Source organism: Manis javanica, chromosome 7, assembly GCF_040802235.1.
Source record: "Manis javanica isolate MJ-LG chromosome 7, MJ_LKY, whole genome shotgun sequence".
In the NCBI taxonomy this organism is placed as follows: domain Eukaryota; kingdom Metazoa; phylum Chordata; class Mammalia; order Pholidota; family Manidae; genus Manis; species Manis javanica.
In genome coordinates, this window is record NC_133162.1 from 69942335 (window position 1) to 70011437 (window position 69103).

General features: G+C 49.6%; 4 protein-coding genes across 10 annotated transcripts; 2 read left to right on the forward strand and 2 right to left on the reverse strand.

The window, feature by feature from the left end:
• Positions 1-5445: 5445 nt before the first annotated feature.
• CDHR1 (cadherin related family member 1) lies at positions 5446-28849 on the forward strand. 5 transcript variants are annotated; one of them, XM_073241101.1, is made up of 17 exons: positions 5447-5704; positions 6208-6303; positions 7257-7402; positions 8218-8268; positions 9472-9561; positions 10771-10857; positions 12102-12218; positions 13278-13421; positions 15051-15129; positions 16369-16469; positions 17499-17702; positions 18175-18327; positions 19672-19836; positions 20311-20378; positions 21242-21470; positions 22100-22357; positions 28255-28849. In XM_073241101.1, the coding sequence occupies exons 1-17, from the start codon at positions 5650-5652 to the stop codon at positions 28636-28638; spliced, it is 2427 nt and encodes an 808-aa protein (XP_073097202.1). In that variant the 5' UTR covers positions 5447-5649; the 3' UTR covers positions 28639-28849. The 5 variants fall into 5 exon arrangements, with proteins under 5 accessions (XP_073097201.1, XP_073097200.1, XP_073097203.1 ...); XM_017647670.3 differs by lacking the exon at positions 28255-28849 and adding an exon at positions 23081-27420; XM_073241100.1 differs by lacking the exons at positions 13278-13421; positions 28255-28849 and adding an exon at positions 23081-27420 and having other exon boundaries at positions 5446-5704.
• Positions 28850-29284: 435 nt separating this feature from the next.
• LRIT2 (leucine rich repeat, Ig-like and transmembrane domains 2) lies at positions 29285-34184 on the reverse strand. Its single transcript, XM_017647667.3, has 3 exons — positions 33218-34184; positions 32161-32942; positions 29285-30428 (listed from the first exon to the last, which is right to left on the reverse strand). The coding sequence occupies exons 1-3, from the start codon at positions 33325-33327 to the stop codon at positions 29668-29670; spliced, it is 1653 nt and encodes a 550-aa protein (XP_017503156.2). The 5' UTR covers positions 33328-34184; the 3' UTR covers positions 29285-29667.
• Positions 34185-38182: 3998 nt separating this feature from the next.
• Positions 38183-49364, reverse strand: LRIT1 (leucine rich repeat, Ig-like and transmembrane domains 1). Its single transcript, XM_073240043.1, has 4 exons — positions 49149-49364; positions 45429-46182; positions 41550-41855; positions 38183-40312 (listed from the first exon to the last, which is right to left on the reverse strand). The coding sequence occupies exons 1-4, from the start codon at positions 49362-49364 to the stop codon at positions 39342-39344; spliced, it is 2247 nt and encodes a 748-aa protein (XP_073096144.1). The 3' UTR covers positions 38183-39341.
• A 2746-nt stretch (positions 49365-52110) lies between these two features.
• On the forward strand, positions 52111-61229 carry RGR (retinal G protein coupled receptor). 3 transcript variants are annotated; one of them, XM_073241683.1, is made up of 7 exons: positions 52111-52189; positions 53858-54014; positions 55012-55145; positions 56907-57060; positions 58401-58518; positions 60431-60544; positions 60988-61229. In XM_073241683.1, the coding sequence occupies exons 1-7, from the start codon at positions 52111-52113 to the stop codon at positions 61117-61119; spliced, it is 888 nt and encodes a 295-aa protein (XP_073097784.1). In that variant the 3' UTR covers positions 61120-61229. The 3 variants fall into 3 exon arrangements, with proteins under 3 accessions (XP_073097784.1, XP_017503157.1, XP_073097785.1); XM_017647668.3 differs by having other exon boundaries at positions 55024-55145; XM_073241684.1 differs by lacking the exon at positions 60431-60544 and having other exon boundaries at positions 55024-55145.
• The last annotated feature ends 7874 nt before the right edge of the window (positions 61230-69103 follow it).

The following is a 69103-nucleotide window of genomic DNA, read 5'->3' on the forward strand; positions in this document are numbered from 1 at the left end:
CCACCTGCCCCTCCTCTGAGGACTGAGGGAAAGCCTGAGACCCATCCCCAAGCAGAGACGCCCACACAGAGTGAGAGGCTGGCCAAATACCCCAAACTTTCCTTCCCACATGCTCACCTGTGAGATGTCACCTCCTGAACTTGTAACACAGGCTTTTAAACTTGATGGAAGAACTTGACCCTCAAAGGGTAGATTGAGTAGACAAGGAAAATCTTGTGAATAAGGCTGTTCAAGGCTATTGAGGACCATATGAGGATTCCAGTCATCTGAAATTTCATTCACTGTATAGGCCTGGAATTCTTATGTTGCCCTGATTGACCCCTTGAAGAATCTAGACATGTGGGCAGGTCACAGTGGTGTCATTAGAGAAAGTGTACAGTGTCTGTGGCAACTAAAGGGTCCCACACTACCTGACTGGGTTGCCCCCTAATGTAGCTGACAGCACAAGTTTCACAGACAGGCTTGGGCACACATGGAGGCTCTGTCATGTGCCCACGGTGTGACATTAGGAGGTCAGGTCACCCCTCAGAGTCTCAGGTCCCCAACTGTAAAGTGAGGCTGAGACCGTCTATCACAGAGGGCTCTTAGAGACAGAAAAGAAGAAAGTGAGAAGCACCTGGCTCTGAAATAGAAGCCAGAGTAGTCACAGACCTGCTTCCACCAGACAGAAGGGATCCAGGCTCCCTGCTCCACACCCAGCTCAAGATGGGGTCCTCTGGGACCAATTTCATCCCCAGCTATCATCCAACATCTTGCTGGGCACCACATGCACTTGTATTTCCCTGTGTGCCCACCTCCCCTGCTGATTCATCTATGGGCATATTTCTGTACAAACTGTCCCAGGTAGTGTCCAGGATAAACCATTCTCTGGATCCCAGAAGAGGCTAGTTAATCTTCAAGCAGAACTACACACATGATGCCCCCAATTGACTCCACAGCCATTTTCTCTGCCTCAGAAGCATTATACAACTTCTAGGACATGGCTGCGTCCAGGGCTCTAATCTGGTCTCCCAAGCAGTGGTGGGACATTGCCTGTTTTCTAAGAGCCTGGTCACATGTGGACTGCTCCAGAGGCAACTGATAGACTGGTTATCAACCACTCCATCTCTGGAAAAGGTCTTTGGCTCTTCTACTGTTTAATCTGCCAAACTGCACTGCCCCACAGGACTTGTAAAGTGTGAACCAAAGGGTGAGAGATTTCAAATTACAAGATGTCAGGCTGGAAAGGTCCTTTCCACATCAAAATGCAACCATTTTGCTTGTTCAACTCAGTGTTTAAATATTCTATGGATACGAACATATACATATGCAATAAATAGTCTCCCCCACTCCCTATCACCTTTTACTCAGCCATTTCACACATCTCCATTTTTGCCTGGCTCAGCAGGCATTTCAGTTTATACCTCTTGGCTACTCCAGTTTATGGGTGGATGGAGGGGGAAGGAGCATGTCAAAAGTATGCAGAGGGTCAGTTGACCAGGACCAGGAACCAAGTCTTATGACATTGCCAGGTACATATTCATTCATTCATTCATTTATTCAGTCATTCATTCAGCCAGTCAACAATCAGCCACTGAGGACCTACTGTGTGACAGGGCTTGTATTGGTATTGAAGCAATCTATGCATGAAACACAGTCTCTTCCTGAATGTTTCACAGAACTCTGGGGGAGAAGCAAAAACAGACAGATTACAGCACCAGAGCCTTTCAAGGGTGCTGTTGAGATCCCAAGGAGGGGCCAGTTCTGTTTGGGGACAGAAGCATGCAGGGAAAAAACTCGGGAAGAGAAGACATTCTTTGGTATGGCCTCTTCCTCGGCTTGGCCATGTGGCAGGCTGAGATAGCAGAAGAGATTACTGGGTGAAAACAGGCCACGACAGGGCTAGAGCTTCTGTGCACCTGTTTGTGCCCAGTGACCAAGAGGCCACACTACAGCCTAGGCAACTGAGCCAGTGGGACCAGACCCAGCCAGATGCGTACTGGGTCCCAGGTGGCAGCTCCAGACTGCTGCAGCGTTCCCAGCTAGTGGACGGCAGGGCTTTAGGCAAATAGGGGCAAATCCCATCCCCATGCCAAAGGACTGAGACAGCCACTCTACACTTGGCCAGGACAGAGCAAGGGGGCAGGTGAAGGTTGCATTTCAGAGTGTCTACTGATGGTGTCCGGGGTTCCCCTTGCCTGATGAGCCTACAGTTGACCTACTAACCTGAGCCCATTGCTGTGGGGAGGAGCCCCCAACTTCCTGGCAGGTGGTTACATCCTGGCTTAGACCTGCAGAAGACAATCTTCAGAACCTTTCCTGGACTAGGATAGTGGGGCCTCACAGTCATCCAGGCCCACTGGGATCTCCTGACTCTATGCCTTCACACTCAGTATGAAATCCCACCCTGGGTCAGGGCTTCCCTCCCATGAGCAGTTAGTTTGTGGGAGCTCAGCAACTGGACAGAACAACTCAGGAGGCCAAATACCAGAGCAGAGGTCAGTCTGCCAGATGGTCTCACCTCAGATAGCTGGGGCAGAAGCAGGACCCTGGAGACCTGTCCTCTCCCCGTCCTGGGTCAGGGTCATTAGGAAGGTGAGCCTGACTAGCAGACACTGGCCACACCACATACTCAGCAATAGCAGGAACCTGGAGAGCTCTTTGCCTAGCTTATCTCTTGGTACAGGTGTGAGCACATGTGCTGGGCACATGTGTACACACAAGGAAGAGTAAGCAGAGTTACACATAGATGGGCATGCATGTATGTATGTACAAATGGGCCTGCAAATGGGACTAGGACTGATGTGTTTGTGGGCAGCTGTGTGCATGTGTGTGTGTGTGGGAGTGGCCAAGGCACTACAGGTTAGGGCACTCAGATCAGATATGGACAAAGAGGTCACAAGAGCCTGGGTTGGCATTTCAGCAGATGGAGCTAGAAAACAAAGGCTGGCTGCTGACACTTGAATTGCCACTCACTGACACCTAGATCAGCTGTTGCAGATCTACCAGAGGAAGAGCTGTCAGAACCTGACCTAGAGATGACCTGATTTAGCATTTCACTGAGGGTGTCATGGTAAGGAGGTCCCAGGAGAGAAGGTGCTTTTCACTGTGCAAAGGTGATGGGCATGTAGAGGACAATGACTGGAGTGTCTTAGGCTTCCCAGGGTCTGCAGCTTAGGGCCAAGTTCTATGTCTCAGGGCAGGTGAGCCCTTCCCAGCTGTGATAAACCAAGCCCCTCCATGTTACTTCCAGACCCCCCACACTGCAAGGTCAAGATCAGGGCCTGGTGAGAAACTCTATGAAGAACTGCTGTCTTCCCAGGTTCTTGGGTACTTTGAGGACAGGAGCAGATCTTGGGTGATCAGCTCTTCCCAGTTTACCCCAGACCTTCCAAAATCCCACAGTGCTGGAGACCCTCTCAGTGCCAGGCAAACCAGGACAGCTAGTCGCTGTGGCAGATCTGAACCTGTACAACTGAAGAGGATGGTCTCTTTAAGAAAAGGAATGTAAACTACAAATACAAAATTAGGGCTACAGGATGGATGTGTGAACAAAGCTGATTCAGTAGATTCACAGTCACCTTCCTCTGCCACAGAGGGTGCTGCAACTTTTTCAGGAGCCAGCCCAAATTTTTGGATGTGAATTGCATCTCTGTCCCTCACTGGTTATTGAGCCTGGGCAAGTGACTAATCCTCTCTCTGCTTTAACTGCTTCCTTTCTAAAGCAGGGACAATAAAACCAGGACAGGCTATGCTGGTTATATTGAGATATATGGATGACAGTACTCTACACACACACACACACACACACACACACACACACACACGGCATGTGGGGTACTTCTTCTCTGTCCTTCTTCAATACAAGTTTGTTGACTGAGTGAACTATGGAGAAGTCAAAGGCTCCAGAAATGTGTGATGAGGTGGTCCAACAGGACCCAGTGAGAGCACACTGACAAGACCTTTGCCCCAGGAAACTCTGACTCTGCCTCCAGCTAAAGATCGAAAGCCTCAGTCTTCTCACCTCTATACAGGACTTGTGGAGCACTTGCCTGGGCTTTATCCCAGCATTTTGTGACACAAAGCTGCAGAAATGTCTGTGCAATTTAAAGTGCACCTTCTCAGTGAAAGGGCCAAGCCCGAGGGGATTCAACAAGAGGAAATCTGGCTTAATCAGGCCCAAAAATTGCCAAGCAATTCGGGACCCCTAATCTGTCTTCTCCTTGTCCTGAATCCCTAACTCCTAGTAATCTTAGGCCCTGGGGATGAGGGATGCTCTGCTCCTGTGAAGTCCCCTAGGAAGGAATGTTGAGACCCCAGCTGTGGACCCTCTCTAGGGAGCTCACAGGGGGGTCTCCTCTACCTGTGGACAAACCCTCCCAGGGCCATCGTGGAGAGTGATCAAGCTTAGGCCTGACGTGACTGCACTGTGCCCCTGTGAGTGGAATGGGAACAGGCTTCTCCAATCAACCTCCAGTGTCAGAGCAACAGAAGGAGGCTGCAGCCCAGGGCAGTTTGCCAGCAACCAGGAAGATTCCTGAGCTTACCTGCTTCTTGTCAGCACCCAGGGCCCCTACAGCAGCAACTTGCTTTGAGTAGACATCCTCTAGAGATGGGAAGCTCACCCATCGCAGGGCAGTCCATACTGGGTTGGCTGTTAGGAAGTCTGTCCCACGACAGGGCTCGAATCTGCCTTCAAGCCATTCACCTTTTTTGCAAGCTTGAGGGGATCTACTGCTTTTCCATAGGCACCCAGTAGGCACTGGGAATGGGGAGGCAGACCAACCAACTACTTGGCTATTTCTGCTTCCCAGCTTTGAGGAGACTGGAAGGCCCTCACTGTTATCCACCACACATATGTACCCATCATCAGTGATTGGACTAGTGATTAGACTCTTTAGGACAGTTGGTCTGTCCTGGGGGGCAGGGCAGGAATGGGTTGAGATGCCAGAGAGAGGACCTGATAACCCCTCACCATCTGTTCCTCTCCCTCCTCTTTGTCTCTTTATCTCACCCTCAAAGCTTCAGGGGTGCTATACCTGGAACCTGGGAGGGCAATGTCCTTCCAAGCAGCCACCCCCTTTCCCCTTTTCTCTCTTGCTCTCATTTCTCCTTTAGGAAGAGATCCCTTGAGAAATCTGACGCTGGGTAGTTCCCCTGCTACTGTTTCGCAGTCTGGAATGCTCAGGCTGAGAGAGAGTGGTGAGCTCCCTGAAAGTCACTAGGAAGTTCATAAAAAGGGAAAACTCCAGGGAAGCCCAGCCCCCCGCCCCCCGCAGAACTTGGGGACCTCGGAAGCCCCAAGTTTCCAGTGCCCTGCTCAGGGCAACCTGGGGGAAGGGACTTGGTCTCCTCCACAGTGCTCCCATCTGCGGACCTGGGCCCCTTGTCTCCCGCGCTCCAGACCTGGACGAGGGAGTCCTGGGAGGAGAGAGGGGCCCTCCCGTCACGCCCGCCCCGCCCGTCGCGCACTGACTGGTCTCTCTAGGCGGCGGCGGTAGCGCTCCAGCGATCCGAGCGGAGTCAGCCGCTCAGCGCCCTCGCACACCCGCGGCCCCTCCCGCCACCGCCGCCGCCACCCCCACTGCAGTCCGTGCACTCCTCGCGCGCCCGGGGCATGCTCCGGGTTCCTGCGCCCGGCGGCGAGCTACACTACCCGCCCGCGGAGACATGAGGCACCGCCCGGGGGCCGCCTTGGCCCTGGGGCTGCTCTTCCTCTGCCTGAGTGAGTAGCCGGTGCACCGGCTGGGGGACCGAGGCGGGGCGGGGGGATCGCTGGTTAGAGGGGGCACTCCCGGAGTTCTTCTCCAGAGGGTGGTACTCTGGATACCCCAGATTTGGGGCCAGGATCCCCGCTACCCTCGGCTTCTTCATTAGGCTGCTCTGATGGCTGCGTGGGGCATGGTAGGGTGTCCCCGCTCCCGCCGTGACCTTGGCCGGGGCACTCTCCCTCTCTGGGCGCGGGTTCCCAGGCTGCTCTTTGATGGTTGAGATTGGCCTCTGCCTGCGTTCTAAGCGCCCCTGTTGGTGTACGTCCCTGGGAAGCCCCAGCCCAGCCCGAGTCCACAGGGAGTGGGGGGAGGGACCCTCTCCGTGGCTCCCCAGCCGAGGCTGTCGGTGTGCTGGGGATGGGAAGGTGAGCGTCCGCCTGCCCAGGCCTAGGGCCAGATGCGTGCGCTGGTGCGAAGTTTTCCTTCCTCGTGTCGTTCTCTTGCGTTCTTTTCCTAGCCCAGGCCAACTTCGCCCCCCACTTCTTCGACAACGGGGTCGGCAGCACTAACGGAAACATGGCCCTGTTCAGCCTCCCAGAGGACACCCCTGTAGGTGAGTAGCCCTGGCACCGGCCCCCATAGATCTCCCGGAGGGGCAGCCCATGTTCCCCTGGACGCGGGAGTAACCCGTGACTCCCCCGAGCCTATCGAGGCACCGGGCGCCAGACTGCTCTCACTCCCAGAGGAGCCCTGTTTGCGCTCTGAATTCCGTCCGGCAGTTGCAGAAAGGAGGTCACCGCTGCCATGGAGACCTAAGCCAGACCAGTCCTGGGGACCCCGCTGCAGGCCCAGAGGCAGGATGAGCCCCGGACAGCAGGCAGTAGTATGCAGCATGAGGACTTAGCCCCAGAGCTGACCCTCACCCTCTGTGTCACCTAGAACAAATCCGCTTCCCTCCCAGAACCTCAGAGCTTTAGGCTTTGGACTGGCCCAAGAACATCCAATGCCCTGCATGCAAGAGAGAGAGGAGAAGTGAGGAGGAGGAAAGAGATTTGCATTTTCTCTCTCTCACCTGTCTGGGCTGGGAACCCTGGGTGAAGGGACAGCAGTGTAACAGGGGCACCAGCTCAGAAACCCCTGAGGACCTGGATATGGGAACAGCACCTTGGGTCACCCCTCCTGCTCTAACAGCTCCTCCCTTCCCCCCTCCCCCAAATCCAGGAAACCCTCAAACTTGGCTGCTGGGACAGGAATCTATACCCAGCAGAGGCCCCACTGCTAATTAGGCACAGCAGCCCTGAAACTTCTCTGTAATGCATATTATAGATCACAACCTGAGAGGTGGCTGATGCTAACATCTCACCGGCAGTCATGGTCATGAAGAGTAGAGAGGGAAGCAGCCCACTGGGATGAGGTCCACAGCACATGCTCAGCTCAGGGTGGTGTGTTTGGTACTGACTTAACCTTCTACTTTATAAACAGTTGAATACTTGGTTCTATGCAGCTTCCACTTTTAGGAAAAGTCTGATCCCAGATTCTAGGTCTCCCCTCTGTGTCTCCTTCCAGGTTCCCATGTGTACACCCTGAATGGGACAGACCCCGAGGGAGACCCTGTCTCCTACCACATCAGCTTTGACCCCAGCACTAGAAGCGTCTTTTCTGTGGACTCCAATTTTGGAAACATCACCCTGGTTGAAGAGCTAGACAGAGAGGTATGTGGAGGTGTGAGGAGCACTGTGGCTGGGCGTGCAGACAAACCTCTGTGGGCTGCAAGGTGCCCTACAGATGGTCCTTGGAGAGGTCTATAAACCACAGAAAGCTCAGACAGCAGAGCAGGGCTGGAAAGAGAGGTTTAGAGAGTGGGTCTGAGTTTGGTAAAACTCTACCTTCTCCACCCATCTGACCCTTCAGGTGACAGAATATGGGCTACATTTCCTTTTTGAGACCCCACACTAGGCTGGTGGGCCTAGCTGGCCACAGAACTGGACCTCAGCTGTGGGGCTGCTGCTGGCTTTGGCTCCATGTGCGACTCCATCAGTTCAGGCCAGGGTGGAGAAATGAAAGGGTGGGTCTCAGAGACTGTGGTGGGAACACAGTGGTGGAGGTGTGACTGCGCTGCCCCTCCCTGGTGTGTCCAGGACCTGGTGGCCTCAACACCCTTCCTCCCTGAGGTTCCACCATGTCCTACGAAGGGCTTGCACCCCGCGGACCTGGACCTCTGCACACTGTGGAATACGGAGAAGGTGTGGAGAGATAAGGAGGAGAAAAGGGAAAAGGGGAAAAAACCTTCCTTCTTCCTGGGTCCCCAAGTGCACTGGGTCAGCACCTCCCTCATTCTAGCAGGGGAGCACTCTCTGCTGGCAACTCAACAGTCCCTCTGGGCTTATAACCCCTGATGTGCCAAGCTTAGAAATGAGGTTTGAGGCATAGCTGGAGGCAGCTTTCAGCCACCCGGCCCTTTGCCAGAGCTCCAGGGTCCCCGTGGTAGATTAGACTCTGGACACTCACAAGTCCCTGTGCTTCACAGAAGGAGGATGAAATTGAAGCCATCATCAGCATTTCCGACGGCCTGAATCTGGTGAGTGCACACTCAAGCCAGCCCCCTGGCAGCACATAGCTCCCTGGGCCTGACCACAGTTTCTCCTGCAGCCTCCTGGGGGCTCCCTGGCAAACTCAAGCTGAGACCCAGCTGAATCTGTCACAATACGCCTGCAAAGGAGGGCTGGAGCCAGTGAGGCTAGTGGGGAAGAAGGGGGAATAGAGAGAGTAAGATCTGTCTTCCTGATGGAGCATCTCTTCTAACCTGCTTTGCCACCTGCCTTCACTGACCTGGCTCTTGGCTCTACCTTGTCATCCAGGCTGACCACCTGGGTGCACAGACCCCAGCTTCTCCCTCCCCACCTTCTCCACAGTCTTCATCAGGGCTGTCTAGCATAGGCATAATCACAGGGGCTCCCCTGCCTCCAGGCTCCTGACTCCATCCACTTCCGAAGTTCAGCCAGAGCCACCCTTGCGGAACAGACCCGGCCACAGCCCAGCTCAGAAAACACTAATGGCTGGTCCCTGCTCCCCTTAGGATGAAACCCCAGCTTCAGTCTGGCATGCAGGGTCTCCCCCTCCAGCACCATCTGCCTTGTCCACCTTTTTTCCCACATTCACCCTACCAACCATCTAGCCATAAATCTGCTAACATGCTCTGAACTCACCATGCATCTCACTCCTCTGCCTTTATACGTGTTGCTTCTTCCTGGCACACTTTTCCACCTGTCTCCCTCCCCCTGACAAACCATAGCAGAGCTTAATCCCACTTCTCTGGAAAGCTTCCTGCTGCCCACCACCACAGGCTGGGTTAGATGCTTCTTCTTGAGGTCTCTGCAGACAGCCTCCTGGACTCTGCACCCACATTCCCAGGGTTGCATGTACCCAGGCCACGGTGTGCGTGATGTTCCCGGGAGTCAGACCATCAGGGGCCCTGCCCTGGGTACCCAGCATGCTGCTGTGATCACCCTCAGTGATATCAGCACCATTCTTTTATATGCTGATCTTCCCACCACCATCCCATCCTGCAAATTACACACCATCAGACTGTGTCTTCTGTTTCCAGGATGGAATACAGTGCTTGGCACCAAATAGTTGCTGAATAATATTTATTACATGAATGAATCAAAGAGGGAAGGAAGGAGGAGGGATGCACAGAGACATACACCAGGGGCATTAAAGGCCACTGTCCCTTTATCACCGAGGTCTCACTGCTTGCCCAACTCCCTTTGCCCCTTCTCAGGTGGCAGAAAAGGTCATGATACTGGTGACTGATGCCAACGATGAGGCGCCCAGGTTCATCCAGGAGCCCTATGTTGTTCAGGTCCCTGAGGTGAGTGAGGGACCCATAGACAGAACCCATGTGCTCCACCCCAGATCCCTGTCCTCCTCTGGGGCCACTCTGTCTCCTGGCCAAGGGGACCCGGCAGGGGAGTGAAAAGCGCCCCTGTATTGCTCACAGCCCTCTGGAGAGCCTGCCCCTCCCTGCTCTTTCTCTGTTGCCATATTTTCACACATTCAATCTTATTCCAAAGGAATGTTTGTTTACCATTTTCCACTATAATCATAATGCATGTTTATTCTGGAAATGTAAAATATGCAGAAAAGTAGAAAAAAAAGTTTTAAAAATAACCCTCAATCCCTCGCTTGAGACATTTGTTATAGTTTGGTGTTTCTTCCTGGTCACTTTTATGATTATTGGATTTGTTTTCCATTTGTTTTACATAGTTGTGACTACATTAATCATAGGCCTTCTGTACACTGTTTTTAATACTTAATTTATAATGTTAGCATTTTCCTTAATAACTGTAAAATTTGGGTAACTATCATTTTAATAGTTTCCATTTAGTGCATATTCCATCATTTACTGACCTGTTCCTTTATGTTTGGATATTTAAGATGTTTTACATTTTTGTTGTCATAAATAAATAGCAAATTCTGAACATGAAAGTTCCTTTTCTCTAATTAAGATGATTTTCTTATGATACAGTCCAAGATCAGAAATTATTAGGTCATAAGCATAAATGAGATGAGGTGTTTGTGTATTGCTTTTCCAGAATGGCACCTATTTCATTTCCCCTGCAGAGATATGGGAGGGAGGGGTTGTCTCCCCATCCCTAACCAACACAGGACACTCAAATTTTTTACTGTTTGCTAATTCAGTAGGAGAAGTATTTTATTCTGGCTCCAAGTTGTGTGCATGTGATCTCCGGTGATGCTGAATATGTCTGTGTTTATTAACTGTTTTCTCATTCCATATTTAACTTTATCTATTTGGAGTTCATTTCTCTCACTCTGTCCTTGAGGCCATCCTCAGGGGACATGTCCATGTGCTCCTCCTTCCCTGCACCCATGCTGACTGGTGTGTCTCCTGTGCTGCCCCTTCCCCAGCTGGGTGCTCTTTGGGTGAATCCCCACCTTTCCATCTCTTTTTAGCCCTCCATTTCCCTGCCTCTATATTTCCATGGCCGCCCCTGAATCCCAGTTCCCTGAGCATTCTGCCACTACCCCAGGACTGACCCCTGTGGCTGTTACCCCTCAGGACACACCTGCTGGGAGCAGCATCATTAAGGTCCATGCAGTGGACAAGGACACAGGTTCTGGAGGAAGTGTCACCTACTTCCTGCAGGTAAGGCAGGGCACACAGGACAGAACCAGAGGCCTGGGCTAGAGGGGATACCTGCATGGCCCCTGCCTTGTCATCAAGGCCCTCAGGTTAACACCTCTACCTATTCCCAAAGGTTGACAGAGGAGCCACAACAGATGCACAGGGGTGGGATGGTTAGGTGGAGACGTGAGAAGCTATCTTCTCCTGATGGACCCATCCTGGATCCCTTCAGCTGGCCTGCATACTGCCCCATAGATCTCCAGGATCCCCAGCTTTCTACCCCCAACCCCTTCCCCAGGAGGAAGCCTAGGCGCTTTGTACCCACACAGGGTAGAAGAAACCTATCTGGGCCTAGAATTGTCAATAGGAAACAGGGCAGAAGGGGTGACTCTCAGAAGGAGCACAGGTGTGACATCCCCTACCCCACACCCCATGCCACCTTGTCACAGGCAGAGACCCCCTGCCCCTCCTGCTTCTTCCAGGACCCATCAGGAGCCAGCTGTCCTCCTTCACTCATCTGCTGTTTCGGCAGCTGCACCTTACTCTTCACATTTGGTCACTTGCTCTCACTATTTTCAAGGCAGTACAGCCAGTGGCTAAGAACTCAGGTTCTGGTGCCATCCCCTGGGCTCCACATACTGGAGAGATCCCACCACTTCCCACTGGTGAGCCTCTTCAACCTGTTGTCTAATTTTCCCAGCTCAGTTTCCTCTCATGTAAGATGGGAGAATAAAAGCACATCCTCATGGATGGTTGAGGATTAAATACATGTAAAGCTCTGAAAACAGCTCCTGACTCAGTAATCCGTCTTCAGGTTGAGGATCATCTCCTGTCCCTCCACCCACCACATCCCACCCCAGGCACTGCCTGGACTGGCCCACAGTCACTTGGTGGGGTTTGAAGTCCTTGGGGGCTTTCTTTAACACTATCGCTTTTAGGTTCTTGAACTCTAGGTTAGAACACTCGCTGACCTTTCTACCTGTTGGAACCTCCAGGCCAGAGCTTAGCCCAAAGTTGGGCCTGGTTTTCTAGCTGAGAAGCAGAAAAGCTGAGGCCCTGCTGGAGGGGCCTGAGGGTGTGGCCATGGATGCCAGAGTCTTAGGCAGAGGGGCCCTGGGGGCTATGCCCTGAAGTTTGAACCTCAGCCCTGGGGCCAGAATTCTTGTGATAGAGGACAGAGAACACCCCTTTCCATAATCAGAGGGGGCAGTCCTGGGGCCAGCCGGGTCCTTCCCTGAGGCCCAGCCTGCTTCCGGCTCTTCCAGAGCAAGGACTCCGCCACGTTTGCCATGGACCACCACAGCGGCGTGCTGCGCCTCCGGGCTGGGAGCGCTCTGGACTATGAGAAAGCCCGGACCCACTTCCTCACAGTGGTTGCCAAGGTAAAGAGAGGGAGGAATGGGGAGCATCCAGTCTTTCCCTGGCCTTTGTTAGGGGAAGCTGCCCCTGGATTGGGACTGAATTGGGCCCTGCAATGGAAAGGGGGCAGTTTGCAGAGCAGAAGGAGTGCTAGGGGTGGGGCTGCTCAGAACCTCCTTTGAGTGGGTCCTGCCCTCAAGGGAGGCTGGTGTCTGTAGACTGGAGAAGACATATTCCCTCCTGGGAGAGGGCAAACGTCCCCACGAGACTGACAGGCCGGGATCCCCCCTGCAGAACCAGGTGGCCTGGAGACTCGCACCCCCTCACATGCCCTGTACCCTGGCCTCTGGGCACCTCCAACCCTCTGCCCGGGCTCGCCCACCCACCTCTTCTCTGTGGGATCAGTTACCCTCTCTGAGCCTCAGTTTCCTTGTCTTCCCACCTCTGAGGCTGAACTAAGCTCCTGGTGTTTCTGAAGTGCACGATGTGGGGCAGCAACTCTGCAGGCTCCGCCACAGTGGCCGCTCTTCCCCCAGGATGGGAAACCCCAGCATCTGGCTAGGCCCGGAGGTATTTTCTTTCCCAGGAAAAGAAAGGCCCTTGCTGGTCGCATACTGGCTGCAGTCCATCCCACTCCAGCCTGTATTGTGAGCCATTTCTCGGAGAGGTCTGGGCCCAGGGGGCACACACTGCACTCACCCCGCTCAGGCGGAGGCCCAAGGCATGCTCTGAGTAGGGCCTCAGGAGGTGTCTGATGCTTAGCTCCTGGCTGAGAGGGCAATTTGGCTCTGATTCCCTCCTCTGCCACGCGTCAGACATGATTTCTCTGGAGAGAAAACTAGCCTCATTTCCAAAGGAACACTTGTAGGCACCTACCAGGCACTGACTGAAGACTTCCATGCATCATGTCATTAACTTTCCCAGTATTCCTAGGAGACACAGTTAGCTCCAGGTGACACAGGAGCAAACAGAACTCAGAGATGGCAGCTGGCCTCTGGGCCAGTAAACGGCAGGAGCCAGCTCCACTGGAGTCTGTCTGGCTCCAGAGTCCAACCTCTCTTCACTCTCTGATTCTTCCCCAGGACGGTGGAGGGAGGCTGCGAGGGACTGACGTGGTGTTCTCAGCCACCACCACAGTCACAGTCAACGTGGGGGATGTGCAGGACATGGCCCCTCTCTTCGTGGGCACACCCTACTATGGCTATGTGTATGAGGACACCTTCCCGGTGGGTGCCCACAGCTGTGGGATCCCCCTACTGGGGACAAGTGGGCTTGGCCTCAAGTGGCCCTCCTCACTTGGAGACTGTAGGACATGTGGGTCCCAGGGGGCCAGGGATACACATGTTTGGAGTTGAGAGGCTGGGTCCCTCCAAGAGGTGGCAAATCTCCCTTAGACAAGTATTCCAGCCACAAACAGGTCCTTTTGCTGGTGGAAGTGTAGGAAGAAGCCAGGTGTTGGTGTGTGGGTGCCTCCTAGGCGCCAAGACTGTGCCAGGCATTTATTCACTCGTTCATTCTCACCCAGCCCAGCCTCAAATGTCAGCCCTTCAAAAGGGCTGAGATAGTGGCTTGCAGCTGGCCCATGGCCTTGGTTCCAGTGAGGTCTTTCCTGCTCCTAGCCAGGGGATGGGATTCCTCTGTGCCTCCCCAGCTCCAAGCCTATAGCCTGGGATCCCTCAGACTAGTAGCTCTTCTCTCACAGTTTGCTGCCAACCCACCCCAACCCTTGTCAGGCACAGGCCCAGCTGGGAGGCCAGACTGTTTCCCTCCCCAACAGTGCAGTCGCCATCCTGGGTATTTCAGCTCTGTACCTCTCAGGGAAGGTCCCACGACACAACCAGGCAGCAGAGGCCTGGCCTTCTGTCTACCTCTGAGGCCTCCCCATCCTCTATGTACCATCCCTGTGCACCACTCTGCCCTAACCCTCGGCCCGAAGCAGCCCAGGCACCATTTTCCCTGACATCTTTGGTTGAGGCAGGGTGACCTCCACTGCTCCCACACCATGCACACCCCTCCTCCCCGAGCATGCCCCTCCTTGGGCTGCACCATGTATTTATGCATTTATTTGCACCCCCAGCCAGACCATGAGCTCCCTGACAGAGCCAGAGCTCACACGGCTACAGCACAGGAACTCTCTGTGGAATTGAATTGCATTCTCAATTTTCACCTCACTGGTTTCTAATTATTCCCAACTTCATAAAACAATGAAAACACTGAGGAAGTCCTCTGCTGGGCCCAAGCTAAGACGCCACCTCACCAGGAGTGGGCAGTCAGTGGTGGAGGCAAGCACAGAGCGCTGGAGAGTGACATGCTGGCCTGCCCTGTTGGGGACCACAGGACGGGACAGCAGGGCCCAGGCTGTCCTGCTGAGGAGCGAGGGGCAAAAAGAGATGCTGAAGGGAGGGGCAGCACCTGGACAGTCTGGAAGCAGCCCTGAGTGTGGGCATGCAAGGGAGAAGGTCTGAGTGAGGAGCTTAGAAGGGGCACAGGCCCGGGGGGAGCAGGGCTGCTCTAGTTGTGGCACCACAGGTCCACAGGATAAAGTCTAGCTCCTGGACTTGGTACTGGAACTCTCTGTGCCCAGCTGTCCCTCCCCTCCCCTCAGTGTACCTCTGAAGGTAAAAGGTCAGTGAGGGAGTGGGAGTGATGCTGGAGGGCTGGGGCAGCAGGGGTGCAGGCTGAGTGTGGCGTGTGGGAAAGGAGACTAGGACATATGGGGAGGAGACCTAGGCAGGAGGCCTGGCTCTTTTCTTGGGCAGAGACAGCATCTCCCTTTGTGTTGGGGGCAGTGTCTGGGGAGGGGGGAGCCTCAGCAGCATCCATCAGCCTCAGACAGCTGCTTTCATTTTCCCCAGGGCTCAGAGGTACTGACTGTGGTTGCCATGGATGGAGATCGGGGCAAACCCAACCACATTCTCTACAGCCTTGTGAATGGTGAGTCTGGGGCAGCTTTGGGGATAGGCTTATCGCTGGGCTGCAGCCTCTGGGTCCCAGAGGGCCAGGGATACACGTGTCTGAAGTGAAGAGGCTGGGTCCCTTCAAGAGGCAGCAAGTCTCCCTTAGACAAGTACTCCAGCCCTGCTTGTCATTATGTCCAGCAACAGGGGGGAAGCATCAAGGGGCAGGATTGAGGGTGCCACCGGTGGTGCCCGTGCCTGTTCCCTTCACCCTAGACATATGCTCCTTGATGGGAAGGGGTGACAGCATTTCTCATACTCCTTAAATTGCTGTTGCTTTGGCCTAGACACACAGCTGAATTAAATGAATTAAGTGCAACGATATACAGCATTTCCCTAATACTGGCCCTGTTTAAGGACAAGAAAACTGAGGCTCAGAGAAACTAAATGGGCAACCCAAGCTCCCATGGGGTTTGGACCTAGGACTGCTGGCTCTAAGTGTGTGCTCTTTCCACAGCCCAGCAGCTGCACACGCTCTTCAGCCCTCAGTAGCTGGTCCCTGTGAGCCAGGCCTCTCTGTTAGACCATAATGTCTAGGGCATGATCCCAGCATGCACTTGTCCACATTCTCTCAGACCCCGTGGCTTCCCCCAACCACATTCTGAGAATGTGTCTGGTGCACACGCGGCCTTCAGAGGCTCACACATGCACGGACACACTCACCGTCACCCGCAGGCTCCTTTCCCAGGGCGCACCGACCCTTGACTGCCTTCCATCCCTTCCACCCCTGAACCACGTACAGTTACTGAACGCCTACCCCTCCCCATCTCCTCTCTCTCCTGCTCTCCCTCCTCACCCTCTTTCATCTCCCTCTCTCCTCTTTCTTCCCCCCCTCCCCCTTCTCTTTTCTCATCTCTCTCCCCTTCCATATCTCCCTCTCTCTGTGTCTTTCTTTCCCCCTTTCTCCTTCCATCACAAGCACATGTGTGTGTGTGTGCACACACTAGGCATGCGAGAAGCAAAGTACTGTGGAACCTGGGAGCCAGACAGAAGTGAGTTTAAGTCCCAGCTCTGCACTCACTGTGCAACTTTACAGAAGTTACTTAACCCCGCCAACACTCAGTTTCCTTACTGGCAAGACACAGATAATAGAATTACATCCTATAGCAGAGACTTCAGTGAGATAATGCAAAGGAACATATGGCACCCTACCCAGAGCGGCTCCCCTCATCCCCTTGTGGCCACACGTGGAACTGCAGGGTGCATTTCTTGACAGGGAGTGATGGAGCCTTTGAAATTAATGCGACGTCTGGAGCCATCTCCATCACCCAGAGCCCTGTCCAGCTCCGGAGAGATGTGTATGAGCTGCATGTACAGGTACCCTGCCTCTAGCTTGGCCTTCCCCACTTGGGAGGGAATGAGATCACCCAGAGGATGGCTGTGCGGAGAGAGGAGCCATTGGCCAGGAACACAGCTCTGGGAGCTTCCAGGGCTAGGAGTGAGAAGGAGGGGGACACAGGTGACGGAGACCCAGGAGAGATCAGTGAGGTGGGGAGGAACCTGCAGAAAGTGGAGTCTCATTCGCCAAGGGAACAGAGCACTCGTGAAGGTGAAAGAGGTGACAGTGCTGCCTGCATCTTGGAAACCAGTGTGTGGTATCCAAGTTGGGGATGAGCTGAGAGTTGAGTGGAAAGTAGGAAATAGAGACAGCAGATATAGGCTTCTGAGAAGGGAAAGTGAGGACAGCAGCTAGGGTGTGACAGAGTAGCATCCGGAGAATGTAATTGTAGGATAGGTAAGAGCATAGCATGCCTACAGAGCAAGCGGAAGGAGGCCTGGAAGGGGTTCATATGATATGTGTCATGTGGTACATGCACTGCCTATGAATTCTCGGCCCTGACTCGCAGCCTGCATTCATTCTCTGTTGCTGCATCTCCACATCTCCCCTCCCTGCAGCCGCCCCCCCACCACTGACTGGCCAAATGGACATAGGAACAGAATGTGGCAGAACTGGAATTTGAAACCAAGAAAGGGAGGCAGTGTGGTGAGATGGAGACAGCCCTGATTCAGGAATCAGATGCCTGAGTGCCTCCAATTCCAGCTCTGCTCCTCACTAGCTGTATGACTCTAGTGACTGCTTCGCCCCTCTGTGCCTCACCTGCAAAAGAGGGTTAGTAAGAGCATGGTATTAGTTTCTTGTGGCTGTTGTCACATATTACCATAAACATAATGTCTGAAAACAACACACATCCCCTTTGCCATATTCTGTCAGAAGCAAGTTGTTAGGCCAGGGCACACATAAGGAAAGGGAATTGCACAAGAGCACAAACTTCCAGAGGTGGGGATCACTGGGGCCATCTTGGAGATGGCCTGTCACACAGCCCTAGCCACCTATCCCCACTGCAGGTAACTGAGGTCAGTCCTGCAGGGAGCCCAGCTGCCCAGGCCACAGTCCCAGTCATCATCAGAATCGTAGACCTCAACAACCATCCGCCTACATTCTATGGAGAGAGTGGACCCCAGAACAGATTTGAGCTGTCCATGTATGAGCACCCACCTCAGGGGGAGATCCTGCGGGGCCTCAAGATCACTGTCAACGACTCAGACCAGGTGTGTGGTCCTGCTTTCCCCTCTGTCTTCTGAGGTCCCAAGGCTGGGTCTGCATAGCCTTCACTGTATGTCCCAGACCTGCTGGGTCACTAATGAATGACACAAGGGGGTATAACCAAGAGCAGGGTGGAAGACTGTCTGCTTGGCCTAAAAACATTCACAATCAATTAAAAAGTAAAACATCAGTCAAGCTAAAGCTCTCCTGCCCCTGATCTGCCAGAGAGGCACATGTGAATGTGTCCTGTCACCTCTGTGCCCAGCGCAGGACCAGGCCATGTGTGTTTGCTCCCTTGCTGAGGGCTACCTAGCCTGCTTAGTCTTCCTGATCCTGGACTGCCTGGCCTATAGAAAGAAGCGATAGTTCTTCTCAGGGTTAAGGACATATGAAGGCTCCTCGCTTAGTGGCGTGGGCTACATAATGAGTTTCTACTCTCATTCATCGTGTTTCCTCTCTCCAAACAATGTTGCCCAGGGAGCCAATGCCAAATTCAACCTGAGGTTGGTGGGGCCCGGGGGTATCTTCCGAGTGGTCCCGCTTACAGTCCTGAATGAAGCCCAAGTCACCATCATTGTGGAGAACTCGGCCGCAATTGACTTTGAAAAGTTCAAAGTGTTAACCTTCAAGGTAGGTAGTGCTTTGCACTTCCCAGAATGGGGGGGTCCCAGCAGCCCCTGGATTCATTCCCAGAGGCCCCTTGTCAGCCCCTACCCCTCCCTGGCCTCTTTTCTTCTCAGTCCCTTTGCCTCGCCTGCTTCAATTCTCCCCAGAATGCAAGGAAGAGTCAAAGGAAAACTTGAATATAATGTTCCTTGTTAATAGATTAAGAAGGAAAAACGATTTGATTATCAAGATTGATGTTTTTTATATGAATTTGACATCAATCACTTATTCTGATAAAGTAACAGAAGATGGAAAAAATAAATACTTTGTTGATATTATTTAAATGATTATTGTTATTTATAACTCTACACATATGCACATCTATGGCCAGCATTGTGCTTAAAGGTGAAATTCTAAAAGCATTCTATGCAATCAAGACCAAAACATGGATGCTTGCTATCACCACTGTTATTTAACACTATTCCTGGAATAATGTTACTCCTGGATAAAGAAAGGAAAGAAGAGGCAAAAACGTTAGAAAGGAAGAGTCAAAATTATCATTATTTGTAGATAATATGTTTGTTTGCTTAAGAAAACCTAAGAGAAATGATCAAAAACTGTTAGAGACACAGGAAAGTTGCTAACACGGTTGATTACAAAGTTAATACACAAAATCTAATAGTTTTCCTACATACAAAAAATAGCATTCAGAATGATGGAATGCAGAATTCTCTTTTACAATGATGACTAAAAGTAAAATTCCTAGGAATTACGATAACAAGAAATATACAGTAAGTGACAAAAAATGTAAACAAAGGAATATAAAGAAGGCACGAAATGGAAAGGCTCTTCTTGTTAAGACATGCATATTTTCATTAAATTAATAAAGAATCCAGTGCCATCTCAATAAGTCTTACTTAAAATTTCCCTTGGGGAGGTGGTGAGGGGGCTTGACACAATTACATTGGATTTTATCTGAAAAAATAAACCTCTAAGAATAGTCAGGAAAATTCAGGGAGGGAAATGAGGCAGGAACTTGTTCTGATAAATATTTAATTATATTATGAAGCAAAATAATTTTTTAAATTGGAACTAATAAGTAATATGCAAATCATTGAAACAAAAGAAATTGGCCCAAATCGACTATAAGAACTCCAAGAAAGCAGGCATTGCAGGTTGGTGGGGGGAGATGATGTAATGCCTTCCAGGTGGTCCTGGTAGCTGGCAGCAGGAATTGCTGGCTGGCAGCTGAGAGTAAGGACTGGAGACAAGGCCAGCGGGTACTGGGCCAGTGCTGAGGCAGGAAGCAGGAAGGCTCTCGGCAGGGGACCGCCACCCAGACAGGTCCTCCTCTGCTCCCTTCCCCAGCTCCTGGCCGTTGAAGTGAACACCCCAGAGAAGTTCAGCTCCACAGCGGATGTTGTGATCCAGCTCCTGGACACCAACGACAATGTCCCCAAGTTCACCTCCCACTACTACATTGCCAGGATACCCGAGAATGCCCCGGGCGGCTCCAACGTGGTGGCTGTCACGGTGAGCTGGGGACTGGCCCAGGGGCTGGGGGTGGGATGGGGCCCCCACTGCGGGGGTGCCTGATGAAGTCAGACAAACCTGGGTTCTAGTTTGAATCTCAAAGCCTACATTCACTACCTATGTCCTTGGACAAGCTCCTGTCCTCTCTGAGCCTCAGTTTCTTCTATACAAAGGAGATGACACCTCACACTGAAGGAGGACATTAGTGTAAACCCTAGTTCAGGGCATGGGGCTCATCTTTTCCTTCCTCTTTTACAAAGGAGGAATAAATGCCTTCCAGATCTAAACCTTTTGGTTCCCCAACACTTGAGATCCCCTGGGTGGAAAATCTAGAGCAAACCTCTAGATCAGATTCTACCCAGCTGGGCAAACCCCAAGCCCCACAGTGTGCCATGGAAGCAGCCCTCAGACACAGGAGCTGCCCACGTGCCTTGGCAAAGGGGCAGGTGCCACTGCGAGCTTTCTCTCTTCCAGGCTGTGGATCCAGACACAGGTCCCTGGGGCGAAGTCAAATACTCCATCTATGGGTCTGGGGCAGACCTGTGAGTAGATCCAGAATCCCAGACAGAGCCTTGGGCAAGGGATTTGGGAGTCTAAGGGTGGAGGTGCTGAAGGTAGGAGGAACTTGGAAAGGAATGGGGGGGGCAAGGAATGGAGGGAAGTAGTGGAGAGCCTGAGGCAGAGGTGTGGGGACACATGCAGCTCAGATGCTGGGATCCAAGGGACCCTGCAATGAAGGGTGGTCATCGCAGCCCTGTGCTGGAGCTCCTGGCCTCAGAAGCCAGGCAAGGGGTGCTGAGCTAAGGACGGGCTAGGGAAGGGCAGGCTGTGGCAGGAGATACACACAGATTGTAATGCCTTGTGATCCTCAGCTCTAGGAACCATTAGATGTGTGCATGCCATTCACTGGTTTGTCTATTCTAATACAAATAATTTAATCCTTCCTTACTATCTTTGAAGACAAAAGTACTTTCAAAACTTTCTGACGGGTCTTCATAATGTTCCAGATATTTCTGCTGTAAGCACAACTTTAGGAATTATAGGAGAGAGTTTATGTTAAGTTCCAAAAACCTATTAAAGATAACTTATTATTTTAAAATAATGATTATATTAAATTCAAAAAGAAAAAAACTGCAGAGTGTGCTTGCTAGAATAGCCAAGTAGAGTTTACAAAGGTGTTTTTGTAAGGGCTGTGACTCAGTTGTTAAATTCAGTGTTGATAGATGGGCAAGTAGATGGTTGGTCCTGCTTCCCCAATCAGACTGCAAGGATGGGGAAAGGAGCACGGGAACACTTTGGAGAAGATGCATATGCATTACTGCCACCTCCTGGAGGCAGCTCTTTACTGCAGGCTTCTGCATGTGTACGTGCATGTGCACCGTGCCCGCACTCTCTGTGCCCACAGCTTCCTGATCCACCCATCCACTGGGATCATCTACACCCAGCCCTGGGCCAACCTGGATGCTGAGACTACTGCCAGGTACAACTTCTATGTGAAGGCAGAAGATATGGAGGGCAGGTACAGCCTGGCTGAGGTGTTCATCACTCTGCTGGACATCAATGACCACTACCCCCAGTTTGGAAAGAGCATCCAGGAGAAGACAATGGTGCTGGGCACCCCAGTGAAAATTGAGGTGGGCTTTGAAAGCAGCCAAGCTCCCCTGAAAGCTTTGTTCCAGCAGCTGCAAGAGACATTGTGGCATAAGAATTTATTTTAAAATAAAGTTCATTAGATTTTCATTATGGGTGGGTTTTTAAGATACTTGCTGTAAACCCATCCCTACCTCAACCCAGAAATAACCTGTGAGATACCTTTGATTATGGAGGGCCTTGTCAAAGTGGAAATCGAATAGATACTTTACAAAATAAAAAATTGAGGCTCAGGTGGAGGGTTCGGCTCACCTTAGTTCACATGGCTGGTCTGCCTGCTGTCAAAGTCATGCTTTCCCACTGCACTACACTGTCTCCACAGTGTGGAAACTATATGACTCTGAAACCCAATAAACTTAACTTCTACCTGTCTGTCCTTAGACAAGTCATTTGGTGTCCAAGTTTTTGTTTTTTTAACAATACCTACTACTTAGATGTACTCTGAGAGGGGAATCGTGTGTCCGAGCCTAGCTTAGACCCTGGTTCATTCAATTTCTCTCCCACCTCCAGTCCACTCAAAATAGGATCAGGACTATTTTCCATCAACCCAGCATGGCCCCATGACATGTTGGTTTAGCCAGGGTACACAAGTATTGTCTGTCCCTGTGCACAGGCCACAGACCAGGATGCAGAGGAGCCCAACAACCTGGTGGACTATTCCATTACCCACGCAGAACCAGCCAATGTGTTCGACATCGATGCACACACAGGGGAAATCCGGCTCAAGAACTCCATCCACTCCCTGGATGCCCTGCGCAACATCACATCCAACAGAGATGCCACATGGTCCCTAGAGGTGCAGGCCAAGGACCGCGGCTTCCCATCCTTCAGCACCACAGCCTTACTCAAGATTGACATCACAGACACTGAGGTGGGTACAAAGCCTAGATTGGGAAGAGGGTCAGAGACCAGCTCAGGCCTTGCTGCAAAGTGGCCAGAAGGAGAGAGTGTCTCCAGCCTTCCTCCAAAATACACTCAATGCTGGCAAAGGCTGCAGGGGCCATCAAACACATAGGCTTTGGAATCATGTTAAAATCCTACTTTCAACATTCATTAATGGTATGACTTCAGGCTTTGCTAAGCCTCCACTTCCTTTCCTGTAAAATGGGAACAGTGATCCTCCTTCAGGTGGGTGTTGAAAGCCAGAGTGCAATTACTATGTGCATGTGCAGTTCTTAGCTCAGAACCTGGCAGCGAGTCATCACTGACGGAGTTCCTGATGCAGTCTGGCCAACAAGGCCCTCCATAATCAAAGGTAGGCAATTTCTTACTCTCTCCAGACCAGAGTTCATCTAAGGCAGGAGCTGCTAATCTGAAAGAGATTGTTTGCATCACACTCTATGTGCATTTTTCTGGAGAGCTGAGCTGTCACATTTTCTCTTTGTGAGTTTTTCCTGGAATTAAGCCCATAGTGCTCAACAGATTCTTAAGGGATGCCTGACCCCCAGAAAGTTTAAAAACCATCAGGCTTGAGGGAACTCACAGCCCTGCACTGCCCTCCTTCAGGGACCAGGCAGGAGCAGCTGAAGGCTGCTTGTGGAGCAAGGGGAGCAAGTTTCCCCATGTGGAGCAAGGGGCTGGCTCTCTCTTCCAGATGCTGTCCCGAAGCCCCATGGCCGCCTTCCTGATGCAGACCAAGGACAACCCCATGAAGGCTGTGGGCGTGCTGGCAGGCATCGTAGCCAGCATCGTGGCCATAACCGTCCTCATCTCCACCGCCACCTTCTGGCGCAACAAGAAGTCCAACAAGGTCCTGCCAGTGCGACGTGTGCTCCGCAAGCGGCCCAGCCCTGCACCCCGCGCCGTCCGCATTGAGTGGCTCAAGCTCAGGAGGACCAGGGCTACTAACAAGTTTGAGCTCAGGGAGGAGCCTCCCCATGAGAACTGCAACAAACACAGCTCAGGAGGCACCATGCCCCCAGCCCCGGCTCCCCCTCCGCCCACCAGAATGGCGCCCAGCACCGGCGTGACCCTCTGGACTGTGCCTACAGTCTCAGGCTCACTCACCCTTCAGCAACCCCGGTGGCCACCCAAACCCAAGGCCTTGGGGAGCCCCAGCCAGTCAGCTCTGGTCTCGGAGCTCAGGCAGAAGTTTGAGAAGAAGCATGGAGATGAGAAGGCTTACTTCTAAAGTGTGTCCTGTGGCCCCTCTCTTCCCCCCCAACAACCACCCTGTTGGCTTGGGCCATGCTCCCCACTACCTGCTCCTTATGGTCACTCCTGTCTTGCACAATGGTGTAACACCCATATCCAAGGCTCTGGACAGCACCTTGGGCAAGGGATTTCTCTGGTTACGGGATGCAGTTGGCAAACGCTTCCCCATCACCTACATCCTTGGCACAACTGTGGGGTTCCCCATTCCTCAGAGGCTGGAAACAGACAAAGAGCTAGCTCTATGTGTCTTCTACTTACCAAGCCCAGACTTAACAGTCCCTTGGGTACCCCTGGGGCCTCAGCATCCTTAGTCAAGGAGCAGAGCCCGAGCCACATGTGATAAGGCCTCCTAGGTTATGAATCATAAAGTCTCTGGCTAAGAGCAGGAGCAGGAAAGGTTGGTTTAGTCCTGGCTGAGGCTGGAGATCAGCGAACCTTGCAGGCTGTAGGAGAGCAAATACATCAGGGGAGGGCAAAGATGCACTGAAAACTCAGCTGACTGGGACTGTGCCTGAAAGCCATCGGGAAGAGGGATGCTGGTGTCCGGGCAGAGACTTTGGTCCCCTGCTGTGCTCACATGGAACCAGGAGCACAGAGGTCCAAGATGACGATGCAAGGATGACAGCAGATGGCCTCAGCCAGGGCTGCCATGGGCCCAGAAATCTCCAAGCTGGAGCCACAGTGGTAGCCCTAGAAGTTTCCAGAAGAGCATCAAGGCCCCCCTCTAGGAAGCTGTCCCACCAGAAGTCCTTGAAGTGACAGTGAAGGGCTGAGGTCTGAGGAGACTTCCATTTTTATCTGGCTCTTCTGCTCACATGGCATAAGCTTGGGAAAGCTGTTCAAATCCCCTGACCACTCTCTTCTTCATCTGTAAAATGAAAAGAGTAAGTCCTGGCTGCCTCACTCACAGGCCTAAGGTGAGGATTGAAATACTATGTGATGATGAGGGCTTTAGCCAAGCACAAAGCAGCGCAAATGTGAAGTATTTTTCTGCAGCCCCGTTCTCTGGGGTGCAGCTCTTCCACAAAGTATTAGGAGCCTCTCATCTACTCTGCCATGCACCCCAAGGGGGCACTGTGCTGCATTTGGGTCTGGCCCACATCCCGGGCAGACAGAGCTGGACGAGGGCGTTGCCCTAGACACACGCCTCCCTTTGCGTTCTCCACCACAGACCCAGTGTGGCCGACCACCGCCAGAGACCCTGGCCGACCACCGCCAGAGAGTACCAGAGCTAAGCAGCACATCCAGACCAAACCTCCCTTTTGCCAAGAGGATAAAAACACATTCCCAAGAGAGGAGGGGTTGCCTGAGGCCATACAGCGGGTTGGTAGCAGGACCTGGTCCAAAGGCTCCCCACCCCCAGGGGATTTCCCTTTATTCAGGCACACCTCTTTCAGCTTGTGACAACCTCCCCAAGGAGAGGAGACATGCAGGCCTCTATGATTACTCCAAGGAGTCCTCCCCGGCTCTAAGGAAACCTGCTGTGTGAGGAAATCTGGATATGTACAGAGAGAAAGGAGAGCAGATCTTCATATTTCCCACCATTCACTTACAACTCCTCTAGAATATGAGGGTGATTTTATTTTGACAAATTGTATGCATGTATGGTTTCTTGATTTCTAAGTCTGAGTTTTGAGGTTACTCACATATACTGAATATACAGGAACTTTGCACCCTGTGGTTTAGGAGAGGGCTGCCTTGGACCATGTTTGCCCTCCACAGGGAATACAGCATCCTTACAACTTGCATGCAATCAACTTCTTTTGTAAATGATAAAATAAAATCTGTTAACTAAGGGACAACCTGAGCCCCTGCCCCCTGGTTGTGTTCATGTTAACTGACTTGTAGAGACCAGTCTTCCTGACAGCCAAGCTCAGCCTGCTTCCTCGCTCCCTCCTATGGTGGGAGGATCCTTCCCCCAACCTCCAGATCTGACTCTGTGGGAGGCTGAATGTGTCCAAATTGCCATGCATACACCTCTGACTAGCACATTTAGGGCATGTCAGCAGAGTATAGCCCATTAGGGCCTAGACTGGGCTTTTCTCCTGAGCCAGACAAGCCCTAGCAGGGCTGCTTGAGGAAGACTGGGATCTGGATCTAGAACTCATTATTCCCTAACCCAGCCCAGTGAGGGTAGGAATTGGGAAGCCTGGCTGGGCATGAAAGTTGGGAAGCGGTTTTCTCTCCGGAACAGTGGTCATGAAGGCCTCTGGGCTGGAAGCTCAGGCCAGCATCTGGGCCCTGGGAGGGAGGTGGGCTCCTCCACAGGCCCAGGAACTTGAACCAAGGCAGAGGCAATCTTGGAAACTCCACACATGGTCAGATATGGGGAGGTATGGAGAAAGTACCTAGTTGCCAGCATGAGCCAAACTGGGAAAAGGAAGAAAGTACAGCTGAGCCTGAGAGGCCAGCAAACATGGCAGCCCAGGAAGAGAGACCCCAGCCAGTGGGAGTGAGGCCAGGCCAAGCCCCACTGCTCTAGGGAAGGGTGGCTGCCACAGGACTGCTGCCCAGTCACATTGGCACAGCCCTGGACTACATGGTGGCACCATGTCAGCCTCAGGGTGAAGAGCTGGGAGGCAGGGGTGACAGGTGAGTCAGGCTCACTCTCTCCTGGGCCCCCAAGAATGGAAGGACAATCAATACATATGACTCCAAGAAGTCTGCAGAAGAGTGTGCATTTTTTCTTGTGACTGACCTCAGACTTTCTAATTATATGAAATAACATGGTGCTTTACAGCCTGACAGCCCTGAGTCTGAATCCTGGTTCTGCTATTTAAGTGTGACTTTGGGCAAGAGACCAAGGCTTCCTGAGCACCCTTTTCCTCATCAATGAATAATGCCAAAGACCACTGCTATGAAGATGACCAGAGCTAATCTCTGTAAAGCACCTAGCATCAGCTTTGTACCTGCTGATACAAGCTCGGCAGACAGTCATTACTCTTAATTGTACAAGACTACAACTAAGAGGGCATTTGAGAAAGGCTGACAGTCCACATGCAAGAGCACCACATCCTGAAGGAGACGCCTGCTCATCCTACATCCAGGATGTTTCCACGCCCATGGAGCCTTTCCTTTGTACTGGAGAAGAGAGGACAGTAGAAGAGGAGGGAAATATGGGCAGGCAGCTGACCCAGCGTCTGACCTGTGCAGCTCTACAGCCTGTGTTTGAGCATCTTCCCTCCCAGGCAGTTAGGAACTGATGAAACAACCCCAAGAGGACCTGTGAGACTGTACTGAACATCTGTCCAGCAGAGCCCAGCTGCCATAGTGTGGCAAGAGCCGGGGAGGAGCCAGTCCCCTGTTTCTCTAAGGTCTTCAGGAATTTTGCTGCTCTCAGGAACTCGAAGCTTTGAGAGATTCCAGGTCCAGCCTACCTGGTGTGATGTTGGTATTGCTGGCAGGCAGTAATGCTTCTCTGACAGTCTTTAAGGGCTCTGATCATAGGAGGATGAACAGGGAGAATGGGGAGGATGCCCCGTGAGGACTAGGGCTGCCAGACTGGCATGTGGGCATAGGGAGGACCCCTAGGAGCTTCACAGAAATAACCCTGGTGAGGTGGGGGCAGTATTCTGAAGGGCCTAGTTTCTAGAATCAGGTGCGGATGGTTTCAGTGACCATGATTTGATCAATAAAGTAAGTGAGCTTATTTTGTAGCAATAGGCTAATGATCTGGGGACATCTGTATGACACTATGAAATTGTGGAAATGTACCTTTTTAGCTGAATGAGGTCCACTCATTCATTCGTTAATCAATAATTTACTTATTCATTCTCTTAACACGTGTTCTGAATATAGTATATGCACCAGGGATACAGGCTCTAACAAGCCAGAAGAAAAGAAGAAAGAGAAAAAGGACAAAATTCCTCCCTCAAGTTGCCAATAGCAGAAGCCAGAGACTAACAATGGCTTCATTCTAAAGGCAAGTGGCCCTGTTCACAGATGTCTCTGAATGAAGGCACTTGCCTTAAAATTCCATGGTCTAAGCTCTAAATAGATAAAGTTGCCAAGAGCATGACAACTGGATTTAAAACTATAGTATCTTTTAAACATTAATTAAACAGAAGAGAACAAAACATTAACTAAACACAACAAAATTAAACATTAATCAAACAGAATGTGAAAGATATTAGCCTAGATATCATGTCACTATATATGAACCTCAGATACCTTAAATGGTGATAACATTTGTTGAGGGCTTTACTATGTGCTAGGCACAGTTCTGAGAACTTTACATGTAAAAACTGGAGGAGACACCTGCTCATCCTACCTCCAGGATGTCCCCTGCTGTGCTCACATGGAACCAGGAGATCAGGAAAACCCTATGAGGCAGGTACTATTACTATCCCCAGTTTATAAATTAAGGCACAGAAAAATAGAGTAACTTGCCCAATGTTACAAAACCAGTAAAAAACAATCTCAAACTCTAAGCCCAGGACACTTGGGCTCCAGAGTCTATGCCCTTACCCCTCTGGTTATACTATCTAATCAATCTGAGTAATGTGCATCTTTACTCTGTGATTTTTTTCAAAGGGCAGCCTAAGGGTATTAAAATATCAGATCCCAGAAATCCTCTAGACCTTGTTACCTCTCCCCAAATTTCTGTGTTCACAGAAGCAGCTGAACACTGCGCCTGCTCACCGACATGATCCTGAGACTGCTATGCTACACTCCTCTTCCATGGCCCCTTCCCTCCTGCTGTCCCCTCATGCTCACCACGAAGCTTTCTTTGCCAGAAGTGGAGGCCAGAACACCCACTCCTGCCTCGGCGGTAGCGCCAGGCCATTTCATGAAGGCTGCACCCTCCAAGACCCATGGACGGCCTCTGATCCTATGGAAGGAGGCATGCAGAGACCAACAGAAGTACAAGTTCTTGGCTTGCTCCCTCCACTTTCCTTCAAAAGTTATCATGGGAATTTCCTCATGAATGGGTTCTCTATTGCACTGCATTTATGTATGCATTGTTTTGTACACATATGCATACATGAATATATGTAAGAGGGAACGACCACTTCTCCAAGGTTTAATAGGAGGCCTTGAATCATTGACTAGGGGAAAGGAATGGGGATTATATCCTCATTTCTATAACAAAAACATTTGTCATTCTCAGCACTGAAATGCTAGGAATACAGGGCTGAAAACATAAGCCCAAAGCGCACTATCTCAAGGGATTAGGTGGGAATTCAGGATGTGTAGCCTTCTCTTTGTAAATAATAATAATAATAATAATAATAATAGAATCATACAATTTTATGTAGGTTCTTTTCCTTCTGGGTATGGCTCTTGTGACTCTGCTTTCCAACAGTCACTCTGACATGACACGTGAGCCCTGGCTGGCAGCAAGTCTCCTGATCCTCACTGCTGATAGCCCCAGGCTCTTAGGAGCACCGATTGCTCATGGGAACACAGACACCCATAAGCAGACTCTAAACATGAACAAAACTCTCATTGCCCCAAAGGACAGCTCTCCTGAACATCACACTTACAGCATCTCATTGGGAGTTTGCCAATAAAAAGAATAACACTTTCTGAACAATGGGAGACACAGAATACTGCAAACCAGACATTGAGGGGGAGCAATAGAATTAGAACGTCTTTTGCATGCAGTGCCTCCACTGCCTGCTGGGTGGGTGGTGTTGCAAAAGTCATGGTAACTTTCTGGGCTTCAGTTTCTTCAGGAATGCAAAGGGGTAGAATTCTATCTTTCTCCAATGGGATAACACATGTGAAATGTTATATGTAAATGTTACATGTAAGCACGTAAATGTTATAGAGCTATATAGATGGAAAGAGTAGCATTTATTAATTTGCAGCCACTACATATAATTTATACAATTAATTGGATAGGACAAAGCTGCACTGACATCAGATCCATGAAGATAAGAATGTGTCTTGCTCATAATTGCTGGGAACACAGTAGGGGCACAATTAATACTTCTTGAATAAATGGGTCAAGCCAAGTTGAGCTGCCACAGAGGGTTTGGGTAATGGCTAGAGGCCCACACCATTCCCCCTGGCCTGGACTGTTCAGCCACTATCTTCCTTTCCACCATTCTCCTCATCCCTCTCAGCATCTCTGTGTCCTGGGCCATCCTCACAGACAGCTATGTGGTCCCTGCAGGAGCCGTCCCTGTGCTGCGGGACTGCATGAGGGCACCTGAGGGCTTTCCTGCGTAAAGGACAGCAGTGCAGGCCCCACTCCCTGCAGCTGCCAGGAGCCTGGGCTGCCCAGACGTAGGCACCCAGGGGCACTGTGAGCAGCACAGCGCACAGGACCACTGTGACGTGCAGCAGGCGCTCCCGGCCCTCCAGCCCTCCCTGGGCTCTGCCGGTTACAAAGACCACACACTGGCCCTGGTGGGGGGGCTGGCCACCCAGGCTGAGGCATGCCTCATATTTCGTGCCAGGGAGGAGGTCATCCACAGCGTATGTGTTGATTCCAGGGCCCATGTGGACCACCTCCTTCTTGAGGGCTTCATCTGATGCAATATAGAGGGTGAACCACTTCTCCTCAGGGGTGTCGGCCACTGCAAACCACTCCAGCAGGATCCCGTGCACTGTTTGCTTGACAACCCGCAGGTCAATGTAGGTGTTGCCCTCGGAGAGGGACAAAAGAGAATGAGTTGCAGATGGGGCCTGGGCAGGTTGGACGTGGAGGGAGATGACAAGGGTGCTCCTGCCAATGGAGTTGGAGGCCACACAGGTGTAATTGCCCCTGTCTACCAGGTGGGCAGCAGGTATGACCAGCCCTGAAAGAGCAGTATCTTCCGCAGTAGATATGGTCAACACTGGGGGGAGAGAAAAAACAACAGCTCTGATAGACATTTCTCTGATGGACAGCTGGAGAGTGTCCAACAAGGCCAGTTTTTCACCAAAAGGTGGTGGTGACCATTTATTAAGCATGTACTTGGTGCCAGGTGTTTGCCTCTCAACAAAGGAAGTACCCAATTTTTTATACATAGGAAGTTGAAGATTGGAGCAATTAAGCAATTTGCCCATAGCGAGTTTTTTGGAGGTAGCAATAAATCTAGAATCTTGTTCTTCTGTCTGTGGAGATCACATTCTTTCAATTACACTAGATGTTTCTATCAAACTACCTTGGCCTTTCTGAAATAAGACCATGGATTCCAGGAGATCTCTCAAAACTGTGTGATTGTGCAATATTATTGTGAGCTTCAAGAAGTGCCATTTTACCTCCCAGATGTGGAGGGTCTCAGAGCCTGCAACTAAATGTTTGGGTTCTATCCCTTACTAAGTATATGGTCTTGGACAAGTTTCTTAGATTCTCTTGGCCTCAATTTTTTCATCAGTCAAATGGGATGACAACAGTACTCATTGTAAGTTTGATAGTAAGTGCTCAGTGTTAGGTGTTATTACTGAGATAATATAGATAACATGATACCAAAGAGACTGACTATAAAGCATCATAAGGACAACATCTGAATGTATTTCATTGTTCTTAAATAGGCTACAACAATAAAATCTGTATTTCTCCTTCATTTTTATTTAACCTCGAGCCAGTAAGGTGTGATCAAAATGATAGAAAAAAGTCAAATTTGCATTAATTAGGTATTTTTTTATCATCCAGAGGTTTGTCACCATGCATAGCAAATATCTGGGTGACTGGCTGTATTTCTCAAGTTTTACAAAGATATTTCTAGCTCTTTTCTAGACAGCTTCACAGTACCCATAGGGAAGCCATGCCTGGCTTCGTGTCCCAACCGTGAGGGATGGCATTAAAGGTGATTCCATATAGAGATAAGATATGAAAGCAGAGCACAGATATCCATGGAGTGAAAGGCAGGTTTGAATCCTACTCGTGGTGCCCATGGAAGTCATTTCCACTCCCTGGGTCCCAATATTACAACTTCAGGCCAGTAAGTTCTGATCAACACAGTGCTGGGAAGCATAAAATTCAATTGATATCCAGGACTTCCCAACCACGACTGCTGGTAAGAATTAGCTGGTTGGGGGTGGAAGGAAGATACTTGTTAAAATACATATTCTCAAGCCTTAACCTGGACTCCCTGAATTCAAATCTCCAGGGCAGGAAACTGAACTTCTTATTTCAAACAAGCACCCTATGTGAGTCTGTTCAGACAAATTTAGGAAATAAGTAATATATAATCTCTAGAATAGTCCTAGTCAGAAATTCTATGATTTAAAAACACAGGGTACAGTGCTTTGTATCTAGGAGTCTCTCAAAGAATATATTTGTTCATATACAATTCTATAATATTTATACAATATGTTAAGTAAACTCTAATATATATATTTACATATTTATATAATATATAGAGAGAGATCTGTATGCAATCATTTAAAATAGTGCCAGTATTTTAATAATGCCAGTGAAACACTATCTTGGTATCTCTGTCGTGAGTATAATTCAGGCTTATCCCAATCTCACCTGAACCCTTCCTTCTTGACTGACCCAGTCTAGAAGCTCTCTGTTGAAGACAGGGTTACTGTGGATCTCCCCATCCCTCCAGATACAGTGAGAGGGTGCATGTGGCTTACCATCAAATTCTCTCCACATGCTCAGGGGATAAATCCATGTAATGGTTGGTAAGGGTCTGGCCTGTGCCAGACATTGCAGGGTCACGTTCTGTCCCACGTGGATGGTGACGTTGATACTGGGGGTTGAGATCTGTGGCTTTACACAAGCACTGAGCTCAGTTTCATGAAACAGCTGCCCTGCCTTGGAGACAGGGCCTCGACACATCAGGTACGGATTCACCAGGATGATGGGGAGGCTGATGAACTTTACAAACTGGACAAGTCCTCTTAGGCGACAGTCACATAGCCAGGGATTGTTGTGCAGTGCCAGCACCAGGCTGGAAAGAATTTTCACCCCACAGCCATGCTGCTGGAGTTTCTGGTAGGCTGGCCAGTTCAAAAAGACACTCTTGGATACAACTGTAAGCCTATTAGATGATAGATCAAGGTAGGTCAGGTTGACCAAGAACTGAAGAGCCATCTCAGGGAGTACATCAATCCTGTTGTGTTTGAGATCCAAGATCCTCAGGAGCTGCGTAGCACGGAAAGCTGCCCATGGCACTGAACGGAGTTTGTTCCCTTCCAGCCTCAGCTCTTTCAGTTCTGACAGGTGCTCCAGGGCTCCTGGGTGGATCACTGTGATATTATTAAAATTGAGCCAAAGGTATTCCAAGATGCTCATGTTGATGAAAAGCCCCAGGGGCAGTTCATATAGAGGCGTATTTTCAATTCTCACTTGCTTGAACTCTTCAGGAAGGTTACCTGGAATCTTTCCCAAAGAGGTAGACATGCACAGCAAAGTCCTGCACAAGAAACCAGAAAAGCTTTTAGATGAACATCAGAGATCTGGGAAGTGGGATCTTATCCTGGCATTACATACATGAATTAGAAGAAAAATTACATTATTCACTTGAGATAGAAGAGTGACCCATTTGGTAAAAGTGCACAGTTCATCAAAGTTCAGCACCAACTAGAATGAGTATCACAGAGATTCACAGACTTCCTGACAAATCTGTGCCTGCTCCCACTCCACATCATCCCCAAAGCAACCTTCTAGCATTTTGCTAGCACAGTGCACCTGCCAAAACTCTCTTCTGAGCAGGTACATCCTGGCAGACAGGGTGGCTGAGCTGCATGCGAATCCAGAAAGACCAGAACTAGCAGGAAATAGTGAGAAACTGCAGCCATATTCCTCTTTAAATAAACTACCTTGCAAGATTTGAATAAGTATATTCCAAGCTTTCAAATGGTAAATCCTATTATTTGTAATCCATGGCAATGTAGGTCAGCATAGCAGTGGCAAAGCCCCTGGACACTCTGAGGTCTATCATGGCCCAGCTCACAAGCTCAATAAGAACCCATGAAGAGGGATTTCTTAAGTCAGAAAATTCATGCTTTGTCTGGTTCTTGAGTCTGGAAAGCAAACTCGAAGCTAGATGTCCAGTTCAGTGCTGATACTGCTTCCCTCAGTCACAAAAGATAAGAGAGACAAGAAGGTGATGAAACAAGAAGTCTGTTCTGAGCACCGTGGTTCAGGTGATTTGGCCAGAATCCGTTTAATACTTCATCAATGACAATTGGCTCCTGAAACCTAGAGTTTTCAACCATTTTCTAAAAGTGAATGCAGATGATGGGTAACAAAGTAATTCTGGGACCATTCCTATCAATGGTTCTCTCTCTAACACTTTGCCTGGTGGATTCTTTCCTCTACTATAATTAAATGGCTTGCTCTGTCTCTTGAATGACCAGAGTCAGAGAAGAATCATAGTGCAGAGGTTAAACAATGAGGTGGTGCTTTCTGATTAAACCAAAATATGTATCTTGGATCTCACAAGTTTTCCTGAATGCTTTTTATCATATTTTCACATGATAAAAATGAAAAGCCTACATTTTAAAGTGAGATATATGTGACTTTGGATAATTTCCCTGACACTCTTCTTTCATTTGACATATTTACTCATCATCTGCTCCAAGCCACACTCTTGCTGGGTGCAAGGATGCACTGGTGAGTCAAACTGTTCCCATGGGGTCTTCTCTCTAGCTTATGCTTCCTAGTCTTGAAATCTTTGAAGGTCATTTAACTTCTAGGAGTCTTCCCTGCAAAATAAGGAAATTATTAAATGCTTCATAGTGTTTCTAGGAAATTTTGAGATTATGTAAAATAAAGTACTTAATATATAGGAGGTGACTAATACATTTTAATTCACCTCCTATACCAACAGACTCTTTAAAAACAGCAAAATCTATTTCCTTATTACTTGGAGTACTTCCTGACAAATATTGAAATTCCATGGGTCACCCTAAGACTCATGATACAAAAAGGCCTCAGGGAAGAAAATCCGCTTAGTCGCTAACCAGAGACTGGGAAAATGGGTCACCAACTAATCTGATTATACTCCAGGCTTTCTGTCCAAGCCAGATATATTTGCTGGATTTCCAGACAGTCTAATCTATGATCTGGCTACATCTCTGAAGTTCTTCTCAATGTAAAAATCAAAACAAGGAGAGTGCAATGGGTGCAAAGCTTGTGGTAGACATGGAGATAACTGCCTAGACCCCCTTCAAAGAATGAGTTGATGCTCAGCTGCAAGAGGTGCTTGCACAAGGTCATGCCCTCCCCAAGACAGCCCACACGTGGAGAGGGTGGTGGGCACATGGGCCCAGCCAGTTTGGTGGACTGATGGTGAACAACTCTGATGGGTCATTCTCACTCCAGAGTCCCCCATGACTACCAGGTTGGACAAGATTTTGTCAGGCTTGCTTTTTGGAAAAATGTGAGTCAGTCCATGGGTATCACAAACTACTACTGAATTATCACCTTACCCCAAAATGCAAGGGCCTAAAGAGCACTCAACCCCCACAATTTTTTCCCTGTTCATCCCATGCTATACTCTTCAAATAAATCCAGCTCAGCCCAACCTTCCGGTGGTTTGTGGCAAGCTTGAGAACACCCACTGGCATTTCATCTCTGGAATCACCCAGACCCCTCCTGCACGGCTCCATTTCCTCTCCAGAACCCTCATCCTCTGGTTTCTTTATTTGGCATGTGGGATTGGGAGTGGCTATGTCATCACTTAAGGCAGGAGACAAGAGCAACTAAAGTTAGCTTGGATCATGTCATTTATTTTAAATAACCAATGGTTAAGTAGTGCTCCTAAACTCAAGAGAGTTAGCAACAAAGGGATGGGGCCTGAGAACATTTTACCCCTCTCCCTTCCTGCAGGAGACTTTTAGGAACGTGGCTCTTAGAGTTATTGGTAAAGACAGAGTCATGGGACAGGAGTTACTCTGTGTTATAAAATAATTAGATATAAATTCCTTCTTGGTGGCAGTACCCTGGTTTATCTTAATAGAATCTTAAAAAGAGAGTTTCCTATTGATTAAATTGGAAAATGCCACCCTAATGTTAGTGGAACATTGGGATAGCTCAAGCTGAGGACTAGGCGACCTATCAGGAAGCAGGCATTCTATCCTTCATCTTTCTCAAGCTCTTTCCTCACTCCTCCATCTGCTGTCGACCATGCCTGAGATGGTTCCCCTTGGCTATCCATGCTCTGTGGCATGCCTGCGATAGACACACAGAAGACTACATCCTCAAACCCCCTTGAAGTAGGTTGGCTATGTGACTAATATTCTGGCTAGTGAAATGTTAGATGAAATACCATTTTAAAGGCCCCTACATGATTCCCCAGGTTCTCTTTTCCCTTACAGCAGGAATTTTTTGACATTCCAGGTGGTAGTCTTCATTAGCCTAGGTCCCTGAGTGAGTAAGTGGAGTACAGCCCTCCTTCCATCCACATTTCCCATAGACTCAAGAGACTCTGTAAGAGCAGGAATAGGTTTTTCTATATTAAGCCACTGAAATTTGGAAATTGTTAGCACAGCATTAAGTCTAACCTATCCTTACAATGCCCTTGCAATCAAGTGAAATATGCTCAAATACTTGTATGTTGATTTTTTTCTCTGCTGTACTATATGATAGTTCAAACAAAAATTTCATGCTCTAGTTCCCTAAACACATTACTCACTGAGTCCCTCAATCAATAGCTTAGTTTTAATAGCTCACATTCACTTTCCAGGATACAACTTCTGTTATTTGCCTTTTTAAAACTTAGACATGCAACTGTGTATAAGTGACATCAGAGATATCTTCTGCCCAGGTCAAGAGGAATACAACCATGTTGAAGTCAGAAAAGGACATGATAGAGATGCCATGATTCCAATGGACCTCCAAACAAGGCTTCCAAGGACAGCATGCTGTAGGAATTGCCATAGTGCAAGCTGATCTTCATCACTGGGAGACCGGAAATTCTTTTCCCAAGATTCTAAGAAGATGCTGGGTTTTCAAGGACTGACATACTACCCAGACTCATATACCAAAAGACTAATATATAATCCAGACATCATTTTATTTTTTACAGTGGAAATTTGTTTTTTCCAGTGACTTGAATATTCATGAGCACAATCCAGGACGATTCTTCTCTACAAGAGGAAGCCAGGGCAGACAGAACACCCAAAAGAAGGCTGACAGAGGGGTACTGGTAGGCTGACCATCTTGGGGGCCATTCCATCCAGACCACCAAGGTAGGTCTCAGCGAATCATTGAAAAGTTTGAGTCTTCTCTCTATCTCTCTCTTCCTCTCTCTCTCTTTCTCTCTCATTCTCTTTCTCTCTCTCTCTCTCTCTCTCTCTCTCTCTCTCTCTCTCTCTCACACACACACACACACACACACACACACACACATACACACACACACGTATTAGATAAATACTGGCAAATTTTTGCTTTCAGGTTATTGAATTTTCCTTAAACAAGGTTCAATAAACTTTATTGGATATTAGTTGTGTTTGGGCCAATAATTGCTCAGCCAATCATATAGAGAAAACATCTTGATCATTTCAACAGATGGTTGCTTTCATCCATTACACTTACATTCATTCCAATTTTGGTAGTGCCTGTCAATTTCATATATCAAATAATCACAATTCTAAGTATTGGGTATCCCAAGACACAGCAGAAATGCCTTTATAAATCTAGATCAGGGTTTGGCAAACTATAGCCTGGGAAGCCAACCCAGCCTGTCACCTGTTTTTGTAAACAGCATTTTATTGGAACATATCCATGCCCAATAACTTTCACACCACATCAGTAGGGTCTAGTAGCAATGACAGAGCCTTAAATATTTACTACCTGGCTTTCTTTACAGAAAACGTTTGCTGACTCATGATACAGACAGTGACTTTGTTGTGTTCCAACCAAATAATTTCTCTCACCAATGGCTATGGCCCACAAATTATAGTCAGATACACCCTCCAGGTGATGGGTAGAAAATATCCACGTCCATGGAAATCCCATGCTCATATACCCTGTCTGCTCTCATGGTTCTGACCCCAGGTTTCAGTGGCTTGAAAAAATCCATTTTCATAGTGAACCTGCTTATGATCTCATTGCAGAGATCAATAATAATAAAGACTCCCAACCTGGCCAGAAAATTACCAAAGACTTAGATCCTTCAAGAATACCCATTAATCATTATCCTCTTATAGAGTATTCTACTCTTTGGGCTTCAGTTTTCTCATCTGTAAAAACAGGCTTTTTACAGACCCATCTCCCATAACAGGTTGTTGTGAGGTTCAAATGAAAGAAAACAGGAAAATCTGTTGGAAGGTCTTTTGTAAATGTGAAAGGAAATGCAGTAATTTTAGAAATCACTGCATACGCTGGTTTTTATCTAGCAAATGCTCAACGCAATATGGAGTCTCTCAGGTGATACTGGCAAAATGGTTTCCTTGGGTCACTTGCTGTTCCAAATTTCCTCGGTTGTTACCCAAAGGCCTGGGCACCAAACACCCTGGATGCTCCCCTCATTAGAGCTCTCAGTACTGAAGAGAAGACAGAACACTGGCCCTTCTTCTGGGAATGTTTACCTTCTCCTAAGTACAGAGATGGCATCTTCCAGGTTCCCAGCTTTAAGCAAACTGACTAGGAGTCTTCCTTTGAAGTGGCTTACTGAGTGACTAGAAAGGCCCTGAGACAACCTCAGGGACCTAGGTAAGTTTCAGTAAAAAATCTCAAAGACTGCTGCATGGGGATAGAAGTGAGCTGTGTGTCAGACAGCATTGAGTGTCATGTGCCGCCTCCATGGAGGGTTTCTCAGATCCCTCCAGTCAGACATTTGAGAGTAAATGAGCAGTAGTCTTCTGGGCATCACCCAAACCTCTAGGCATTATTGAAAATCAAATGATTATCTCTAGGCAGAATGGCATCCAGAGGAAAAAACGTTAGAGTCCATGAAGATACACAGTGTCTGGTATTTGTCTCTGTGTGTATATGTGTGTACTACAAACATGATAATGCATAAAGAAATTTATGTGTGCCTATGAGTTAGCATAAATGTAATCAAGATGCAATCCAGAAGAGTGGTAAGGACTGTCAACTCTGGAACCAGACTAGTCCAAATTTCAGAGCTGCCACTTCCTAGCTGTGTATTTGTGGGCAATATGGTAGATTAGATCAATGCTCAGTGAAATATTTCCTGCCTCTTCACCATCTCCTTAGAGAATTGTCCTTTCTTTCCCCATTAAAGTTGAGTTTGGCCATTGAACTTGGTTTGGCAGACAGAACATGGGCAGAAATGGCAGTGTGGCCAATTCTAAGTCAACAATTTAAGAGGCATCACATGTTCTTGCTCATTCTTCCGAAATCATCTGACCTCCATGAAATAAGCCTGTCCCAAGTAGCCACTGACTCTCCATCCTGGGCCCTAACCAGGACATATGGAGCAGAGTTAGCCCTGTCAACCTGCAAGCCTATACACTGGGAGAAAATAAGTGCTTGTTGCTACATGTTGCTGGGATTTTGCTTTTATTTGTTACTTAGCAAAAACTTACTAATACAGGCAAGTTATTTAATCCTCCTGTTTCTTCTCCAGGAAAATGGAGAGACAAGTGGTGCCTGCTGCAAAGGGTTTTTATAAGAATTGAATGAGTTAATACATACAAAGCACTTAGAACACTTTCTGGCACAAAGTAAGTGCTTCATAGGTGTCAGTTCAGTTGTGTGTACAAGGGAGTAGGCACCCTGGGTAACAGTGGGTGAGCATGGACACAGGTGTCAGAATGAGTGTGTGGGAGTAGAAGACAGAGAGAGGACAGGGGCAGGTGTGTGGGCATGTGTGTGTGTGGTGGGGGGAACACAGCCCTCAGCAGAAGTACTCATTGCTCCATCTGCCTGCTCTGGTACCCAAGGCCTGAGAGTCCAGGCTGGAACAGGCTGAGAGGAGCCTGCTGGCCTCACTGAGGCTGTGCTGGGACAGCTCCTCAGAGCCATCCTCACTGTGGCCCAGCCTCTCCAGGTTGACGTAGGCACCCATGGCTTCAATGGAGCCCCCAGTGCGGCACTTGCAACAGCGCCTCTGGAGACCACCGCAACAGACGAACAGGGTAAGGGGCAGGGCGATGACGGCAGCCACAGTGATCACCACAATGTTGATGAGCTGCTGAGTGGCCTTGGCGTCCACCAACTCATCGGTGGAGAAGATAACACACTGCTCCTTCTGGGGCAGCAAGTCCCTCATGCAGACGCATGCCACGTACTTGGTCTTGGGTGCCAGCCCATGGATGGTGATGCTAGTCTTCCCAGGCTGCACGACTACTCGCCGCATGTCACGCTCCCCAAAGACCGCATAGAGGACACTGAAGGCTGCTGCGTTCCCAACCTGTGGGGCCTTCCACACCAAGGTCACGCTCTGGTAAGTGTCCCCTACCACCTTGAGGGACCTCACCATTCTGGCCTCTTGGGGCCCTGCCTGCCCCTCTGAGCGTTCTCCTGGGACAGCCATCTGGAAGTGCTGGAGGGTGAGCTCCTCCTCCATGTCAGGCGCAGAGGGCCCTGTGACCAGGACAGTGGGTACAGGGATGTGGGGGACGTGCCTGGCCACCACCTTGTACACAGTGGCTCTGGCCCCCTCACCTGGGCTTGCCCACAGTGTTCCTGGGCTCCCACTGCCTTCTGTGGACGTCTGGGGCTCAGTGATGACCAGGGAGATGAGAGTCTCAGAGGCTCCCAGGAAGTTCTTGGCCTGGCAGATGTAGTCTCCAGAGTCGAAGAGGGACACGGCAGGCAGGCCCAGCAGAGTCCAGCTTGTGCCGTCACTGGAGATTTCTTGGTGCACTGGGGGGAAGGAGGCATATTAGAGAGAAGCAAGGGGCCCCTCTGTCCCAAGCTTCCTTCCAGAGCCAAGTTCACTGCCCCTGGACCCTGCACACTCTACCGAAGACCCTGTCATCTGAGAAGGTGCTGGAAGTCATTCAGCATTTCTTAGACTAGCCAAGAGATCAAGATTATTAGGGCTCAAATTTGGGAGACTCAGGCTGAGAAACAGTCTAAGAATTATCTTCCTTCTTCTAAACCTGAGATATTCAACCCATGTTCTTCAGGGCCTGGAGTTCTGCACAGCTGACCTCTCATGGGCGGCAGGCAGATGCCTTGGGGGTAAGATAGGTCAGATGAACATGAGGCAGAAACCCCGCTGGAAGTGCTCTGCCTGCCCTGCCCCACCCTGTTGTCAGTTCAGACAGAGCATCCTCAACTTGCTGTTTTATGTAATAGAGCTCCTTACACAGTTTTGTTTGTAAACTGATTTCAAACCCACAGCCCTAGAGTAATGCTTGCCAAACCAGATGAGGGAGACTCAGAAGAAAGCAGGGAGGGACATGAAGTTTTCTGGCTAAGAAATTATTCTTCCTCAACCCCCTTTCTCCATCTAGGGTCGTGACCCCTGCAAACCCCACCATCCAGTGCCAGCGATGAACCATCTCTGTTTACACAGCAAAAAGAAGACACGCTGTGGAGTCAGCCAGATTGCCTTAGACTCCCAGCTCCTCCTCGTAGGTGCTGTGTGAATTTGGCTAAGCCATTTTGCCTCCCAGAACCTCAATGTATGCAAAATAAGCATAATTAGATTGTTCTTCAAAGTTCAGTGATGTTATACTCACAGTACACTTAATACAAGAAGAGTTCAATAGGTGGTAACTCATATCATTAATCACTCCTAGTGATATTTGCTTAATATTTACAACCCAGAAACTTACTGTAAATATTAAATACACTTAGAGCATTGTCTACCAAAAAGCCAGTATTTTGTTCCTCAGAGTGGACCCCAAGTCTCTAATAGAGTGGTTGGTGGAATATGATAGGACAGCTTGAGATCCATCATAATTATTGAAACCATTGTCCCTATGCCCTGCCTTTGGGCAGAGCCCGTTCAGCTCTATTCAGGTAGAATGGCAGAAAACAGCCTTGCTTGGCTGACCTCTCTCTCCTTGGTAAACCTGACTCCCTCATTTGGGATGCTGACCCACTACCCAAGTTTGGGATCTCAGTACAACAGTCTCTGTAGCTCACATACCTGTGCCATTGAATGGGTTCCCATTGGTCCTCCTCCAGCTCATCTCAGGCCCAGGGACCCCAGTGGCCCCACAACGTAGCAATACCATGCTGCCCAAAGGGGACCTGACACTGGCTACCCCAGGACGGAGCTCTGGACTCCGGCACTTCCTCAGTTCCAGCTGGCTGAAGGCCACGCCAGCCAGGCTGCGTGGGTTTGCACACTTTAGCCTGGTCTCTATGAAGGCCAGGTTTGGTGCCCAGCCTTCCAGGAAATGGACCAGGTCATAGAGTCGGCAGTCACATTCCCAGGGGTTGTCCTGCAGCCCTGCAGGGGTGAGAGGGAAGGCAAGACGTGAGCTCTAGATATTCAGACCCCAGATCCAGCTCCCCCTTCCCCTCAAGGAGGACAAGGATTCCTGAGATCAGAGTCAGCAGAAATGGCTGCCAGTCCCAGCTCCTTGCCTACTAGCTCTGCAACCTTATGCCTGGTCCTTCATCTCAAATCATAGCATTACTTCTCTTTCAGGGTTGCTATAAGCATAAAGATAAATCATATTAAGCACTGGGCAAGCCATCAGCACACTGACAAAATTGTCAATTACCGTGGCCATTCTTGGACTGATACCTTCAGGCTGCGTGCCAGGCAGTGCATACTTCTGCAGTAACTGCAATACACCAAAATCCATTTCTAGAAATGCTTCAGAACCCCTGACCCTTGACTCCTTTCCTCGCAGTATAAGTGGCACTTTCTGCATCACCCTGGCGATGAGGGTGGCTGTTTTGAGCCATGGTTCCTTTGACACAGGGTCAGAAGGAAACAATTGAGGAGGCTAGGAAATCAAATCCTTTGTCATATCTCCAGCCTTCTTTTCTTCAAATTGAACATCTCTATAGAGCTGAAAGCAGGTCCCTGCACCCACCCTGTCAAAGAACCTTCAACAAATGTAGGGGTATCATGTGTCCTTAATTCTAAGGCACAATTCCTTTTTATGTGTTTGTATTTCTGAAATACAGAGGAAATGCATTTAATGTGATGTTCTTTTTATCCCCCAGAGATTGTAATTAAACTTGATAGTATGTCCAATAATCAATGGCATATTATATATTTACATATATATGTTTGATATAGTTGAAAGGGGAAATGAGAAGGGTTGGGGAGAGGAGGGTACATTCAGATCTGCTTATATATCTTTGATTCTCAGGTCCTTTTGAGCACTAACTGGGAGGGTGACAGCTCCTCTTCACCTTCTCCCCCACCAGTGGCTGCTACCCTGTGTCAGTGGTTAGATCTGTATCCCATGAGTTATTGCTGCCTGGCTCTGGTGGTGATCTATGTGGTTTTCCCTAACACAAAGTCCCCAGAGAATTAATGCAAACAGCAAAGTTACATGACAGTGAACCTTTTACCTGTCAGACAGGTGAAAGTCAAACAATCTGACCATTTGAATTATTAGCTTCATGAGGAAATACATCTTCATCTATCTTGCTTACTGCTACATCCCCAGCACCCAGAACTGAGCCCACACATTGGTAGGCACTCAAATAAATTTGCAGAGTGAACATTTACATGGGTGGTCACATAGTACCAGTGGGGGTGAGAATTGGCCCAGCCACTTTAGAGACTATCAGACTGATATAAAAATGTCTAATGTGCACATTCTATGACCTAGTAATTTCACTTCTCAGTTCCTATCTAGGGAAATATTCTGCATGCACAGGGATGCCTTGTGAAGAATATTCTCTGTGGCATCAGAGGAGCAAACAAAATAATGAAACAATCTACAGGTCCATTAAAGGGGAAATGGCAAAATAAACTGAAGTATAACAATACTATAGAACATTATTCAGTAGTTTAAAAAAAATGAAGTTGATCCATTTGTAGTAACTTACAAAGATCTCTAAGACATACTGCTGGGTGAAAAAATGTGTGTTGATACCTACAAACCTACAATATAATGAAATTTTATGTAAAACAGATAAAATTCCTGTGTGCATGTATGTATGTGTGTATATATATGTATGTATGTGTATGTAAATGTATTATAAAAGGGAACATGCAAGAGAACATAGTAGTGGCTACCACTCAGGAGGGGGAGAAGCAATTCAAATCAGAAGAGGAACAAGAGAGGTATTAGCCTTTTCTGTAATATTTAAAATTTTTACAAATATACAGGTATGAGTTGTGTGATTAAAATTAAAATTAATTTTCCAGAATGAGTTATGTCCCCACCTGTCACCCTCAGGGCCAGGAGAGTGCCTTAGGCAGGAAAAGAGATCTGGTTCACATGGTAAGCTAATGGTTTGTTATGAACCAGTAAGAATCAAAGAGAGGGTCCAGCTAGTGTAACCCAGCCAGCTCTGCTTTGAGAAACTGAGTCTCAGGGGGCCATCTCCTGACTGAGTGACCTGGAAGATCTCTTGTCCCTCATTTCCTTATTGTAGCAGTGTATCAGCAGCCCTTGCCCTAACTGCCTGACATGGTTATTGGAATGGAGTCAACAGATATATATGCACATATTTTAAAAAGGACACTCAGTTAAATTTGATTTTCAAATAAACAAAGTTTTTTTCCACATAAGCACCACCCTATACAATGTCCTTTATCAAGTGAGAGTCTGTGGATGGATGGAGATGTAAAGAGGCCTGCTGTTCCCTTGCCCTGCTTCCAGGGAGGTGAGGCTTCCAAATATTCCCTCTTTGAGATGCTTTCCTGGGCCTCTTGGGAGCTGCCCCAAGCCACTCTAGAATTGCTCCAGCCCCAAGGGCTGGACCTTCAGGAGGCCTCTCTTCTGAGACTCCCCACGACTCCCCCACCACTGCCCTCAGCCATCCTCCACAAGCATTCCCATCCCCTTATGGAACAGGGAAAAGACAATCAGCCTACAAGACCTGAGCCTTAGGCGCCAATCCCTACGTACTAGCCCCCAGGTTGTGTTTGTTCATCTGTAAAACAAAGGAAAGGGCCTTGTGCTTACACTATCTACCCCCAGGAGAGGGTCAAGTTCTCTGAGGGGGCCAGAAGGAGTTTAGGGAAGCTTCAGCGTGACAGTAATGCAGAAGGCCAGTGAGGACTGACCAGTTAACAAAGGTCAAGGGCCACCTTCCTTCCACATACGTATACCCCGTGCTCAGAGGACTCTCAAGGTGGAAGGGAACTCACATGCTGTGAAGATTGTTAAACTGGGTTACCTGGAAGTACTCTGAGATAGAGATTAGCATGCAACATGTTTATGACAGGGCAGGTGGGGTGGAGGGCAGGAGGGAACATGGAGTCGTGATGACCTGGTGAACCCCAGGGCTGGGCGAGGGGGTGTCTGGAGCTGAAATAGCCCACCAGAGTTATTCCAAGTGTCTGGGCCTTTATACTCCACCTGATAGGTCTTTAGGTGGGGGCTGCTCCCAGAAAGAATGTATGGCCTTAAGCAGAGGCTGTCCCTGACTGGAATGAGAGCTGAAGGAGGCTGCCTACAGTGCCCCCATCAACTGGGCAGCCAGTCCTACCTAGACAGGGATCTGTGTGGCACATCACCATGCCTGCCACATGTACCTACTGTGTGCTTTTTACCCACTGTCTTTTTACCCACGACTCCAATCCTTTGCGATAGATATTGTCATCATCCTCTCTTTACATAAGGGAGCAGAGGCCCAGAGAAGTGAAGTAATTTGCCCAGGGACACACAGTAGGAGGCAGATCTGGGATTTGAACTACAGTCTGACTGGGAGCTTGAGCTGCTAAAACTGCCAGTGTGTGCCTCTCCCTCAAACTTCACTGAAACGCACAAGGCAGGCATGATTTCTATTTTCCAAATAAAGAGTTGAAACTCAAAGAGCCTTAATAATTTGCGTAGGACCCCAGGGCTCACCAAGGTGGTTCCAAGTGAAGGATGCCATGTCTTACCTAGGACCAGCCGGGCGTGATGGCCCGGAAGGAAGGGCTCGGTCTGCAGGTGAGCCCAGGCGGCCAGCAGCACCTGCGGGAGCCTCATCAGCTGGTTGCTGGAGAGGTCCAGGAAGGTGAGGTTCCCCAGGAAGAGCGCGGCCTCCGGCGGCACCCCGGAAAGGCGGTTGGCCTGCAGATCCAGCAGCCGCAGCTGGGGGGCGTCCGAAAGCGCCGCCCAGGGGAAGGCGGCCAGGCGGTTTCCCGGCAGGCGCAGCTCGCGCAGGCGACGCAGGCCCCTTAGGGTGCGGGCGCTGAACTCGCTGAGGGCGTTGTATGGCAGCCACAGCTGCTCCAGGCGGCCCAGCGGCCTGAAGGCCTCGCCGGGCACCCTGCGAATGGCCGTCCGCTCCAGGCGCAGTCTGGAGGTGTCTGAAGGGACAGACGCTGGGGGCAGGGTCATGTCAGGATCGTTGCACACCACTGTCCTGGTCACAGAAATGGGGGATATATGAGCAAGGGTCCTGCAGGGCCGGAGATTCCGTTCTTCCCTGACCTCCCTTCCTGAGGCCTCCTGGTCTGTGTCACACCTCACCAAACCCAGCGTCCAAGCTGTGGTGGGCCCTAGAGATGGGCCAGGAACAAGCAGCTGCCTGTTTTCTCTTTGAGGGATTCTTGTTTTAGGAGGCTTCCTCAGCAGTCCCGGATAGCCCTTTGGTCTGTCACTGGCCTGGAGGACGTCCAGCTTTGTTACTCCTCTTAGACCCCACACCACCTACCCGGCACCAGGACTGAACAGGGTTCATAAAGCCTGAGGTCCTCTTGTGCATTGCTGCATTGCATATATGTGTAAAGCATTTTTGTTAATTATTCCTCAGGGTTTTTTTTTTTAACTGTCTTGGCTATTCTTCATTTAAATATATATATACATATCAAGGGCATCAGAAATGGAAGCCATCACAGGGTGCCCGAAACCTCTCCCGACTGAGGGACCATGTGGTTAAGGTGTTGAAGGCCTGGGGCCTTGCAGCCCTGCAGTTGGACTCACATCTGGCTCTTTGCTTGCTGGTTGGGTTTCCTTGAGTATATTTCATGACCTCTGTTTTCCTCAGTTTCCTGGTAACAGACTCCACCTCATAGGGCAGGTTTTGGTGTTTAAATGAGGTCACATGTGTACTGGCTGGTCACACCTGTCACCTGAAGGAGTCCAGTGCTATTGATGGCTGTCAAAAATTTCTGCATCCCAGCACTGCAAGTGTTCAGTCAGTCTTACCACCTCCTTCCAGTGCTCCCTCTGACCACAGTGACTTCTTAAGCCTTGTTAAGTCTGATGCTAAAGCAGAGGATAGAGTGAGAACAGGAAGCGGTTCCTGCTCCAAGAGGTTTCAATTCAGGGCTGCATTGTATGCTGTCACTGAGAGCAGCACGCTCACATAAAGCAAAAAGGGAAAGATCACCAGAAGTTACAACCTGGAGGCTGGACATGAGGGACCCAGTCCTTGTGCAGCCCCAGCTTCATCTAGGGGACCTCACTGCTCACAGTGGAGGCAGTAGAGTGGAGTGGTCCTGCTCTGCTTTGCTAAGGGGGTGTGCTCTCTTTAATGTCATACTGCTGATACCAGGACTTCCTGGTGCAAAACACACATGCCATCAGCTTCTACTCCTCTACTCAGATCCTCTACTCAGAGCAACTGGGCTTAGTGTGTTGTTTCTCGTCAGCAATGCCCACAAAAGGCACAGCTACTTCCACTGACTCAGATAAACATGGAACCCCTACTGAGTGACAGGATGTTGTGGAGATTCAGAAAAATACTGCACTCACAGCCCCTGTTCCCACACAGCTTATAAAGCAGCTAAGAAAGAAAGAGCATTGGAGGCAATGATATTTTCAATGTTAATAGAGTTTAGGTGTTGAAAGGAGAATGTTGTGGATGTAAGAAGAAAGGGAGTTGATGGGAAAACATGTCCTGGAAGGAGGAGAAAATTGTGAGGGATGGGCCAAAGAAACCAGTAAGAGCCAGCAGAGGCCAACAGCATGACTCCTGGTGGGCCAACTGGGCACAAAGAACATAGGGACACATCTATCCAGGTGTCCAGACTGGATCCCCCCAGGTAACCCCAGTCCCCACAAGCACACACACTCTGTTCATGATATGGGAGTATGGAGCATGGGCAGGTCACCCAGGTTGCTCAGAGATAAATCCAGCACCCTCTAAGAGGCCCCGGTTTGAGACAGGGCTTAGGAAGATGTCTGAGATGTGGAAGGAGTCTGTGTACTCTTTGTCATGGCCATTTGGGGACCTCGGTCCCAAGCTGTGGGACTGTCAGGCAGGTAGAACCAATGGTGACAGCTCTGGCTTCAGAGGAGGTATGGCCACTGGCTGACATTAGAGGCTTTGGAATTTCATTTTCTATCCCAAGCCTAACCTGCTACCAGAAGTTCTGAGTTCCAGGACCAGGTCTGCCACTGATGCTGTGCGATTCTGAGCCCTTAGCTTTCTGTGGGTGGCAGGGGATGTCATATTGGTCACACTATCCTTGGTCCTAGGCTGTTTCCAGGCCTACTCAGGGCTCTGCCCTGTCTTCACTGGGGAGATGATCCTAGCCTCTGATGGTCCCCTATGAGTTGGGGCATTAGAGATTTGGGCCCAAAATGAACTTGCCCCATTCTTCAGACCATGGTGGGTGGTACTTTCTCTTGGTTTGCCTCTCCATTCTCTGTCTCCCCTCACACCCAATCAACCCAGCACCATCGCCAGGCTCACTGAAGGAGTGGCACTGATAACATCACTGCCCTGATCAGAAACCATCAGTGGCTCCCAGCACCCATCTAAAACAAGGGAGAAAGGGAGGATGGAATTCCAGGTTGGAAAGGTGATAGGAAAAGCCCTGAGCCAGGGGCTGAAATCCTTCAGCAAGGTGGAAAATGTTATGGTCATGTTTAATGGATAAGCTGCATACATAGGAGAAAAGATGTTTTAAAGACTGCCACAGAGAAAAGGAGAATAAGCCGGGATGGAAGAGCAGGAGTCCACAAACCGCAGTGGCTGTGGGAACATCCCATGGAAGGGGAGGAGCAGAGGATGCAGGTGCTCTCAGGGCTCAGCTGGGGGGAAGGGGAAAGTCCAGGAAGAGGCTAAGCATGGAGAAGTGCTTGCTTGCGATGGAATGGGCACTCCTGGCTTTTTGAAATGCCCTTTTCTAAGACTATAGAAAGGGTTGGAGGCTGAGGCTCCTGGGACTGGACCAGAGGAGACTCAAAGTGGGGAGAGCATGAGGAAGCAGGTGATCCCATCGTGGTGGGGTACCTGGCATACCTAGAGATACCTGGGGATGGACAGGTACCTGCAGGGGGTGAGGCAAGGGAATGGAAAGGGCCTAGGAAAGAAGGGGCTGCAGAGAACTAGAAAGATGATGGAATGGAAGGAAAGAGAGGAAAGGAAAGAGGTAAGGGGGAGACTGTCTGTGCCCTTAAGGAGGGTTCCTGTCCACCAGGATCCTGGAGGAGGCACACCTGTGCCCCACCCCTACCCCACATGTAAAGGTACCTGGTACCTCCTGGGCAGTGCTGGAAGACAATGCAGCCCAGACCAGCCCCATAGGACCCCTGGGCCTCAAGAGCCAGGAATGTGAGGGTCTCACCCAACCACAGTCTGAGGGCCCTTCATCCAACCCTCCCAACCCAGTGCAGCTGGTAGAGCTCTGGGGCTGAGCTACCATCCCACACACCTGGCACCATACCTGGCCTTGCTGCCATCGCTCAGGATGTGGAGGCTGCAGCTGCACTGAGAGGGGCAGGAGCCCCAAGCTTGAGGGTGCCCCCCAAGGGCCAGGAGCCACAGCATGCCCACTGCCACTCTCATGGCTCCTGCCTCCTCTGGAGATCAGGCAGGGGTCTGTCCCTGGACTGCTCTGTCCTGTTGGCCCAGCGAGCCTGGCAGCTGCCCACTGGCTCATCAGTGACCACCCCACACCCCCACCTAAGGCCATTGGATAAACACGGACAGGCTGGGGATTAGGGAGAAGAGCCCCAGCCACAGCACTCAGCAGCTTATTGCTTCCTGGGATCACTCGGTTCTGAGGGTGGCAGTGGGGATCGCCTTACATAGCAACAGCCCCGGGCCCAGAGAGGCCAGGGTGCAGCAAGGTAGGGCAGGTGGGCAGCCATCCAGGGGCAAGCCGACCCATGCCAGCCAGGCGGTAGCTGCACAGACCCTGCCAGGATGCCTGGGCTCATAGAAGATGAAGATAAACCCTGGCCTCTGATAAGGGCCACTGGAAATTCTCTCCTGTGACACTATTTTATAGTGAAAAAGCAATGAGATGAAGATAGTGAAGGCATTAGAGTCCAGGCTCCAGGGCTAGGCCAGAGAGGATTCAAATCCCAGCCCTTCATTGACAGTGTGACCTTGCATGAGTCTCTCTTGGCCTCTGTGTCCTCATCTGAAAAGGGCAGTAATGTTACTGCTCAGAGTGTTTGCGAAAATTAACCCACATTTCCCAGACCTTGATAGCCTTTGAGAATGGACTCTGTCTCATGAGTAGTAAGTGCCCAATTTCACTGGTGCTTACAAGCACCTGCTCATGGAAGAGTTGGAAAGATTGCCAGGAGACCTAAGAGGTGCCTCCCATGGGCTCACAATCTCTCCCAGTCTGCCGGGCAGGCAGCTGCTCCATGAACATGCCCAGATCACCAGGCTCAGAGCACTGCCGTCTGAGCCGAGCCCTTCTGGGCATAACCACCAAAGCCAAAGGCATGAGGCATCTCCAGGTGAGGGCAGAGAGCGCTCCCCTCCTCGGGTTATCATTCTCTGGGGGAGAGCCCAGGGTGGGATCACAGAGATCTTGGAGAAGGCACTTTCAGGTTTACTAGTTGGTCCCTACTTCCAACCTCACCCCACAATTGACATCATTTTCACTCATTTGTTCTTCACATTTGACCCCAAATCTTTTCTGTTTGGTCCAGCATGCCCTCCTTGGCTCCTTCAGCTTTTCCAGAAGGTTCCCCAGCCCCTCACACCCATGGCCTAGGCAGGCCAAGACCAGCGGAGTGACCAGGGCAGACACTTGGGTCCCAGTACATACATAATGTGCCTAGCTTTGCACCAGGCCTATTTTGACAACACTGGCTTCTGGGAAATGTTGGTTCCCATCTCTTCCTCTCTTCCAATCCAGCCAGTATGATTTTTCTAAGTGCTTCGCATCTGTACCTTCCTCCCCAAACCAAAAGACTAGCCCTGCCCATTTCCACATCTCTGCCTTTTCCTCCTTCTGCTGAGAATGCCTTCCTTTCTCTCTTTTCCTAACTGAATTCCACCCTTGATTCTCAGCCCTGTCCTGTTTCCTCATCTCCCTTGAAGTCTTTTGCAATCTTGAAGGTATGAAAAGAACCTGACTATATGTATTAACCAGTAATGCAAGATAAAAATTGGGAAAACAGTAACTGACTTATCAAGGGAGGCTTCCAGGAGGATGTGGACCATTAGCCCAGTCCTGTGAGGTGGTCAAGCTTGTATACATGGGGATGACAGAGGAAAGTCATGGGAAATGAACATTTATGAAATAGAATGAGCTGCTTGACCAGGGGCCCAGGGGACAGGTGATGGGCTTTTGTTCCAGCTCCATCCCTGAATTATTGTGTGACTTCAGGCTGATTCTTAACTGCTTTAAATCTCAGGTTCCTCATGTGAAATAGAAGGGATGATGGTACCTTTCATGGAGCTGTTATAGGAATCATCGTAAGATCAGTTAGCACAGTGCCTGGCCCTTAGTGAGCACTCATTAACATTAGCTCTGTGGCTGACAGTGCTCTGGACCTTGGTTTCTTTATCTGGAAGTGAGTTATGTTGCTCTAGGTTAGTGTTTCCTGATGTAAACTGCACCATCATCCTGTGCATAACTTGTAGCAGGACCTCACTGTAGAACCCAAAGCTCTTAGTGGATAGTAGGGTCACTTTCAAGAGGGCAGCAGCCCCTCTGTCCCAAGCCAGTGCCTGGGAGATTTGTGTGCTTGTGTCACTGAAGAGCTCTGCAGAGGTCAGGAGGTGCAGCCCTAAGGCTGTATCCATGAGGTATTCTTCTAACCAAGACCTGTACAGGCCAGAGAGAAGGATGCTTACATTGCAAAGAAGGACACTGAGAAGGCCCCAGTGCCATCCCAGGGCACATAGCGGGACCAGTCTCTAGTCTCAGTCAGGGTTCTTTCTATGACAGCAGATGACTTTCCAACCATCCTCCTTTCCCCATCACTTGTGAGTATACACATGAGAGCACGTGGACACACACACACACATGCAATTAGCCTCTCAGCTTGTCAGCACCTGCAAACAGGGACGGTCGTGGCTCCTAACCAATCCACAGTAACAGCTGCAGCTCAAATCCCTCCTCCCCGCCTCCCTCAGTTACGCAACTCTTCTCTCAGACGCACACCGTTTGGATCTGGGATCTTAATCCTGCCTGGTAAGGCTGAAATGAATGAGACAGGGCTCCATTCTGGCTTCACAAAGGCTACACTGTCCAACTTGTGAAGGGGTTCCTTCTGCTTAGGCCAAAAGCACAACTTAGAGGTAGGGGCAGGCAGCAAGGAGATCAAGGTCTCGCATAATCACCTGCATGTGCCAGCACGTGGACTGGCCTTTTAAAAGGGAGGAGCCTGGCTCTGGAGCACCAGAGAAGACTGGGCTGGCAGGGAGAAAGGCCGAGGATGGAAGAGTCTGGGTCCCTGCCCACAGGCTTCGGGGAGCTGGAGGTGCTGGCTGTGGGGACGTTGCTGCTGGTGGAAGGTGAGCACAGGCGGGAACCCCACTGGGCTCCCAGAAGCCAGGCCACAGCTGCGGAGTGGGCCAGGAGAGGTCCCCAAACCCTACTCCTCTGTGCCCAGACCCATGGGGACTCCTGACTGCTGTGCCTTTGGGCTGTAGCCTGCAGGCTTGGAGCCAAGAGAGAGAAGCCAGACAAGGATCATAGAGGGAGGGAGTTGGAGAGGGCACATCTGCCCAAGGCATGACCAGGAATCAGGGTTCAAGCCTTTTCATGTCCCTCCACCAAGAGAAAGTGTAATCTACTCCCTGGAAATCCTAAGAATCTTGTATAAGCTTAGATCCCTGGTAGGTTGGGAAGAGAGACAGCTCCACCACCTGATCTCTGTGTGACTGTAACCAAGTTCACGCAAGTTCTCTGACCCTCAGTGCCCTGATATTCCAAGTGGATGGTGGAAAAAGTTAGATGGGATCATGCATTTAAAGAATTAGCCTAGAGAAATACCAGGGATTTAAGCCCATTAGCTCATTCACCCTCTCCAGTCCCACCATGACTTCTACCATCTCCATGTCCTTGGCCCTATGATTTCCTTTATGGGCTATCTGAGTCCAGGAGGTGCCTGCCTCAACCCAGAATCCCTAAGAAGCTCACTGTGGCCAGGTCCTGGAACAGGGCCAGCCCAAGACTAGGTTGATGTGGGATGTTGTCCTTATTCAAAGCAGATTCCAAGAAAAAAATCACATATTCTTACCCAATGAGAACTGACAGTGAGAGGGAATGACAGGCACTAGGTTGGTCCTGGAGGCCTTGGACACCATTGCCTGGTGACCCCAGTCCCTTTACATGTCTTCTGCGGATGTTACAATTTAGCATCTTTCTCAGTTCTCAAACATGTCTTTGAAATTTTTTTGACTTTGTCTTTGCACACACACACACAATTTCTTTCTGGAATGCTCTTCCACACCTTATGTGCCTAGTAAACTCACAGTTTCAAAGGCAATATCCTCTCCCATTCCTTACTCTAGATGGGGAAGCCAAGGATCAGGGAGCATAAGGATCAGCCAGTGAGTGATCAAGAGGAAATTCAAGGTTGGGTCTATCTGCTCCCTGAGATTGTCCCCTTCAAGCTCACCTCATTGCCTGGGAAGCTCCTAGCTCTTATGTCAGCTCCTCCTCTCCCAGGCTCTCCCTGGCATTGCTCCACCACCCTTTGAGAAGGCATTTTGGAACTTAAAAGTCCTGATTTCAAGTCCCAACTCCTACTTACTAGCTGTATACTTTTGGCAAATTAGCTAGTGTCTTTGAGCCTCAGTTTCCTAAATGTTGATGGGGAGGACGGTATCCAGTAAATGATGTGAATATTTACTGGATCCACAAAAAGTGCTCAGCACCATGCCCAGCCATGTGGTAAGTGCTTAGCATCTGTCAGTGACTATGATTGTTCTAGTGTTAACCATGCCATACTTCATTGGTTTCCTTCTTCTCCATGAGATGGTAGAGGGCAGGATGTGTGTCTTAGAGCTTTCACTATCTCAGGGCCAGCCATCCTCATAGTGTTTGATGAACTGCCCTGACAGGTTGCTGAGCACAAAGAGGGGAGGTTGTTGAGGCTCCCTGCACCCCATGGCCCCTGGTTCTGACCCACTGTGGGCTTCTCCAGCCCCAATGCCAGCCCTCACCCTTCCTTTCAGCTCTCACTGGTCTCAGCCTCAATAGCCTGACCATCCTCTCTTTCTGCAAGACCCCGGAGCTGCGGTCTCCCAGCCACCTGCTGGTGCTGAGCTTGGCTCTGGCAGACAGTGGGATCAGCCTGAATGCCCTCGTTGCGGCCATATCCAGCCTCCTAAGGTACCAGCGCCCCTCCCCAGTCTCTGGGCTCTGGAGCCCAGCCTGGGGCCTGACCTCTGAGCCCTGAAGAACCACAGCCAATTTCTGGAACACAGGAGTTGCTCAAACCTGACCAACAAAACTGGCTGGCTGTAGGAAATAGGAGTGTAGGCCCTGTAACCATGCTGCTCTATAACCAGCTCTGAAATCTGGCTTCATTATTCCTATTGTTTCATTGTCTTCTGTAAATTTGATATTATTACCTAACTCACGTGAGGGTTAGAAGTACTGAGTTGTTATTATTCATGAGTAACTGAAAACAATGCTTGGCACCTAGGAAGCCCTAAATAAGTGTGAAAACAAACCAGGTTCTTTCAACACGCCCACAGAAGGTCTTTATAACGTTTTTCCAAGCAGGCTAAATGCTCCTAGCCCAGTTTAAGGCACTACAAATGGAGTCTGGAGCCCATCTGGGTGTGGGTACTCAGGCTGGCCCTTCAGTGGGGTCTGAATCAGTGAGGAGTCCTTGCCTCAATTTCCTGCCTCTGCCTGGAGTGAGGGAAGGGCAGCTGAAGGGTTTGCCCTTGCTTGGCCCAGGGGGCTGAGAGTCAGGAAGCCTACCCTGGGCTCCACCCTCTGACTTTGCTGTCATCAGCTGTACGACTGGCTCAGGGCCTTTTCCTCTTTGAGCCTCAGTTTCCCCATCTGTAGGACAAAGGCATGGGCTCTCCTCTCAGCTACGGTGCTCCATTTCCTGCGGTGGAGGCATTTGATGACATGGAGACCTTTTGGTCTAGCCGAGGTGCAGTGAGAGGTGCCGAGACTAGCCAGTTTGCATCTGGCTCCCCCTCTTCAGCCCAGTGACTTGAGCTTTAAGACCCATTTCCTCCTAGGAAAAACAGATAATAAAGCCCTCTTCCAAGAAGCCTGGTTAACATTCAGAAGGTGCTCCCTAAACGGTTGTTGGGCACGTGTGGGAGGAGGGCAGGGGCAGAGAGGAGGAGTCACCGGGGCCCAGTGTCTCCCACAGGCGCTGGCCTTATGGCTCCAATGGCTGCCAGGCCCATGGCTTCCAGGGCTTTGTGACAGCTCTGGCCAGCATCTGCAGCAGCGCGGCCATTGCCTGGGGGCGTTACCACCACTACTGCACCCGTAAGTCTTTGGGCTCCCAGAATGGAGGGATATCTACACTGACAGTGATCAGTCTAGCACTAAATTTCCCAAGGCATATTGTCAAATATCTTCTTCATAACTGGCTATATCAGTACTACTTGCTCTGTTATTTGCTTTCAATTTTTTTCTTAAAAGTGATTTCACTTTTAAAAACCTAGACACCTGCTTTATTCTCATTTTAACCAATAACTGTAAGATCACAGCTTTAATGTTATGCTGTTATATTTTTAATACACAGTAAAATAAAAATTGTGTTCACCCATAGACGATCTAGAATCCTACCCACCAACAGCAGGTATGAACACACTTCAAGGAGCTGTGGCTCAGCTAACCCTCACCTCAAACTCCCAGCCTGCAGACTGGGAAGCCAAGACTCAGAGAAGTTAGGTAGCTTTTCCAGGGTCATACAGCTAGTATGGGAAGAGCTGAGATTGCTCATAGCCTTCTGTGAGAACAGGGGAGGGAGATGGAGGGTGCCTGAGCTCATCTACTCCATTAGTGAGTGACCCTGGGCATGGCACCTTGGTCATCTGTTTCCAAAGCTGAAAAGGCTGTTGCAACACATGGGTTAAGGTAGATATGAATTATTGTGCCCACAGATGGGGGGATGGTATCTTAGTCAACTAGGACTTCCATGACAAAATGCCATAGACTGGATGCTTAAACAACAGACATTTATTTCTCAGTATCTGGAGACCAGGGTACCAGCATTCTTGAGTTCTGGTGAGGGCTCTCTTCCTAGCTTGCAGAGAGCTGCCTTCTTGCTGTGTCCTCTCATGGAGGAGACAGGGATCATTTCTCTTGCATAACTTCTTTTAAGAGCAAAAATCCCATCATGGGGACCCTGCCCTCATGACCTGATCACCTCCCAAAGACCCCATCCCCAAATACCATTACGTTGGGATTAGGGATTTGGCATATGAATTAGGGGGGCATAAACATTCAGTCCATAGCAGGGAGATACATCCAAGCAAATGCCATTTGGGGCTGTATCAATGGAAGCAACGTGTCAGGATGAGGAGATTGTATCCCTGCCCTTCTCTGTTGATGAAACCCTACCTGGAGTCCTGTTCTCTGCTCTGGGGTCTTGTCTACAAAGGAACATGACAAACCATAGGTAAATAAGGTACCCTGAAGGGCATTCTGAAGCCAAGTCCAGGAGGAACCACTGGAAAGACTGCCACAGAGAGGGGAATGGGGAAGGGACACAGAGGACATCATGTCAATGGGACTGGTCACATCAAAAGATGCTGTTGAGACCAAGCATGGAGGTGGGGTCCCAACCCCTGGGGTACCCTGGAAGCAGAGACAGTGGCCGGCTTCTGAGCAAGAGCTGAGGACGGTGGTAAGTCCAGACTGCTGCCTCTCTCCCACATGGCCCACACCCGAACCATTGCCCATGCCTCTTCTTAATGTGGCTTTGGGAAGCACACCTGTTTGCCACCCGCTACTTCTGTCTGTCCTCTAAAGAAAATGGTATAGAATGTGTGCTCAGAGATGGTCACTATCCATTATCTCTTTTATTCTTCAAAAAATATCTTCTGAGGCAGGGATTACCATTCCCATTTTGTGAAGGAGAAAAATGAGGCTCAGAGAGACTCTTGATTTGCCTGAAGCACTAAGCTCTTAACCATCAGAGCCAGGATTTAGGGACAATCTGTGTGACCAGGAAATCCATTCTTTTTCACTCTGTGTAAACATCTCCTCCTCTCAACCACCCTCCTCCTCTGTCCTACACAGGCAGCCAGCTGGCATGGAACACGGCTCTCTCCGTGGTGCTCTGTGTGTGGCTGTCTTCTGCCTTCTGGGCAGCACTGCCCCTCCTGGGCTGGGGCCACTATGACTATGAGCCACTGGGGATGTGCTGTACGCTGGACTACTCCAGGGGGGACAGGTGAGGTGGGAGGAACAGCTGCAGGTCTCCCTTCAGTGGGAATCTCTGCTTTGAGCCATTACGACAGCAATGACCCGGCTGAAAATCCCAATCTTGGTTACTGGGTCATGATACCCATTGCAAGTCAACAGTGGGAGTGGGGAAAGCCCATTCTGAAGACTGGCCAAGTTTTGGGAATGTTATGCAAAGTGGGGCACAAAGCTGGGTCTAAGAAGAGCATCATCATAACCACTGGGACGGTTGTGACAGCTGCTGAACCCGTGACCCCTTAGCCATCTTCAGCATGGTCAGCTCCCAGCTCTGACTTTATCAGTTTCTAGAGGGAGCCACGTCCTTTGTTTAATAGAGTCCGAGAATGTTAAGGTCTTTCCATTAGGAGGGGCCTCCTTGGCAGAGTTCAGTTCTCTGAATCCCCTGAGCATCTGCCATGAGCCAAGCCCTGGGCCAAGTCCTGAAGAGACAAAATTGAATGCATGGTGCCCCCATGCATGTCTAGGACTAGGGAAACCAAGGCTTAGGAAGACCCTGTCGGGGCAGAGTTGGGGAGGAGTCTCATGGGCTCAGCGCTCCTCTTGCTTCCAGTGGAGCCATGTTGCATTCATCTGCTTTCCACGGTTACTCATAAAGCATCTGCCCTGGTGACAGGCCTCCCAGGAGAAACCCATCTGAGAGCGCTGTGTCTGGTGCAGGTGTCCCTCCAGGGCATCCCCTGCAGGTTTCCCCCACTAGTGTCCAGTCCTTCTGGCAGTCCTTCCTTTACCTGTCCTTAGTGCCCAGCAGCAAGGTGACATGGTCTCCCCTTCACGGAATGGTAGTCTGCCTCCCTGGGACTCCCGCCTGCTTTGGATCAACCCTCCAGCCTCCCTGTGACCCTCCCGAGGACCCAGGCTCTTCTGTAGTCCCTTTGGTGATGTCTTCAGTGACACAGTGTCCAGAGTCTTTGCCATCTACAGGCCCCTTTCAAATCCCTGTGCCAGGAGCACTCCTTGAATGATCCTTCCTCTTGGTCTAGTGACATATCCTCCATTTGGTAAATGCATCTCCCAAATGGAAGTGTGTCATTCTCCAATCTTGGGGCACTCTGAGAGCAGGACCGAGCCCCTGAACTGCCGACTGCAAGTGGCAGGAGGACTCTCCCTCACCTCAGATCCCAAGTTCGGGGAGGACTTAGTGGCTCCCTGGCTCTGAGGGCAGTCCAGCTGGGGACCAGGGGCAAACAGCCCTTGTCTGCTGGGAGCAGGACCCCACATTGGAGTGTTTAGAACAAGGGTGACAGGTGTCTGAGGGCAGCTGACCATCACTGAGAGGCCATCCTTACCCTCTCCCCACTCTGCCTGCAGAAACTTCACCAGCTTCCTCCTCACCCTGGCCTCCTTCAACTTCCTTGCACCCCTTTTCATCACAGTCACCTCCTATCGTCTCATGGAGCAGAAGCTCAGGAAGGCTGGCCATCTCCAGGTAAGGACGTGCTCCTAGAGCAGGAGACATCTCTCTGTCCCTCTCAGAAGCACCTGGGAACAAGAATAATGTGACCATCAAGAGGAAATCCAGCTTTTGTGGAGCTTAGGGTAGGAGCATACCCTCTACATTGCTGGGGACCCCCAAGACCTGGGAGGAAGTGTCAGGACCGCTCAGACTTACCCAGACCCGGGAACCCTGAGAGTGAGGGCACCCTGCTGACACCATCCACTTCACTCTTCCCAAGAGTTTGAGGGCTGGCACGAAGTTACATGCTTTTTAAATGCTGCATTAAAATTTTAATTTAATCACAGGGATAGGCTGTTACCCACAACATAAAATCATATCTGCAGGCCCATTTGTCCAAGAAAAACAGTCCTCCTAGCCATTTCTGAATTTTGGCATTAATAGTTTCTTTCCACAATTTCTTTCTTTTGTCACCTGGACATCTCTAGCAGAGGAATCAGCCAAAGGTTTATAAAAAATAGTGTTATTACTGTCTGTGCATTTTGTCATTTCATCTTTACAATTATTCTCTGGAAAAGAAGGATTATTGTCCCTATGTCACAGATTAGAAAATGGAGGCTGTAGCCAAAAACTACTCAACTAGTAATAACAGAGTTGGATCAAATCCAGGTCTGGGACTCCATGACCCAAGCAGCTAATCATAGTGCAAAAAAAACATTCTCTTTGCTGAGACACTTTATCTCCACATTATTTATTTTTTTGGTGAATTGGAAAAGGACAATTCACCAAATCAGTTTTAGCTGGAAACAGACCCAGGCTCCCCTGAGTCCTGCTCTGGGATCAGAATTCAGTCTTCAGGCTCAGGCTCTGTGTCATTGCCTCCCGGGTGTCCTCTGCACTGCCCCCAAGCCCTGCCTGGATGCTCAAAGTTACCACATTTATTGGAGGTTCAATCAGCCAGGAAACGAGGCTGCCACACTGATTTGCTGTTTTCCCAGGGTGACTTTAAACCATCAGTTCTGGTAGCATCCTCAGAGGTCTCTGTGCGCGGGCAGGGACTGCCACTGCAGCTGAGCAGTTTTGTTGTTAACCACAGCTCTGCCTGCGGAGGCCCTCCGTCAGTACTTGGCACGATTTCTTCCTTTCTTTCTTTTCTTTTTTTTTGGAATGAGGGGCAATTCAGGAGAAAAGAATTCTCCCAGTCAACACATTTTCAAGTCCAAAATTCAAAATGCCATGAAGAAAATGTGTCTTCCTCTTGACTTAAGTCACCTTTTCTGTTATAGTGAGGTTTGGTCAATGAGAAAAGAGGTGCTGATTTTTAGCTTCAGGCTTTTAACATCTGTGTCTTGTAGGGAGCAGGAACGTGGCAACTTCCTTCCTGAAATTAGATCGCAACTCCTGTGACCCCATGTACCCCCCCCCCACCTCCCCCGCCCCCTGTACCTTATTACCTCTCCCTGCTTCTATCTTAGGTCCTTTGAATCCAGGACAGGTTGACCAGCCTGGTGGCTGCAGTTGCTGATGGAGAGCTGGTTGTGAGCCTGGGGTATGAGCGCAGCTCAGCCTAGGGACCCTCACCCACATAGCCACACTCATGACGCTCAGGGTTTCTCAGAAACCGTGCAGACCAGGAAGGAAGCTCATGCCCCACCGTCAGTCTCTGCCTACAGGCAAGTCAGGCATTATCAAGGCACTTGACAGAGGAGGCAACTGAGGTCGGGTAAGCCTAAATGCCAGGTTTAGGGTCCCACACCTCAAACAGCAGAGAGGTCCTCTTAGTCCCCAACTCCCTCTGAAGCTCAGCGCCTTCTCTCAGGCAGCTCACACTGGTCAGCCCTGCTGGATGCTCCCTGGTACCCCACACCCCCACCCCCACCTCCCGCCACAGGGGCTGCAGCCACCTGGAGCAAACCAATGCCTCCCTTCCATGGTTTCTCCCCAGGTGAACACCACTCTGCCATCCAGGACACTGCTGCTTGGTTGGGGCCCCTATGCTCTCCTGTATCTGTATGCAGCCATCGCGGATGTGACCTCCATCTCCCCCAGGCTGCAGATGGTAGAGACTCCCCCTCCAGCACCCACAGCCACAGCACTCTCTGTCTTTGTGTGTCTCTGTCTTGCCCTGTCTCTCTCTCTCCTTTGCTTTCTGGCCTCTATGATAGTCTTCTCTTTCTGCCTTCCTTTGAACACTCATATGCATTGGGAATTTGCATGTCTCCTGGGCCACGCAGGGCTCAGCTTGACATTGCCTAGGCCTCATGTGAGATGACAGTGCCAGCCAGCCAGATGGTGACCATGTATACTCTGGGTTTCCATGTACCATCTGCCAACTGGTCAGGGAAAGCTCTGGGTTACAGAATCAAGCCAAGGACAAATGATTGGTGGCCTCAGGGAGCAAGGATGGAGGTGGGGGTTGGCTCTGAGGTCACCAGGAGGGACCAGGGAGGAGAGCAGAGGCTTTGTTTGAAGCTTCTTTCCTGAAGTTTTCTGTCATAACAGGTGCCTGCCCTCATTGCCAAAACAGTGCCCACAGTCAATGCCATCAACTACGGCCTGGGCAGTGGGATGGTGCACAGGGGGATCTGGCAGTGCCTCTCACCACCGAGAAGCCAATGGGACCGAACCTCGTGAACCTTTCTGTGGGGCTGCTCACCCTGAGCCCCATGCCAGGAGACTGTCCTGGGAGTCCTGCCAAGCTCCAGACACTTATTCACCTTTCCCAATGGCCTTGTTGAGCCTGGCCCTAGGCTAAAAACAGGGGATTCAGAGAGAAAACAGATTGTGTGGAAGGAGCTGGCCATAGTCCCCCCTATAGAAGCTGAGAAACCTTGAGAAAGTCACTCTCTCTGAGCTGCGCTTCCTCACCCCCAAAACAAGGATATTAATATGGACTTCATGGGGCTGTGGTGAGACTTGAACAAGATAATGTATACTCACCATGCACACACATAGAAACTGTTCATTAAAAGAGCTGTCAGGACTTGGTGCCTTAATAGAAATGGGTGAAAGCCCCATGTTACTTAGGAGAGCCTGACCTAGACCATCAGCATTCATATGCCATATATTAAATTGAGATCTGGTGTAAGAGACTTATTCTGCCCATGCATCTGTTCCCCAAGTCATGAGATGTGTTGGCAGAAATGCTGACTTGAGCATGCAGAAAGGACCAGAATGTTACTTGGCATGTCCAGTGCTCACTGAGCGTTAGCTACCAGCACCCACCAAAGACAGCTAGCTCTTTGTTGCTTAGCTGGCAACAGTAATAAATCAGGACAATTTATTTAACACTCCAGATGTCTGCAGATGAGTCCCCACCAGCCTGGAGGAGGCTTCTTATTGACAGTTTGCGGAGCTCGGGGCAATTCACCCTTTGTCCAGAGCACGTCCTCTCCCATCAACTGTGCTCAGGTGTTCCCTGCAGAGGCTACAGGCATCTGACACTGTGCTGGCATCACCATCCTTGGATATACATCTGCCCTTCCAACAGAGTCAGCCATTCAGGGACAAGGTGTGGCAGGTACACAGGCCTGGGTGAGACCCATTGCCCTAGAGGGAAACGGAGGTGGTGGGCCAGGTGATGGAGAGCTCTACAGAAGGTCTGATGATGGCGGGCAGCTGCGCCGGGCATGGAGGATGCAGGAAGGCTGGAAGCTCAATTCTGTAGAGTTGAGAGGGGAGAGACAAAATCCCGGGGGTGAGGGTGGGGGTCATGAGACCAGCATCTGGGGTTCCTGTGCACCAGGACCTGCCTCTCCATTTTGCAGATGCAGAAAATCAGGCCACATAGACGTAACACACAAGAAGTCTCCACAAAGCAGACACCAGTTCAATCATTTAGCAAAACCAGGTGGGGAGGGGCAGGGAGTGGAGGCAGCCTTCCCACAGCACTGTTTTCTAGACCATGCCTGTGTCAAGTGCTGTGAAGACAAGATGCTACTCAGCTACACTTCTGCACCCAAACAGGCCCGAGCTGGGGGTCACACAGACTGAGTGGCTGGCCAGGAAAGTGATGGGGTCTGGAGCCTGACATGCTGACCCTGCCGGCATGGCCCATGGATCCTTGAATTGTCTGTAGTGGACACCCATGCTTCACTCCATCATGAACTAACCCCCTAAGATGGGACAAGGGGCCACAGTGGGAAGACAAGAGAGACAACCCCAGACCCAGAGAGAGAAGGGGTGAGGAGAGGAGGGTGAAGACACCCAGCAAGAGGGGCCAGTGTGTCCGAAGACATGATGTCCCTGCTTGTGCTCAGGGGAGGTGGGGAGGAAGGCAGGTTGGCCAGGCGTGTTCAAGGACACCGTTAGCTCAAGCTCTGTGTCCCAAGTCTGTATGGAGCTGGGGAAGGTGGGCTTGGAGCAGCTCCACCCTGGTCAGGTAGGCAGGGCTGGGAGTGCTGAAGGAGTGCCCGGCGACCCAGCTGTTCCAGAGGTCCCAAGCTCCCTGCACCCCTGCTTGCCTCTCACTCATGGAATGGCTTCAGGGAGCCACATCACATTTGGGCTTTTCTACCCACGTGTCAAGAAACTTTTGGATCTCAAGTGCCCAGTGGGTGCTATGCAGGGCTCTCCTGTCCCCTCCTTCCCAGTGACCCCCCAACACTCCCACTTGCCCCTTCACAGAGCAGCTCAGCCACCTCTGGGAGCCAGAGGGACAAGGGAGGTGGCTGAGTCCCATCTGAGGCCCACCATCTGCCAGCCCATGGCACAGGCACTGGGCTGGGGGTAACCAGAGCTGTCAGTCCCTGGAAGGTGAGCCGCCCCTGCCAGAGTCAGAGCACAGCCCCCCAGACCTCCTACCTCCTGAGGCTCCCTTGGCTGTGCTGGGCCCCAGACCCATTCACGGCCCTCCAACTCTATCTGCTGACTTTCTACCATGAACATGTTATCACTTTTACAGTCAGAAACACATGTGTGAAAAAAGCAGCTACGTCTGCCTCCTGGGTGTGTTTGTTCCTTGATGTCTTCTGTCGGACTGATTTTGGTGGCGGTCTCTCCCCACCCTTCAGGCTCCTGTCTCACCCTTTCTTGGGCGCCTGAGGCCTCTTTCCTCCATCCACTCATTTGACCCCTGGTGCTGCCCAGTAGGGATAATGCCCAGCTCCCCACACAGACACATGCGTACAGCATACACAGTCCCCTGCCCACACTACCCATCACTCATTCATGCCACCATGCTCTCCCCAAAGTCTCTACATGCTGGTGACAAGTGAGCGAGAGTGAGGAGACATTGGGTCTAATCTGTGCTGATGGGTCATATGGGCTAGCATCCTCTGGCCACCTCAGGGGAATTCCATGCTGCTTTATCTTCATGGCTTTTGCAAGTCATCGACAGGTGCTAACATAGCTAAGAGGTTAGAAGTAGAGATTAGAGTGCAGCTCTGTCCAAGTACTGGAATCAGGCATAGCAATCAGGGATATCAAGATTACCCAGAAGTTCCCTTCAGAATCTCTGCAAGTCTTTACCTGAAAACTAAGCTCTTTTCCCTTGCGCTAGGAAAGTTAAGTCCTTTGAGTTTCACTGCATACTTGGTTTAATCGCATTTCTACAGAACTGTCCCCCACTGACTTTCAATGCATACCACATATCTGGATTTTTTTCAAGTTTCTGTAGTTTGACTTGGTAACGCACCATCACCATTATTTTTTAAATGTAACTTACAAAGGAGAAGACCCCAGTCACACACCCATGTGTCATGACTAGACTCCAGCCCTGCTGTCCCCTCCAGGGGGCGGTCCAGGGTGAGTCCTGAGACCTCTTGGCCTATCCTCTCCATCTTCACAGTCTGAGCAGACTCTGACAAGGGCAGGTTTTAAAATTCTATCAAAACTCCAACTCTTTTTCAGGCAAGATGTTTGTTATGGATTAAATGTTTTTATCTTCCCCAAACTAATAGACTGAAGCCCTAACCCTCAATGTGACTATATTTGGAGTAAGATTAAATGAAGTCATAAAGGTGGGGCCCTGGTCTGGTAGGATTAGTGCCCTTATAAGAAGAGATACCAGTTCTCTCTCCCTCTCTTCCCTGCTCATACACACCAAGGAAAGGCCGTGTGTGAACACAGCAAGGTGTGTAAGCCAAGGGGAGAGCTCTCACCGGATACCGACCTTGCTGGCACTTTGACCTTGAAATTCCACCTCCAGAACTGTAAGACAATAAATTTGTGTTACTTAAGCCACCCAGAGCTTGGTATTTTGTTACAGCAGCAAATTAATGATGTTACACCACAGCTCATTGTTTAAAACAGATGACAGCAGAGGGGATGAAGAGATCTAGTTTGTGCCACTGCCCACCCTCTATCCCTGGAGTACCCAGGACTACTTCTGCAGAATCCCAGGATTGTATGAGACTCAAATTAACAGGCACAAAATTTGTTTTCTAAGATTTCCTACAGTTCTAAGACCCACTGATTTTAGAGTTGATTTAAGATCTTTAGCAAAAAGCATAAGTGCTCTACAGTAAAATAATGTCCCCCATCCCACCCCATCTTCTTGCTGGGAAAGATGGTTCTGCCTCTTAATAAATGGACATGGATTAAAGTCACGAAGTAACAAGTTGTCTTTGAGGTAAAGGAATGTACAATCCCTGGCTTTCTCTGCAAGATCGCCACTGGTACAATTTTCCTGAGAAGGGGAGGGACTGTGTGCCTGACTGATTAGTGAAAAAGGAAATATAGATAAATTATAGCCTAAACTATGTCTCATAAACACTAAGGAAAGGCCTGTGAGGACACAGCCAGAGGTGTGCAGGCCACAGGAAGAGCTCTCATCAGACACCAGTCCTGTCTATATGTATGTCTATATTCTCTCTTAAAATTAAGAGGCTTTCACAAATTTTCCACATAGAGAAATAAATTCAATGGCAAGATGGTAGGCTTAATTTATTTATCTTTCTCCTTGCCATGTAATTTATAGGATTTCTGCTATGTTCTCTGTTAGAGATGCTCCTTGTTCAATTTGATCAAATACAAGCTCACTCTACATCCCACAAAACTGTCTCCCCTATTAACAATATCGTTACTATCTGTCCTGTCATATAAGCTAAATAAAGAGAAAAGGAAGGGGAAAAAGCAGAGTTGATATGCATAAATACTTAACCTAGCAGGTTAGGATGGCGCAGTGCTTTGATTGTCCCACAAGGTGGCAGTGCTAACTCAATGATAAATTCATCCGGCCCTGCTCTGGAGGACCACGTTGGTAACGTTTCCAAGGCAACGCGTGCTGGAAAAACCCCGGGTGAAGGACGAAATCATAATCCCTAAACCTTCCTTCTCCTATTGGTTGAGGTAATTTACTGCTCCCCTCTTAAACCGTTCCCTGGCCGTGACAGCACCACCTGCTCTTCCCTCCAGGCATGCAGCTGCAATTACAATGGCCTCATTGTCTCCCTGTAAGGCTTCCTCAGCCCAACTGCCCTTCCCTCTGCAGCTGTCGAGACACGTGCAAGTCCTTTGCTTTTCTAGGCAGAGGCAGTATGACAGCTTGGAAAACACTCAGGTTTGGGTAGCAGAGAGACCTTGGCATGAATCAAGGATTTGCTTTTTATTCAATGTGTGACCAAGTTGGAGTGAGTTTATCTCTGAATTTGTTCCATTCCCACCAAAATGGACTCTCTGGGGTGACATATTTTAAAGCACACAGCACATAATGGGTGTACTTTAAATGAATGTTTTCAGTGAACATCAGATTTCCTCCATTGGGGACCTCATAGGCTCTTCCTTGCCATCCCCTGATTTTTTTTATTAGTCACTCAAGAAAGGGGTTGTCTTGTCAATGGGTTTCAGCCATGGGCAAGTTCGCTATGGATTCAATGTGACCAAAGAAAATGACAGTAAAACGTTCTTGGGGTGAAAGGGTTATACCCAACTTCATTTCCAGGTGGCAGCTCAGTCACTAAAATCCTGTTCACTCAGTGAATCTGCATGCAGCATGTCAGTCTCTGCATCTGGGCCCCTCTGTCTGCATAGCCATCCTCTGGGCCCCTCTGTCCGCATAGCCATCCTCTGGGCCTCTCTGCACAGTTGTCCTGCACAGCTGTCCTCTGGGCATCTGTCCTCAGTGCTGCCACCACACCAGCCTCTGCTCTGCTCTCCTGCAGCCTTGCAGCCCTGCCACCATGTCGTGTCCAAACCACTGGGCAGAGCTCTTTATATAGACCCAACAGCCATGTATTGCCCACAGGTGTGCAGTGAGCTAGTCAACCAGGGCCACAGGAAGTCTCATTTTATTCACAGGGGTATATAGAAAAATTATGAAAATTGAGTGACAATTATATGCAACATTCATCTCATCTAGTATCTCATTTAATTCCCACAACATCCTTAAAAGCATCATTCTCAAACCTGTTGCACATCCGAATCATCTGGAGCCTAGTGATTCAGAGTGTGGTCCCTGGATCAGAAGCATCAGCCTCACCTGGATGCTCATTAGACATGTAGACTCACAGGCATCATCACCCCAGACCTCCTGAATCCAAACATGCCTTTAGCAACCCCCTGGATGATTTGTGTGCACCTGATAGTTTGGGAAGCACAGCAGAGCCTTAGACACTACTGATGTCTGGGACCCTTTCACAGACACTGTGTTGTAAATGGTCTGAAGGGATGACTGGGCCTGGGACTTTTAAAAGTTTCCAGGTGATTCTAATGCGCAGCCAGGATTAAGAACCACTGATTGGCGGGTGAGCTGGGCTGATGTGTTATGGACACTTCCATTCAATGAAGAGTAATTTAGTTGAAATTTACCCTGAGTCATCTCTGAGGACATTCTTTGCTGTTTTATATGAATATATAATATATATGTATGCAAACATATGCATATGTATTTCTTGCTCTTTTTAAAAAAGAAGTCCATTTCTTTTTTACTCACCCCTATCTTATCCTATGGCTTGCTCTCATTTTTCTCTTATTGATTCTCCAAATCCCCACAATTGTAGACCAGCAGGAGAGCCTCAGCCCAAGGCTTTTCACTGTGTCACCATGATATTATTTGCAAGATAATGGAGTCAGGTCTAGTATGTGATAGGGAGACAAGGGAATAAAGAAATTAAACATACTGCTTAAGTTCATAGAGTACATGAGGAAGCCTGGCTGCTGACTCCTGGCTGCTGACTTCCAGATATCAAGGCAGGCAATGCATGTCCAGGTGGTAGGGAGCCAGGCTTCTCAAACCATAAAGCGTACACGAATCACCTGGGATCTGGCTAAGTGCAGACTCTGGTTCAGTAGGTCTGAGTGGGGCTGAGATTCTTCATTTCTACCATGCTGCTGAAGCTGTGGCGTGTTTGGCCAGAGAGAGCACGGCACTCATATCCATGATTCCAACTGCCTGGTCTTCCCTTCCCAGCAGCCAAGTGGGGTGTTCATTCAGCCTCTCTAACGTGCCAGATGATTCAGACCAATGTTTTCAGGTATGCGTGTCATTGGGCTGTGGAGACCTGCTGATCTCCATGCTCGGCCTCAGCCCACCACTGGGTGGTGCTCTGAATTTCATGTTGCTGAGCAGCTTTTGGAGTTCGTTCATCAAATATTCATTGCACCTAATTTTAAATCAGGACACAGTTTAAACAAGGCAGTGATGATCCTCATGAGCAGCTTACATCATAGTAACAGTAAACAAGTGAGTGTGTAAAATTGATCACTACAAATTGTGATAAGCACTCTGGAGGAGATAGACAAGGGATAAATAAGATAGAGACTGGAAGAGGGAGTGGTCAGGAAATACATCTCTAAGGAGGTGATATGTGAGCTCAGACTTAAAGAATGAGAATAAGGCAATCGGGTGGAGAGCAAGGGGAAAAGCATTCCAAGCAGAGGGAACAGCAAGTGGGAAAGGGCTTGGCTGTTCAAGGAACCTTTACTGTTGAAGCTGGAGCACATGGAATCAAGGAGAAGTGATAGGAGGTGTAGGGTCCATGTCCAGCAGGGCTGCAGGTGGAGGGGAAGGGCAAAAGAAGATGAATTAGGTTTTATTTTAAGAGCGAATGAAAGCCTTTGAAAAGTTTTGATCAGGAAAGTTACCAGATTTGATTTCCATTTTTAACTGATCTCTCTGGCTGCTAAGTAAAGACTACAGTGAAGGAGACAGCAATGGAGGTAAGGGTAATGAAACAGGAAATGTTATAGTAGTCCAGGCTATAGGTTCTATTGCCTTGAACTAGATGGTGGTGGTGGTGGTAGTGGTAATGGTAAGAAGTGAATGCGGATAGTATATGGTTTTGGAAGCAGATATGACAGAACTTGCTAGTGGTTTGAATAAGTGTATCCATTTGAAGCTTTTGATTTCAGAAAACAGAAAACACAGTAACTGTCTTCAGAAAATAGGACAACTTACACACACAACTGAAAAGTGTGATGGTGTAGGCTTCAGGCAAGGTTGATCAGGGTTCTAGACTTATTTGTCTATGATTATCAGTCCTGCCCCATCTCCCTCCCACCCTTTATGTGACCATGTATCCTTATGCTGACTTCATATATGGTTGCAAGAGAGCTTCAAGAGCAAGATACATAGTTGCAAGGTGATTCCATTTGCATGGAGGAAGAACAGTAATCATTTCCAACCATCATAAAACAAACATCTTGATTTGGAGATTGATTGAGCCATTTCTGAACAGAC

What these genes read in the sequence shown, in the direction of transcription:
- CDHR1 (XM_017647670.3), top strand. Translation starts at nt 5,650, where the DNA reads ATGAGGCACCGCCCGGGGGCCGCCTTGGCCCTGGGGCTGCTCTTCCTC. An exon ending in ATGTTGTTCAGGTCCCTGAG is followed by an intron (nt 9,562 to 10,770) that starts GTGAGTGAGGGA and finishes GTTACCCCTCAG; the next exon opens with GACACACCTGCTGGGAGCAG. An exon ending in GTGTCACCTACTTCCTGCAG is followed by an intron (nt 10,858 to 12,101) that starts GTAAGGCAGGGC and finishes CGGCTCTTCCAG; the next exon opens with AGCAAGGACTCCGCCACGTT.
- LRIT2 (XM_017647667.3), bottom strand. Translation starts at nt 33,327, where the DNA reads ATGGCTGCAGTTTCTCACTATTTCCTGCTAGTTCTGGTCTTTCTGGAT. An exon ending in TCAGAAGAGAGTTTTGGCAG is followed by an intron (nt 32,943 to 33,217) that starts GTGCACTGTGCT and finishes TTTCTTGTGCAG; the next exon opens with GACTTTGCTGTGCATGTCTA. An exon ending in CATGTGGAGAGAATTTGATG is followed by an intron (nt 30,429 to 32,160) that starts GTAAGCCACATG and finishes CTCTCCCCCCAG; the next exon opens with TGTTGACCATATCTACTGCG.
- LRIT1 (XM_073240043.1), bottom strand. Translation starts at nt 49,364, where the DNA reads ATGAGCCAGTGGGCAGCTGCCAGGCTCGCTGGGCCAACAGGACAGAGC. An exon ending in AGCGATGGCAGCAAGGCCAG is followed by an intron (nt 46,183 to 49,148) that starts GTATGGTGCCAG and finishes GGTGCCGGGTAG; the next exon opens with GTGGTGTGGGGTCTAAGAGG. An exon ending in GAACCCATTCAATGGCACAG is followed by an intron (nt 40,313 to 41,549) that starts GTATGTGAGCTA and finishes CCTTCCCCCCAG; the next exon opens with TGCACCAAGAAATCTCCAGT.
- RGR (XM_073241683.1), top strand. Translation starts at nt 52,111, where the DNA reads ATGGAAGAGTCTGGGTCCCTGCCCACAGGCTTCGGGGAGCTGGAGGTG. An exon ending in GACGTTGCTGCTGGTGGAAG is followed by an intron (nt 52,190 to 53,857) that starts GTGAGCACAGGC and finishes CCTTCCTTTCAG; the next exon opens with CTCTCACTGGTCTCAGCCTC. An exon ending in GGAAGGCTGGCCATCTCCAG is followed by an intron (nt 58,519 to 60,430) that starts GTAAGGACGTGC and finishes GTTTCTCCCCAG; the next exon opens with GTGAACACCACTCTGCCATC.